The sequence below is a fragment of the Primulina eburnea genome, chromosome 16 (genome assembly GCF_022965805.1).
Source record: "Primulina eburnea isolate SZY01 chromosome 16, ASM2296580v1, whole genome shotgun sequence".
NCBI classification, from domain to species: Eukaryota; Viridiplantae; Streptophyta; class Magnoliopsida; order Lamiales; family Gesneriaceae; genus Primulina; species Primulina eburnea.
This window is the reverse complement of record NC_133116.1, coordinates 7,784,156-7,845,103: the sequence shown is the minus strand read 5'-3', so window position 1 is coordinate 7,845,103 and position 60,948 is coordinate 7,784,156. Positions and strand designations below refer to the sequence as shown.

At 33.8% G+C, this 60,948-nt stretch overlaps 3 protein-coding genes and 1 pseudogene across 10 annotated transcripts; 1 reads left to right on the top strand and 3 right to left on the bottom strand.

The window, feature by feature from the left end:
* Positions 1–409: 409 nt before the first annotated feature.
* LOC140817180 (uncharacterized) lies at positions 410–13,304 on the bottom strand. The gene is given in 35 exon segments (XM_073176814.1): positions 410–683; positions 787–867; positions 953–1,009; positions 1,093–1,233; positions 1,320–1,382; positions 1,692–1,756; positions 1,759–1,768; positions 1,850–1,962; positions 2,729–2,843; positions 3,218–3,407; positions 3,919–4,028; positions 4,149–4,169; positions 4,171–4,245; positions 4,362–4,424; positions 4,525–4,602; positions 4,995–5,107; positions 5,190–5,247; positions 5,321–5,444; positions 5,522–5,583; positions 5,680–5,744; positions 5,846–5,896; positions 6,016–6,085; positions 6,656–6,786; positions 7,660–7,735; positions 8,596–8,664; positions 8,741–8,788; positions 9,835–9,977; positions 10,089–10,152; positions 10,236–10,352; positions 10,436–10,522; positions 11,494–11,609; positions 11,688–11,859; positions 12,264–12,356; positions 12,485–12,546; positions 13,031–13,304. Coding segments are annotated over 35 exon segments (3,066 nt in total). The 5' UTR covers positions 13,143–13,304; the 3' UTR covers positions 410–632.
* Positions 13,305–13,385: 81 nt separating this feature from the next.
* Positions 13,386–15,115, top strand: LOC140817179 (F-box/kelch-repeat protein At3g23880-like). Its single transcript, XM_073176812.1, is given in 2 exon segments — positions 13,386–14,681; positions 14,847–15,115. A coding segment is annotated over 1 exon segment (1,182 nt). The 5' UTR covers positions 13,386–13,471; the 3' UTR covers positions 14,654–14,681; positions 14,847–15,115.
* Positions 15,116–30,547: 15,432 nt separating this feature from the next.
* On the bottom strand, positions 30,548–36,301 carry LOC140815978 (uncharacterized; annotated as a pseudogene).
* Positions 36,302–52,498: 16,197 nt separating this feature from the next.
* On the bottom strand, positions 52,499–58,796 carry LOC140816590 (inorganic pyrophosphatase TTM2). 8 transcript variants are annotated; one of them, XM_073175948.1, is made up of 13 exons: positions 58,440–58,796; positions 57,894–57,997; positions 56,981–57,337; positions 56,554–56,668; positions 56,016–56,211; positions 55,816–55,929; positions 55,519–55,692; positions 54,542–54,736; positions 54,101–54,223; positions 53,899–54,020; positions 53,456–53,561; positions 53,083–53,355; positions 52,499–53,003 (listed from the first exon to the last, which is right to left on the bottom strand). In XM_073175948.1, exons 2-13 carry the CDS (start codon positions 57,922–57,924, stop codon positions 52,779–52,781), a joined length of 2,031 nt encoding a protein of 676 aa, XP_073032049.1. In that variant the 5' UTR covers positions 57,925–57,997; positions 58,440–58,796; the 3' UTR covers positions 52,499–52,778. The 8 variants fall into 8 exon arrangements, with proteins under 8 accessions (XP_073032049.1, XP_073032048.1, XP_073032050.1 ...); XM_073175947.1 differs by having other exon boundaries at positions 57,894–57,984; XM_073175949.1 differs by having other exon boundaries at positions 57,894–57,976.
* Between the last annotated feature and the right edge of the window lie 2,152 nt (positions 58,797–60,948).

Sequence of the window (60,948 nt, the reverse complement as noted above, 5' to 3'; positions counted from 1 at the left end):
AACAATGTAATCATATCACGTTATTGTTACATTAAAAATATATACAATAAAAATAAATAAACAATAAATTAAATACTCATACTTTTTAATATTGTTACAATTTTCTTGTGATTTGAAGCTTGGAAAAATATGAAAAACAGAACCTTCGAGTATCGTACTGATAACATGTTAAAAGTAAAAATCTCAAAACTCTTAATATATCAAACTACTCACTTTATAAAATTTTCTCCGTACTCAATTGTGATTTATATCACAAATTGATAAATCTATTTATAAAATTTCTTTAGAAATAATCCAAAAATAAATACATCATTACATATATCAGCACACACTATTTTTCAATATTTAAACTCTTATTTTCAATATTCAACTTTTTTATTTTCAACATTCCACTTTCTTATTTTCAACAATATTAAAACTGAATCGTATTTTCATAATTTTGAGTTAACCATAAGCGTATTTGTGTAGTAGGTGAAATTACATGCACTTAAATACGAAGTGAAAACTGTCCTAAACAACGATCACCAAACAACTACAGTAAAAAAATATCTACAACTCACAAAAACACACAGCCACTGACGATTTTTTTTTTAAATGAAGTGTAATGAATGAGTAAATAATAAGCACAATTGTCAGGGTCTTAAAACCATTCGAACAGCATTTTGTTGGTCTTTGGTTAAACTCTGCATTAGAAATCACACAAATAGTTATGGTCAAACCATTAGATAAAGAATCAAACTCCCAAGAGCACACATGTTGAATTTCACCAAAGAAATATTATCAAACCTGGAAAAGTAGTTCGAAATATGATCTGTCGCGGTCGGAGAACTTCATAAAGAACTCGACGAGATTACTAAACAAATTTATCTGCAAGATGGGGGTGAAAAAAAAGAAGATTGATTTGGCACAGAGAATTAAGCTACAATTTTAAGACGTGAGTAAAAAGAGATGCCTCGTTCAGTGGATCTGAACTGCTGAGATATTCATCTTCATAGTCATCATCTTGGTCCTGAAACATTTATGACAACCGAACTCCTTCAGTAAAGGGAAAAAGCACAATTTGAAAATCATAATGTTTAGCAATAGTCGGACCACGTCGAAGGCCTTGGCCATGGCATCAAGATATTCATATGTAGGTCTGCCTTGTGACGCAGCGCCAACTGAATATTGGAAATTGTCAATGTTGTCTTCGTGTTCTTTGTCTCCATTCTGAACTTCTTCCCAATCACTGTCCTGCCATGATGGATTGGGCAAAAGCTTCTGATTATAAACAAAGTCTTGGACAAGGTAATAGAAATGCTAAAACGACATAAAAATACCTCATTATCACCATCCACTTGCTCGTGAATTTCAAGTAAAGAGTCTGCCAACAAAGCCAGAATCTATTCGCACAGGGAGAAATAAGTACGTCAAATAACATATATGTGCAATCAGTATGTGTTGAATATCTGTAATAACCTTTGTTTCTTATTATTGATTGATATACGACTATTTCGCCAAATTAAACTATCATCTATATGACATTCCATCTTCCCTCAATTTCCTTGGTTTGCCCATAGCTAAATAAAACAGTTAATTTCAAGTATCCACTTTCACTCGTTATCAGCAGACGAAAAGTCGAGGGAAGCTGTCAAAACTTTCAAGATTTCACCACAAGCCCAGCCTTGGAAGCCAAAAATAAAGTTAAGTACCTTCTCGGGAAGTGGTGATACTGTCCATTGATCTGGTACTAGCTTTGCTTTGGAACGGGTGGTTATCCTGCGGCAGACTGTCGGTAATACAATAATACATTATGCAGTGAATTCACTTTAAGGAGCAACAAATGCCAGCAACACAAGATAAAAAAAACCTTGGTAAGATGGCCTTGGACTTTGATATTTCCCAACTCAACATGCCCAGTCAACAACAATAACGCTAAAGCAGTGGTTGTCACTTTAATTTGGTAGGCTCCCTGAACTTCCCCTGAAGTTAATCAATAGAATCATTTGTAAACTACTGCAAGAATGTGTTCGGATTAGAGAATTTGAAAAAAAGAAAGAAAGAAAAAACTTCAAATTCGAGAGTCAAATTTATCACACTTGCTTGGATACTATTGAATTCCACAAATTCAAAATTTACCCACCTTCAATCTTAACTCGTTTACGACTTAAAGCAATGCATCTCAAATTCCAATAAAAGTGAAGTCATTTGAAAGTTATCAATCAAATCATGCTCTCAAATCCAAAAGCATGCTCCAGTGGTACAAGAAGGTTAACAAGGAAACTTCTCAGCTTATGAAAGCCAGATTCTTGTCTTTCATGATTTAACACTATATGGTCTACAAGAAATAGCAAGCTTTTTGAAAATTTGGACGCATGCTTAAATTTTTTTATTTAAATTAAATTACATATTTTTAGATGTATAATCCACATCCCCGTGATTCCTTTGTGGATGATATAGTTGAGTAAACTTCACATATTCTCCTGTGTATTTGCCCAATTTATTTGTATATATTTTTAATTAATAAAATTTAATTCAACGATTAAAAAAGCATTTATAGCAAAGATATTTCTGTAATGTAGGTTAAAAAATACAGTCAACCACCGAAGTAAACCTTTATTACATAATCTACATGGGACAAAGATAACTCTTCAATTCATACTTAAGCTGCATAGTTGTATCATGAAACAAATAACAAAATCTTGTACACCGAAAAAAAATTGGAAATAGAGATGACATATTTACTTGCCTTGCTGTCTAGTCCATTCAAACATTACATATCCAAAGGAGTTTTGATGACCTTCAGCTGGGATTGAGACCAGCAGATCAATAAATTGTTCGACATGAGGTACACTCATGTGAACCTGCATTACAGAAGAACATGTACCATTTAGGTCATGTCATGCCAAGCATATTAATATTTGAAAGCAGGCAATGCCACAATCATAAAATATTTAAGCTTTTATGAGGGAAAAAGGTAATTTTGTTGACACTAATATGGCAAATCAATTATCACTTAACATATCAGATAAGTGGCTCTCAAGCTTATACAATTTACTTCTCAAGCTCCAAGATAAGTATTCCTCAAGGTACTTAAAAAGATCATAGCATTCTGGATTAAAAGACACATGATGTTCTAAAACACATTCAAATAAATGTTGCAAGCATAAGCTCATGGTGTGAATCGTGTGATCATGCATTACAGACCAAACATATCAATATCATACTGTAAGTTTACCAGTCTAGCAAAAATTAGAAGCAATGAGCTTTTCAGTCCCGCAATTTGAGAAGATTGCATGCGTCTGATAAGAGCAATGACGAGGTCTCTAATATGATGTGCCATTTGTGAAGGCAGGTGTAAAATTAGTTGTAGAATGTAACTACCAACAAAAAGTGATCCAGAGCTTTCCAAATCAGGATCTAGAAGCCTGCACAAACGTGCAATGTAGAAGTTTACAGAATCACAACTCAATGTTAAGTTGCTGCTTATTCTAAGTCTCAGTACGTACTGATAAACAATTATCACAACCTAACACTGTAATAGAAGTATCTATTCTGTAGAACAATGAATCAGTGACAATCTCTTTGATTATCAAATACTGAAGCTCTGTAAACACATGTTGAGAGAGAGAGAGGCAAATATTTTATACATTGATCAATGCTATGCTGCTGTATGATATTCCAAGTATTGATAGAGTCCACCATTCTATGCTTTTATAGCAGCCATGTCGATTTTTTTCCACCAAGCTCTTTTCTTATACTTCAAATATTGAGTTTCAGCCACAAAAAATTATCTCAAAACCATGTTGAATTAACAAATGATATATTTAACTAACCCCTAGAAACCCTAAAATAAAGATTCTACAGAGAGTTTTCACAATACAATGACCTAAAAACAGTTCCAAAAGTATTGCAAACAGAAGGAAACAAGAGCATCACCTTGAAGCTACATCAAGTAAACTCCTCATTGTAAATCCAGGATCACCATTCCAAGCAAGCAAATCTTGTTTTCCACCAGACACAAAGGCAGCTAAGCACTGAGTTGCATTCTAATTGGAGTAAAAGTAAAACCATCAGGCTCATATCTCTACCAGAAGAACCATTCTAGAAAACATGCAGACAAGAAGCACAAATTGCAAGAGGTCGTTCCAAAGAAAAGTATAGATAACCTGCATCTCACTGTGGTCATCAGCTCTGGAGGATTATTCTAACAACAGGGTCAAAAGAAACTTGGTTCACTGCTTTTACCACATCAATAGGAGCATTCTGAAAACATAATGTCACATAGACATACATAAAAAAAACCCTCCAAAGTCTTGGCTATTAAATAGCTCATAAACCAAAAATATATATAAAGCAAAGTTCTCCAAGAGGTGATTAACCTTCACTAACATTGTTACAAGATCCAGCGATGCAGCAACTAATCCATCAGGTTGTTGATGTGGCTGAGAAATGCTAACAATACCGTGAGGAATAAAACTAACATGAACTGTTAAAAGTTCTCCAATTCTAGCGAAATACGAGAAATTTTTTTGCAGGGCATACATTGCTGAGAATTGGTCTGATATAAGGTAAAACTCGAGAAACCAGAGGATGAATGCAACCGGTTGCATTTTTTATCGCCTGAGAACATAAAAAGCACAGGTACAAACAATTTCATTTAGTGAAGTACGACTGGGATAAAGGATCTTACTCATAAAATAATTTTAATTGTTCATTGTGAGAGTCCGAGAACTCAGACAGTTGAATTCAAAATCTACCAAGACATAATTGCATCCAAATGAACTGTATACCTATAATCTATCCACACAAAAAAAGATGAATCATCCAGGACCTGCCTTTTTTTACACTAGGTCTCAGAAAAACTTATTGACAATTATGTATACGGTATACCACTCACCTAATTTTCATGACCCATCCTGCGAATTTTATTTAGTAGAGTTCACTAAAGCGAAACTCAAAACATTATCTAAATGATGAAAAAAATAAAATATTGAAAAAAATAAAATACTTACCTCCAGAACCTCCAGAGCATCAATACTTATGAAAGGGTTTGAGACATGTGAAGCCCACATATTAAGGATAATAGGAGAGATAACTGGTTCAATCGAAGCTAATATCCCATGACCTAAAAAGAAACCTCAAACCTTGAAAGCAATTCACATATTACATGAGGAACTGTACTGCTTATCAACACTATTTAGACTAACCAGCCTTCACAGCTGCCTGCAGGGTTTCAAGCACCAAGTGCATGGTCTCATCAGATGCCTATGAAGCAGTCAGGAACATAATGTCAGCAAGAGTATATTATATCAATTTAAAATATCAAATGCCAACTCACATTATTGAGAAGATCTATAAGTGACGAGAATAAATCCAGAGCATGAGGCTGAAGAATTGCTCCACAAGAATCTGGTAGGAGCTCAGAAAGCGCTCGACATGCTCCAACTTTCACAGGTGGGGGCCTGTAAAAAGCAGTGATGATTTCCATTCTCATATAACTTTACCGAGTGAAAAGGGTTCGAGAGTTCAGGTTTCTCACACATCCATGCCCACTGTCTCAATAGCAGCACACAAAAAATGCTCTGTCACTTGTTGGTTCATCTGCACAGTAAAAGGTACACAAATAAGATTGTACATGAAGATATTAAAGAGCAGGGTAAGGACAACAAGAGTGACCAGGGGTTTCCAGATAAATACCACAGAAGAAAACTTTGCAACGGATGTAAACAAGCGTGCATAAAGAAAAGGATAGACATGTACACCTGCAGATGAACAAGATATTAATTGCATATCAAGATAAATGTGCAACAAAACATAGTTAACAGCTGGGACAATATAATATCCAGTGAAGTATTCATCTCACTTGTTGCCACATCATCAATTACAATTTGCTCCAGCATATTTTGCATTGCGGTCCAGTAGCCTGAAAGAGAAGATACACATAAAACACATATATTATATTTTAAACCAAGTATTCATTTTGAATCGAATCCTGACAGTGCTCTCATTCAGATTATAAAAAATCTAAGGAGCGATGGCATACCTCTGTTTGAAGCAACTGCTCTGATACAGAACCCAAGGCAAAAAGAGTAGCCTCCCGCAACTGTCAGAATACATAGGGAATTAAATAAAGAGATAAAACAGATGAAAAGGAGTCTTAAATCACGGTAAGGTTGACTGTGTGGCAATAAAGTTTGCATGATCCCATTTTTTTCTCTCACATATTTTCCTTATAAAGGAACTTGATAGACAGCAGAAATCAAACTTAGCTCCCTAAAAGAATTAGAAACAAAGTAAATCCTCCATTTGACATCGAAACCAGCTTAAGCATCTTCCAAAAAACATAACCTGAATGCTTCTCAGCATACCTTCAGCTGATGAGTCATTATATGGTCTAAACAAAATGAAAAAAAACCTTGCACTCTTTTAAAACAATTCTCCTTCTGCCAGAAAGTACGAGGCTGACCAACCAATTCAAATAAATTTCCAAGGAAGAATAACTCTTTGACCTTACATATGAGCAAGTTAAGATTAACCAGATGGACGTTCCACTGCTAGCAATCAGGATTGAGGAGGGATCCCAAACACATTAATGTTAAACATAAATTTTAGTATGTGCTTCACTCTTTTTAGGTAACAGTAAATCAAATCATTAAGTGGTACTACAACTTACTTTCCACCATCCTGGAGTACCACTATCTTTCTGCTGTTTAGAATCACTTATTCGTCTTTTCAAAGAGTCAATTACAGCATTTAATCCCTCCATTCCACAAGAAGTAATAATCTCTTCCAGTAGAAGTGCACCTAGAAGATGTGACTTTCCAAATTTTAAACTCCACGACGCAACATGAAAGGAACAAAACAAAATGAAGGGCCAATTTAACTACCAGAGCAACACTAAAATAAGCTATGGGCAATATCAACAATAATGCAAAGCAAGGAGTCCTGATAGGATAGTATCAAACGTCATTACTAATGAGAGACACAAAATATCTTTGGAACATTGAAAGAAATTTCTGAGTTACGGTGACCAGCGGTTTGTTGTGCTAATATGTGAGAACATCCACTCGTATAACTATAAAGCTTTGACCACGACAAATTTTCTTCGGGCAATGTAGGTCTAATATATGCCACTTCTGATTACAGTATTACATTGAAAATTATTTTCTACTGTTGGTAGAGTTAGACAATATAACATGAAAACTACCATAAGCTTAACCATATACAAGCTTTCAAACTTATCTCATCTCATTAAGAAAATATATGCCAACTTTTAACAAATACTTTGCACAATTAAATTCTTTTTTATATGAAAAGAACTCATATTATCCAATAATATAGAACCAATATATTCAAGATTTTTTCATTCACATATAGAATGTCAGACCAATTTAAATCTTTGACTGTCCAAGAGCCATGATTTTAGCCAATGCCAGGCCATGCAACTAACATGCTGAGAAAGAATTACATATCCACATGCTGTGAAAATAGAATCATGTCCAGTATAATTTCCCAGCACACCACCAATATTCTTTATACCTCACATACTTATATGCAAACAAACAGAAAGAGACATGCACATTAACAAAAGATCAATATAGAGATGTATCCACAACAAACATTTTCAATAACCAATCAACAAAGTTTAGCATTTCCAGAACCACCTCACTGGCTTACCAGACACACGACAACTATATGTATTGTCATCCTCATCAGCAACATATTGATTAGCATCCAGAGACCAGGTATGAACCTAAATCCAAGTTACATGTGAAAAAGATGGTAATAATTAACTCAAAAGGAAAACAATATACTCATTAATCAACTATGAAGTAGGACCATCCCAAGGTAAACAAAATAAAAATTGTGTCTGATGATTAGAAAACCAAGTAGAGTCGCGTCATCTATTCGAATTTCTTTACCCACATTAGTAGAAAAGAAACACTAATAAAAGAAAAAGGAAACACACTGGATTTCATGTACTAATTCTCTTTGATTTATGATAGTTAATTAGTTACAGATGCAACTTTATCTGCAGGTGAAATTAATTCATGCAAAACGTGATGTCACTAAAGGTGGAACATGCATACAATTAGGATAAACTGAAAGAGATTCTACAACTAACAGCATGCTACATTTCTTTATCTCCTTCCCAATTCCAACCAAAGAAAAAACCAATAAAATTAACAAAATTAATAATTTAAAAAGACGCTCATCTACAAGTGTGACAAATTAAAATCAAAAGCTTCTATGCAATCAAGAGTCATGATGACATTGGGCCCTCAGTATGTATGACAATCTGGAAGAAAAAAACTAAACCAAATGTCAGTAACCGAACCAAAAAAATATAGAATCGAGGATTGAAGATGTAACATAAGCACCGAAACACATCAAATTCTTTCTTTATTTCTTCCTTGGATTTCCATCTTAAGGATGCATAACATTAGCAGTAACATTAAAGTAATTGTCATCCTAAACAAAACACCAAGCACCAGAGTTTCCATTCAAAAAACTTCAACTGATTGTTATAAGTCAAGATTTCAATTTTCAGAATTGATAAAAGAGAACATAAAGGATTACAGTTTCATTAACCAACTAGCATAAACAGAATACCTGTTGTTCTGTCATTTGTAGGAAACCAATGGTATAGTAAACCAACTCTTTCACATTGTTCATAACAACCTGAATTGGAGTAATATTAACATTTCTGGAAACTGACAGCCTCGTGTAACAAAAATGAGAAAATCTCAAAGCATACCCTTACAAATTTTGGGCTTCCAACAATGGTCAATAAAAACTCAAATAACTGCATCCAAAGATAAGCAGGCATGTCACGAGGCTAGCAAGTGAATACCAATAATTTACTCTCAACAACAAAAACAAGGAAAATATTACAAGAAAGCATACTCCTACGTCAAAAGGTAAATCACAGGCTTATGCCTGAACAGGTGCTCCAATTTTTACAATATGAAAGAGTTTCTCAAATCACTCGAAGGTTTTACAGAGGGTACAAACTGAAACTGTTATTTTCAATGTTGCAATTTGAATTTTACCACAACAATTTTTTGACTGAATATCCTTACATAAATCGACGAGGCACAAATTGAATGGTTAACTGTAATGATAAATGACCAGATATATGAAAGCCGGCTCATATGAACTTGCTTGGAGAAAGGTTTGGTGCTATATAAAATGTCAGAAAACATGCTGATTCTACACACTGATTGATAATTGATAGCCAAAAGGTCCAGTGAAGAAATTTGCGTCATAAACCCAAATAAGTACTCCTAGAAAAGATAAATAGATCTGGATTAAACTATTTTTTTTTACTTTTTTCTGCACCGTAGAAGACGGATGCATGATTGATAACAATGTTGTACACTGAATGTTCAACTCAAAACTTTTTTGGAGAAATAATAAAGCAGACATTACATGTAAAGTTAAAAGATAAAAGCCAATGCATAAAGTCCTAAAGCCAGTAGGAAAAACAAACAAATTCCATTATCCTTAGTCCATATGTTCAAGATAGTTTTCAAATAACGAGTCAAACATGATAAAATCGTGTATAAAAGGACAGAAAAGTTCAGTCTGCAAGTAAATAAGTAAAATCAAGCACTAAAGAGGAAATTAAAGCAAGACCACAAGTTTGCTAATAAAGATAATGGGGTACTGCACATTGTCAAACACAAAGCAAAAATAACCACATGAAACCAATAAGAATGTTATACAGTTTTGATATTTCAAAGGAAATTCAAATCTTCAGCATTGAACACCAGTGCCGTAGTCAATCATATTTTACAGTAGCAGTTATAAGTTGTCAAACATCATTACATAGTGATTATTATAATTAACCTGAATGACAAAGGACTCCAGACTTTTTTCTGCGCCATCAGAATCATATCTTCCATCATAGGAATCTTCAACACCTTCAATTGAAGATCGCTCATAGACTCCCAAGGATGTTATAAATGTATGCCACAATGGCCCTACAATAACTGAAACACCACGACAATGTCAAAAAAAAAAGAAAGAAAAAAGAACAAGAACAAGAACAAGTAAAAGGAAAGTAAATGTATCAGCACATTCAATAGATTACTGCAACATACCTGTAAAATGAGTATCGGCTATGGCTGGAAAGTATTGAACAAACTGATTCAGGCACTTTAAAACCTGATACCAATAATGGAAAAATTGTTCTAGAAGTCAGAAATTTTCACAGAGCATCATGAGAGACAAACCAAAAGAATAACAACCTCCATCCGAATGCTCCAATCATCAGGATCTTCAGATGGCACTGAGTGCTTTAGGATTGAAGAAAATTGCTCCATCCAAGGATGGAGCATTGGTAACAGCAAGGTGCTTGTTTCCATCTAAATACCAGTAACCAATCCACTAATCATTAGCAATAATAAAATACATTCATTCAATCAGCCAACTTTTAGAAGCAATATACCTTATATACACCACTCAAAACCCCGAGCACTGAAGTACAATTGTACACTATTGAAAGAGCTTTAGACCTGAGACATTTATCATAGATCTGTAGTGATAAATATCCAAAAAGAAAAAAATCAAAGATAAGTGGATTCATACGATGCCTTGTACATCAAATAAAACATTTCAGAATAATTTTGCAAACCAACAAATAAAGCATCAATTTTTCTCATATACTTCTTGAATAGAAATGAACATGGATATGTAATCAGAAGAAAGGTAAAAGGTAACTTGAGTTCCTCTATTGTTGCATCAAGTTTCTGATTTGTTGAGTTTAAAAAAACATCAGGTGAAGCTAAGAGAAATGAAGAGTTTCAACCAAGCCACATAATATACTACAATTCATACCCTCCTTAGTCATACACAAACACCTTTTTAAAAAATATGATCAGAGGACAAACACCACAAATAGCCTTCTTCAGTCAGTAAGTACTACACAAGCACCTTTTTAGAAAACAACCTCCTTTCTGACATGGAAAAATACTTAAGGATGAAGTTATTGTCTCTAAATTATATATTAAATACATCTTTGAATCTATAGAATAAATTGTTCTAATAGAAGTACAGAACATAAAAAATATAACTAATTCTAGAACAAATCAGCAAAGGCATAAGTTCCCAGAGCCAAATATTGGGGAAACAAAAGATTCTTCAGGCTCTTCTTTACGATTATGCGTCCCATACACAAGTGCAAACCTGTAGCCTATCCATTATTGTGTAAAATAACAAATAAAGGGGTATAAAGTGATTAATCAAGTTGTGCTGGTGATCTCTTTATTAACCAAAACCTGTACTGTACCTTTAATATGACTAGTTCTTCTCATGAGACGGATCATAAACCTAGTGCAACCGCAAGCCATACTTTCCAATACTTGCTGATAAAGTGATGGACTGATACAATTTATATTGCTTGTCTAAACATGATAGTTATTGCCTAAAAGTTTAAAACCGGTGTTTCATATCACTTATTTGTAATTTATTAGATAACTACGATATGGAGGTAATAACGACATTTACCTGAGGAGATGACACAATAGTGAGCAAGCACGGGAATAAAACTGGTATAAGTTTAGGAACGATCTTATCATCCATATCCGAAGAAATAAGTGCCAAGCATCTTATAGCCCCATGCACTGGGACAATCAGCAACAAAGATTAGATTCACTCACAAAAAATGAATCCACAACTTCAAAGGAAAACAAAGGACTCACCAGCGTTCAGTTTACTCTGGTCATTAATCAAACTAAGAAGGAAAGGAGCTAGATCTGGCCAATTTTCCGGCCAGTCATACTGTGCAATTGTTGATACAGCCACACTAACTGCAGTACAGATCTTCTTTTGTGGATCATCTAACAATGAAAGAAGTATTCCACGTATGGATGCCTGAAAAAATAACAGAATGAGGGCCATTTTATATGTAACAGAGTTAAAAGGTATCTAACTTCTTGTGCTTTCCAGTTTCCACTTTATGAAACCAACCCGGGGAAGCATAGCATGAAATGGAATCAGTTCGGAAAGAAGATTCAAAGGCCCAAGTTTCAGACAATTGTGGCCATTTCAGTTAGGCATGTGATAAATTTGAAACAATAACAAATAGCAGTTAAAGGACACAAAAAACTGCAACCTAAAAGAGGGTTCAGATAATTAAATTAAAGTAAAACTCCAGCTTTAGATAACTAAATGAAGTAAAATTCAAAGTCGAGATCTTTAGACCAAGGCATTCCCGTTTCTGCTGAAATGCGTAGATTTGATCCATGGTGAGACATGCATCAAGAAAAAGGAATAACCTTTTCATCGTTGGAAACAACAGGATGCTCAAAGCCTTCCTCATCTTCATCCCAGTGTTTCTTTATATATTGCTTTAGCAGGACTGCCGCTAAGTAATGATTGTTAAGCACAAAACCAAAATACAAAAGGAAAGAAGAACAAAATGCACTCACAGAATAGACATTTATTTTACTAAAACATGGAATAGATCGGCTATTAAAACAACCGGAGCACAGGATATCTGTCGCAATCCAAATGAGAGTTTCCGATTTGCAGCAACGCAAGCTAAGGCCACACCAAAGCCTATTGAAAGAAAAACAAAATCAATTCCCATACTTCAATGAGGAAGCATAAAAACAAATCATGAAAGGACTTTTCAGACACAGCAATACTCATGTCGTTTCTCAAATAATTACAAAATTGCATCAAAATAATCGAAATACCTGCTTCGATCCTCCAAAGTAACGCACTAATCAGGAAAAATAAAATTCAACTACACAATTTGCATGTATTTGAGTTTAAAGTTTCATCTCCGCGTTCCTGACATTGGGTTTTCCTTTGAAAGTTTCGGAAGTTTCATCTCCACTCACAACGGAAAACCCGACGTCAAAAACTGAAAAAGCACACTAAACCGAACCCAACCCATTTCACATCACCACGTGAAATGAATTCCAAATCCTCAATTAAAATCTTTTAACCATCCAAGTGACGAAGATCATCAGAATCAAAGACAGAAACATTATGTTTAGCAATCGACTCAATCAACAGAAAAACAGTGCGGATGGACCTGACTGCGAAGACGCTTGCTGAAGTGAGGTCTCCGCAAATGTTCGAACTTGATGGTCGGGATCGAGCGACGCGTTCAAGCAGTTGATCAGCCATTGCTGATCTTGATCCATGAACAAATACTTTTCAGATATATACAACGTATAGTGTGTGCGAGTGTATCTATATGTGCGCGTGAATTCACCACAAATGTGTGTTTCCGATGCGAGAAAAATGGTGTAAAAGGGAGGGAATTTTCTGTGTCGGGTTTTTGTAGTTGGGCCTCTTTTATAGGCGCTAGGGTTTTTGTATCGAACATGTCCACCGTAATAGCTGAAATTACCTTTCTGCCCCCAATAAAATAAAACCAAACAAACAACAGAAAAAATATTCTTTTTGATTTCAATGACCTTAGGGCAATTTTTCGATCGTCTAGATAAAAGCATCGATCGAGAACTCTGAGATGGAATCTGGGAGAGATTCACCATATTCTTTAGCCCATCAGCATTCCAAGAAAAACAAAGCGCCCCTTGAAGCTCAAACACCCGTCAATGGAGGAATTTCCTTTCTTCCTGAAGAAATTATAGTGGAAATACTTGGAAGATTACCAGTCAAATCACTCTTGAAGTTCAGGTGTGTTTTTAAATCGTGGTTCACATTAATTTATAGCCGTCAATTCATCAAAAGCCACCTCGATAGTTTTAGAGTGGGTGGGAATTTATCGAATTACAGAATCATGTTGACCATCTGCTGCCCCACTTTTGACCTCAAACATTGTCCATTGAGCTCCTTGATGCAAGAACCTTCAACTGATGCATGTAGCATTAATTACCCAAAAAAATATACGCAAAGAGCTGTTTGGTTTGTGGGTTCCTGTAATGGTTTGATTTGCGTGGCTTTAAATGAAAAAGAATTGTTCTTTTGGAATCCATCCACCAGAAAATCGAAAAAATTGCCGCCTGTGAGTGTCGAAATCAAATGAGGTTTCTACAATATATATGGCTTTGGTTATAATGCGTGTGATGACGATTACAAGGTTGTGGGAATTTACTGTGTGTTCGGAAATGTGGGTGCATATGAGTCGATGGTTAAGATTTATAGTTTGAAGACCAATTCTTGGAAGAGGATGGATGATTTCAAGGGCGGTGTTCCTCTAGATGATTCGGGAAAGTTTGCTAGCGGGAAGCTTCACTGGTCCGCCTCTGTTAAACTTGGTTTGGATTTCCGGTGGGATATTGTCTCTCTTGATATGGAAAATGAGGAGTATGGGATAGTGGAGCAACCAAATTATGGCGAGAGAGAATTTGACTCAACTCTAGGGGTGCTGGGAGAATGCATTTGTGTTCTTTGCAACTATCAATGTATCAATGCAGATTTGTGGGTTTTGAAAGAGTATGGTGTCAAGCAGTCTTGGACTAAAGTGGCTACCGTTCCTTACATGGATATTCCTGGGAAATTGTTGTACTCGAAGCCATTGTTCATGCTACAAAATGGTGAACTTTTGTTAGTCTTTGGGATGCATTTTGTAGTTTACAATCCGAGAGATAATTCTGTCAGGATTCCTGAAATAAGTAATGTCGAGAAGTTTCTGGAAGCGGATATCTATTTTGAGAGCCTTGTTTCACCTTTTCCTAATGGAAGATAAAGGATAATCTCAATTGATAGCAGAAAAGGTGCCAATACTTTTATTGGTATTGTATGCATTTAATATCATAAGCCAGTATTTCAAATTATGATGGCATTATAAATTTGATTCCATTAGAAAAAAATAGTATGATGCTAATTCTCTAAGAACGGATGACAACATATTCCTTCTTGTCGTTTGTAATGTTAATTAGGATCAAGCAGGCGTTGAACATATAATGACGGCTTCTGTTTCATAGTTTCAAAGAATGCACTGAATCGACTGGCATGAACCAGTTATTTCATGTGTACACAAAATATATTGTGTGATTTGCTTGGAAGGAAGCTGATGAATATCTTGAGTTGTAAATGGAGATTGTGTTTTGCTTCTCTCATCCTTGTCTAGTAACATTCATGCAAGTATTAGTTACCATTCATTTCTTGCTTTAATGTATTCCTGTGTTGTTCATTCCATAAATTGCAATCACATTAATCCCTTTTTTCGTCAAGTATTTTAATTTATGGTGTAAATTTTTTTTCGCCTTTTGGATCTATATATGGCTGTGGAATATAATGTTATCTCTCAAACCAATTCTTCCCTTAAAAGGTCTGGTTGATAACCATAGTTGGCTAAATTGCCATCACTAACTTTGCACCGACGGATATATTTCAATTTTGATTAGTTGATGAAATTTCATAGTTTGTGGATCTTCTCATCTCTACTTTCGTAATTAACAAGAATTAACTCCTTAATATGACATTTGATCAATATAGTGTCCTTTTATGTTGGGGCACATAGAATTAGATAATGCGGTCTATCATTTTCACGATGATAAAAAAAGTGAGGAACATGCCAATTGACCTTCAAGCATGCTTAATGTCTGGTCCAGCTTCTGGACCGATTTCCGACAAGACGAAGTTCCAGTTGGGAAAGTGGAATTCCTAGAATGCCGTTTTTTGTTGGAAAGTCAGTGATTTCTTGGTCATTGGCTCGTGCAAACTAGAACTGCTGTTATGGAACATTTCGGTTTTTTTGGGTATCCTATAATGATGCTTTTTAACGGATCACGGAGATTTATTGGCATCCCAGAATTGGTGTTGGCAATCACAAAATGTTTTTTTGTTGGTAATTAATTTGGTGGATGACTTTCTTTTCTCAAAATCAAGAATTTTTTTAAGCCTTTTATGTTTATAAATGCTTTTTCAAAAATATTCCAAATTTTGTGATTATTCTACGAAAATCCGCTGCCCTTTTGGTTTCTCGTAAAATCCGAGACAGAATTTTGATGAATGTTGGTGATTTCGGCCGTGATGAAGATTCTATGCAAATGGAACATAACATCTGATATTGTATATTTCTCAAGTCTCATCAGTCGTAAATGCTTCTTGGTTCTGAATAAGTGTTCACTTTCTTCATGTCCTTGCCCCATCCATTTCCATTATCCACCATATGGTTTCAACAAATCAAGGTCCATGCAGAAAATGTTATACCGAAGAGTTTTACCCTAATCAACCGACGATTTCTTTCGCAGTAAATATCGGAAGTCATATCGAAGCTTTTTCTAGGAATCTATTTGAAAAGGTGTTTTAAAAACTTGAATATTTGGAAACTCAGTTTCACTTTGGCCTTGGTGCCTTGTGGCATGTGTCATTTAGGAGTTCACACCAGTAATTTTTTTTGTGATGTTTCTTACATCCGTGCAAGTAAATTAAAACATAGAAAACCAATTCCCACATCATAATTTTTTTTTTCTTAAAAAAGAATTGCTTAGTACATATGAAAATGAAGTTTTTTTAAGAGGAAAAAAAATAATTATTGAATTTTTTAGTTCTAAATATTTATATATGATTTTCTCAATTTTTATATATAATATAATCATGTGAATTGATAATATAGATTTTGGATAAATGATGTTTTGTAAAATATTTGAAGAAGATTTAAAATTTATGAGTAAGTTATATAAATTTAAGACTAAAAATAATTTTATTGTTTTTCAAATCCAAATCTATTAAATACCAATCATATTTTAAAATCCCATTTTGTCAAACGTCTGAAACCAAATCTCATGCAAATGCATGAATGCTACCAAACACCACTGTTAATAAAATCCCATCAAATTCTTCCTCTGTTTGAGCTTGTTCTTATGCAGAACTCTGTTTCATGATCTTCAGCCATAAACATCAGTGATCTTCGCGCACCAAGCTCTCGAGAATTCTAAGATGGATTCGGTCTCCAATATTCCTGAAGATATTATAGTGGAAATACTCGCAAGGCTACCAGTCAAAATCATGATTCAGGTGTGTCTCCAAACCGTGGCTCATATTAATTTCAAGTATCAGAATGCACCTCGATACTTGTAGATAGGATATGAATTTAAATATCTCATTAGAGAATCATGTTAACCGTTTACGACCCATTTTTGACCTCATGCACTGGCTCCTTGATGCATGAAACTTCTGTTAGAAAAAATGAGTTTTGTACTCATTTATAACCGATAAAATAATTCGAAAGAGCTACGTAGCGAAAAGAATTATTTCTCGATTACTAATTATGGTGAATGAGAAATTAATTTAGTTCGAATTTTATCGAATGAAAAGATTGAATTAAAAAAATACGTGTGTATATATATAATATAGATTATTATGTTTATATATATATATATATATATATATATAATTAGAAATCACACGGCCAGTTAGCCGTGTGATTTCTCATTTTGTGGCGCCTCTTTAAATTTTTTTTTTAAAGGCCAGTGTTTTTGAATTAAAGGGTGCCACTTTTTTTGATGAAAAGATGCATCACTTCATTCAAGTCTTTTCCCCTTCTATACATAGAACCTCTCACATTGCATTCATTGAACACAAACAAATTCTCTTCTTCTCATTTCTCTCTAATTTAGTTCAATATACAAATTCTTAAGCATTAGTGCTTAAAGTTCAAATTTTCAACATATCAAAACTTGATTTTGAATTTTCTAAGCTTATACGCGTAAATTCGAACTTTGGAATTAAATTCGAGAGTTGTCTTCTAGTTTTGAGTTTTTTAAGCATTTGCGCTTAAATCCAAGTTTTGCAAGATTTAAACTCTTGGAATTGGATTTTTAAGTTTAACGTTTGGAATTCGAAATTAGTAGTCGTTGTATCTTGGGAAACGAATTACCAACAACCGTGAGCACCGGGGTGGGGCAATATCGTTTTAAGAAAAAAGAGTCAAACTCTTGCCTCGACTATTTTCTCGTAGCCTTTTGGTTCATCCATTTCTATTCCGAGATATCCCAAGACAAAACAAAATAGTACCATACCAACGATCTTAAAACGATATTTGAACCAAAATGGCCTCTACAAGTACAACGACTCCAACTGTCCATCATGGAGAAAAACCTGAAAAGTTCCATGGTCCTAATTTCAAGCGGTGGCAACAAAAAATGCTTTTTACTTGACCACCTTAGCTTTGGCGAAATTCCTCAAAGAAGATCCGCCTACTGTTGATGAAGGAGAACAAGATATTCAAAAGAGGACATCCGTTGATGCATGAAATCATAGCTTGAAGAAATTCATTGTCGAAAGATTCTTGGATTTCAAGATGATTGATTCCAAATTGATTATGGCTTAAGTGCAAGAGTTACAAGTGATTATACAAGAAATTCATACCGAAGGAATGACCCTTAGTGATTCATTCCAAGTAGCGACCATGATTGAAAAATTGCCTCCTATGTGGAAAGATTTAAAAATTATCTCAAGCATAAACACAAAGAGATGAATCTTGAAGACTTGATTGTATGACTAAGAATTGAGGAGGACAATAGGGCATCCGAAAGGAAGGCCGGAAAGAGCAATTTTGAGGCGAGAGCAAATTTGGTGGAACAAAACACTATCAAGAAGAGAAAGCACCAAGGAAATGGTCCAATGAAAGGAAAAACCAAAAAGTTTAAAGGAAATTGCTATAATTGTGGCAAGTCTAACTATTTGGCACGAGATTACATAGAAAAGAAAGGTAATCAAAAGAAGTCAAGGGACCAAGTGAACATCACCGAAGATGAGAAATTGTCAAATGACATGACGGATCTCATGGTTTCTACTGTTGTGTTTGAATCCAATCTAGTGGACAATCCAAAAGAATGGTTCATCGATACTGTTGAAATAATATATTTGAATATTGAAAAAGTAATAATTGAATATTTGAATGTTGAAAATAAGAGTTGTAAAGTTAGAAATTTGTGTGTGATGATGTAGGTAATGATGTATTTTATTTTTTGGATTATGTGTAATGAAACTCTATAAATAGATCTCTCATTTGTGAAGAAAATCACAATTGAGTAGAGAGAAAAATATTATAAAGTGTGTAGTTTGGTAAATTTTGAGAGTTTGAGATTTTTACTTTTTATCATAAATTTTTACTTTTTCACAACACGTTATCAGCACGAAGCTCTAAAAGTCCTACATACTTTTCCAAGCTCCAAACAGAAGAAAAAGGTAACAAAAGTAATAATATTTATTTTACTGTTATTTATTTATTGTGTATTTATTTAATATACAATATAATGTTATTATTAGAAATAATAAAAATAAATTTTTCATAAACTTGTTATAAATCCTGGGAGGATGTTAAGACGACATCCCACACTCCCGGTAAGGGATACGACAAGTATAAAAGCCTATAAGGTTTTTAAACAAAATAAATTATGAAACTCATTATAATATTATGATATGATATACATAATTATTTAAACATGTCTAATATCATATATACCATATTATTACCATAAAATTATACAAATACATACCTTTATTTTTTTTGTACACCAATGGTCATAAATGGTAAAAAACGGCTAGTTTTTGCCCTATAAATATGATCTCACAAACACATTCAATCACTCCAACTTTCTCTTCTTCTCTAAAAATTATTCATCATCAAATTTTTCGAAAAAAAAGAAGATGGCTTTCTCAAGGATATTTTTAATTATTTTGGTTATCATACTCACGAGTCTTGTATTTATCGGAGAATATCCTCCTCGTGCGTTTTCTTTATTTTTACAAATACTTGTACTTGTTGTTTATCCGTTACTTTGTATTGCAATATTTATTAACTAATAAAATGCAACGTAATTTTTTTTAGTACCACCATGTCAAATTTAACAAAGCTCGAATTTATTGCGCTCGACATCACGGGAAAGAATTATATGCCATGGACTCTAGATGTAGAAATGCATCTTGAGTCATTGGGTCTAAGCGAGACCATTAAAGAAAATGGCATATGCACGTCACAAGAAAAGGCAAGAGCCATGATATTTTTGCGTCGACATCTCGACGATGGATTGAAATGTGAATATCTGACTGAAAAAAATCCCATGGCTTTGTGGAAGGGATTAAAAGAAAGATTTGAACATATAAGGGAAGTTATACTTCCGACCGCCCGGGATGAATGGAATACACTGAGATTCCAAGATTTTAAAAAAGTCAGTGATTACAATTCGGCGATGTATAGAATAATCTCGCAATTAAAATTTTGTGGACATGAGGTCACAGAATCTGAGATGCTTGAAAAAACATTTTTCACATTTCATGCATCAAATATTACTCTACATCAACAATATAGAGTACGTGGATTTGCGAGATATTCTGAGCTCATCGCCTGTCTTCTTGTGGCGGAAAAGAACAATGAGCTATTAATGAGAAATCATCAGTCCCGACCCACTGGATCAACAGCATTTCCCGAAGTAAATGCTGTAAGTAAAAATGAATTTAAACCTCGGAACCAAAATCAAATTCATAGACAAGATTTTGGTCGAGGTCGAGGTCGTGGACGTGGACGTGGACGTGGAATTGGCCGTGGTCGAGGCCGTGGTTTTGAAAATAATAGAGATAGTTATTTTTATAACTCATCTCAAAAGAGCATCCCAAAACATCCACAGAAAAGTCATCATGAGAATACAAGTATTAATGAGAATCACTCAAAAAGATATGAAAGTTCTTGTTACAGATGTGGTACTCCAGGACATTGGTCCAAAGTTTGTCGAGCCCCTGAGCATCTTTGTAAACTTTATAAAGAATCATTAAAGGGGAAAGAAAAAGAGACCAACTTCACTGAACGCAGTGACCGTTTGAGTGATTCAACTCATTTTGATGCTGGTGATTTTATGAATGATTTCTCTGGAAATGATCAATATGTTGGTGGGATAGAAATGAACAATATTGATGGTGCAGATTTCCTCAACGATTTCTCTGAAAATGAACAATATAATGGTAGAATATAAATGTACAATAATTTATTTTTCATATATTCATGTAATAATGTTTTATTGTACAATTATGATATGTGTTATATTTACATATGTATTTTCAGTAATTTTATTTCATTGCATATTTTTTTGAAGTTCAAATATGGAAAATGCTATGAGCAAAGCTGAAGTTTGCATACCCGATAGTGGTACAACGCACACTATCCTCCGAGATAAAAGATATTTCTTGGAACTAAAACCAACAAAAACAACGGTGAATACAATATCAGGTCCTGTAGACTTGATTAAAGGATGTGGTAAAGCACAATTTTTGTTACCTAATGGTACAAATTTTTTGATCAATGATGCTTTATATTCACCACAATCGAAAAGAAATTTGTTGAGTTTTAATGATATATATTCCCATGGGTATGATACTCAAACAATGAATGAAGGGAATGAGAAATATATGTGCCTTATCACATATAAATCAGGAAAGAAATATGTGATTGAAAAACTACCAATGCTCCCTACTGGATTGCATTATACACATATAAGTCCCATTGAATCAAACATGGTAGTTGATAATTCTTCAATATTAACCAATTGGCATGATCGATTGGGACATCCTGGTTCAACAATGATGCGAAGAATTATAGAAAATACACATGGTCATCCACTGAAAGACCAGAAGATCTTTCAGAATAATAAGTTTCAATGTAAAGCATGTTCTCTTGGAAAACTTATTATAAGACCATCACCAGTCAAAATCCAAACTGAATCACCAATGTTTCTTGAACATATTCAGGGTGATATTTGTGGACCAATCCATCCACCATGTGGACCATTCAGATACTTTATGGTATTGATTGATGCCTCCAGCAGATGGTCACATGTATGTTTATTGTCAACTCGAAATGTTGCATTTGCAAGATTACTTGCTCAAATAATAAAATTGAGGAATCAATTTCCCGATTATACAATCAAGAAAATTAGACTGGATAATGCTGGTGAATTTACTTCCCAGACTTTCAATGATTATTGTATGTCTATGGGAATCATTGTTGAGCATCATGTTGCTCATGTACATACACAGAATGGATTGGCTGAATCATTGATTAAACGTCTGCAAATGATTGCTAGACCAATGATTATGAAAACAAAGCTCCCTATTTCTATATGGGGACATGCAATTTTACACGCTGCTTCATTAATTCGCATCAGACCAAGTGCATATCATAAATACTCCCCATTGCAGCTTGCATTTGGTAAAGAACCAGACATTTCTCATCTGAGATTTTTTTGATGTATGGTGTATGTGCCTATTGCACCACCACAACGAAAGAAAATGGGACCTTAAAGAAAGGTTGGAATTTATATCGGTTATGATAGTCCATCAATCATTCGATATCTTGAACCTCAGACAGGCGACGTGTTCACAGCACGTTTTGCTGATTGTCATTTTAATGAGGAAATCTTCTCAATGTTAGGGGGAGAACAGAAACATACCGAAAAGGAAATTACATGGTATGTATCATCATTGTTACATCTGGATCCAAGAACAAAACAATGTGAAAAAGATGTACAACAAATTGTACACTTGCAAAGAATAGCAAATCAAATACCAGATGCATTTGCAGACACAAAAAGTGTAACTAAATCATATATACATGCTGCAAATGCCCCTGCTCGAATTGAAATTCCAAAGAAACAAATGGAAGATACTCATGATGTCATTAAACGCCTGAAGCGTGGAAGGCCAGTCGGTTCCAAGGATAAAAATCCTCGAAAAAGAAAATCCATAGAGAAACACGATGATCACAAAATAAAGAATGATGTTTCTGAAGAAACACATGATGATCACAAAATAGAGAATGGTGATCCTGAAGAAACACATGATGATGAAAATGTTCTGTCAGAACCACAAACTGACGAGAATCATGAAATCTCTATCAATTACATTAATACTGGAAAAATATGGAACCGAAAAGATATAGATGAAATTGATGATATATTTTCTTATAATGTGGCAATCGACATCATAAATGATAACGAAGATCATGAACCAAAATCTTTTGGTGAATGTAAAAATCGGCAGGATTGGATAAAATGGAAAGATGCCATCCAGGTTGAATTAGATTCGCTAAATAAACGTAATGTTTTTGGACCTATAGTCCTTACACCTGAAGGTGTAAAACCTGAAGGTGTAAAACCTGTTGGATACAAATGGGTTTTTATTCGAAAGAGAAATGAGAAAAATGAAATAGTAAGATATAAAGCTCGACTTGTTGCACAAGGTTTTTCTCAAAGGCCTGGAATTGATTATGAAGAAACGTATTCTCCTGTGATGGATGCAATTACGTTTCGGTATTTGATTAGCTTGGCGGTATCTGAAAATTTTGAAATGCGTCTTATGGATGTTGTTACAGCTTAATTATATGGATCACTTGATAATAATATATATATGAAAATTCCTGAAGGATTTAAGATGCCTGAAGCACAAAGTTCAAAACCCAGGGAACGTTATTCTGTGAAATTACAAAGATCATTATATGGGTTAAAGCAATCAGGTCGAATGTGGTATAATCGACTAAGTGATCACTTGATGAAAAAAGGATATGTAAATAATTCAATATGCCCTTGTGTTTTCATTAAGAAAACAACATCCGGATGCGTAATTATTGCTGTATATGTTGATGATTTAAACATCATTGGAACGAATAAGGAAATTCAAGAAGTTGTGTCATACTTGAAGGAAGAATTTGAAATGAAGGATCTTGGAAAAACCAAGTATTGTCTGGGTTTACAAATTGAACAAAAAGAATATGGAATGTTTGTTCACCAGACAAATTATACAGAAAAGATCCTTAAACGTTTTAATATGGATAAAGCAAATCCTTTAAGTACTCCAATGGTTGTTAGATCATTAAACATAGAAAAGGATCCATTCCGTCCATGTGAAGATGATGAAGATATTATTGGTCCAGAAGTACCATATCTAAGTGCCATCGGTGCCCTTATGTACCTTACAAATTGTACAAGGCCTGATATATCTTTTGTCGTGAATCTGTTGGCAAGATTTAGCACATATCCAACAAAGAGACACTGGAACGGAATTAAACATATATTCCGTTATCTACGAGGAACGACAGACTTGGGACTTTTGTATTCAAAAGATGCTAATCCAAGTATAATTGGTTATGCTGATGCTGGATACTTATCTGATCCACACAAGGCACGTTCCCAAACTGGATATGTATTTACTCGTGGAGGCACTGCAATATCTTGGCGTTCACAGAAACAAACGCTCGTAACAACTTCATCAAATCATGCCGAGATTATTGCACTACATGAAGCAAGTCGTGAATGTGTTTGGTTAAAATCAATGACCCAACATATCCAAATTTCATGCGGATTATCATTCGATGAGAAGCCTGTGATACTATATGAAGATAATGCTGCATGTGTTGCTCAAATGAAAGAATGATACATAAAAAGCGACAGAACTAAACATATTCCTCCTAAGTTCTTCGCATTCACCAAGGAGCTCGAGAAGAATAAATGTATTGATGTTCGTCACATTCAATCAAGTGAAAACTCATCAGATCTCTTCACAAAGGCACTACCTACGTCAATATTCAGAAAGCACATATATAATATTGGGATGCACAATCTACGAAATTTGTGAAGAGTTGTTCATGTCAACATCAGGGGGAGTTTACGTGACTGCACTCTTTTTCCCTTACTATGGTTTTTATCCCAATGGGTTTTTCCAAGTAAGGTTTTTAACGAGGCAGTACAAAACACGTAATGAAGACATCATCGTATCATGATCATCATCACAAGGGGGAGTGTTGAAATAATATATTTGAATATTGAAAAAGTAATAGTTGAATATTTGAATGTTGAAAATAAGAGTTGTAAAGTTAGAAATTTGTGTGTGATGATGTAGGTAATGATGTATTTTATTTTTTGGATTATGTGTAATGAAACTCTATAAATAGATCTCTCATTTGTGAAGAAAATCACAATTGAGTAGAGAGAAAAATATTATAAAGTGTGTAGTTTGGTAAATTTTGAGAGTTTGAGATTTTTACTTTTTACCATAAATTTTTACTTTTTCACAACAAGGATACAGGAGCAACAAGGCGTGTTTGCACCGAAAAAGAAATGTTCTCTATCTATACCCCGATTAGTGGACGACAACTCTTCATGGATAACTCTACTACGTCAAGAATTGTAGGACTTGGAAAGGTGATGCCCAAGATGAAATCCAGCAAGGAATTAACTCTTATTGATGTGCTACATGTTCCGGACATTCGAAAGAATCTTGTGTCGGGATCAGCACTTGTCAAGACTGGATTTAGACTAGTGTTTCATTCTAGTAAATTTGTATTATCTAAGAATGATATGTTTGTAGGAAAAAGCTATATAGAAAAAAGAATTTTCAAACTGAATGCGATGAATGTATTTCGTAACATTGAAAGCAATAAAAGTACCAATTTTATTTACTTGGTTGACTCGTGTGATTTATGGCATGATCGTTTGGGTCAAGTAAGTTATAATTCATTACGTGAGCTAGTAAATTTAAATTTATTGCCTTCAATTGACATAAACAAAAAACACAAATGTGATATTTGTGTAGAGGAAAAATTTACAAAGGCCTCGTTTCCATCCGTGAAAAGAAATACAACTCCTATAGAGTTAATTCACATCGATTTATGTGATTTGAAGTTTGTGCAAACTAGAGGAGGAAAAATGTATTTCATTACTTTTATTGATGATTGCACAAGGTATTGTTATTTCAATTTGCTACGTAGCAAAGATGAGGCTCTCGAAGTGTTTAAACACTACAAGAATGAGGTTGAAAACCAATTGACTAAACGAATAAAAATTATTCGTAGTGATAGAGGTGGAGAATATGGAGCACCATTTGACGAATTTTGTTGCGAAAGTGGCATTATTCGTCAACTACTGCGCCATATTCACCACAAACAAATGGTATGGCTGAAAGGAAAAATCGCACTCTCAAAGAAATGATGAACGCAATGTTATTGAGTTCAGGATTACCCCAAAACTTGTGGGGGGAAGCAATCCTTTCAGCCAACTACATTCTTAATAAAATACCACACAAAGTTAAGGACGAAACTCCTTACGAATTATGGAAATGTCACAAGACTTCTTACAAATATTTAAAAATGTGGGGGTGTTTAGCAAAAGTTGAATTACCAAAACAAAAACAAGTAAAAATTGGGCCTAAGACAATAGATTGTATATTTATTGGATATGCAAATAATAGTAGTGCATATCGATTTTTGGTACATAAATCTGAAATAAGTTTTGTCCACGAAAGAACAATTATTGAATCAAGGAATGCCGTCTTCTTTGAAACAACATTTCCTTATATAGAAAGTAAAGAAATAAGTTCTCGAAAAAGGACTTATGAAACTACGAGCGGTAGAATTCAAGAAGAACAACAAGAACCACGACGTAGTAAGAGGGCTAAAACAACACAGACCTTTGGCCCTGATTTTCTAAATTATATGTTGGAAAATGAACCAAGGACAGTTAGTGAAGCACTATCAAGTCTTGAAGCCCCCTTTTGGAAGGCGGCAATGAACAATGAGATAGAATCTATCTTGCATAATCATACATGGGAATTGGTTGACCTCTCTCCGGGAAATAAACCATTAGGATGCAAGTGGATTCTTAAAAGGAAATACAAGACAGATGGATCTATTGAAAAATATAGGGCTAGATTAGTATCCAAAGGATATAGACAAATAGAAGGTCTTGATTATTTTGATGCCTACTCGTCAGTGACGAGAATAACATCTATTCGCGTATTAATAGCAATTGCGGCATTACATAATCTAGAAATTCATCAAATGGATGTGAAAACAGCATTCCTCGATGGGGAACTTAAGAAAGAAATATATATGGAACAACCCGAAGGGTATATGGTTCCTGGACAAGAGAAAAAAGTGTGTAGACTCGTTAAGTCATTATATGGGCTTAAACAAGCGCAAAAACAATGACATGAAAAATTCGACAAAACTATGTTGTCGAATGACTTCAAAATTAACGAGTGTGATAAATATATTTACATCAAAGGCACACCTGAAGCATGTGTGGTAGTATGTTTGTACGTTGATGATATATTAATTGTGGGAAGCAATATTAATATCATCAAGACTACTAAGAAGATGTTAACAAAACACTCCGATATGAAAGATATGGGAGAAGTAGATGTCATTTTGGGAATAAAAGTCAGCAAAAGATCGGAAGGACGTGTTTTGTCGCAATGTCACCATGTTGAGAAAATATTGGAAAAATATAATGCGAATGATATGTCCTTGATCAAAACACCTATAGATCCAAGTTTGCATATTTCCAAAAATAAAGGTGAACCCATATCTCAATTAGAGTATTCGAAGATCATAGGCAGTCAGATGTATCTCATGAATTGCACTCGTCCAGGTATTGCTTATGCTGTCAACAAACTCGACAGAGTTACAAGTAATCCTGGTAATGATTATTGGAAGGCATTAATAAGGGTACTTAAATATTTAAGATACATTTTAAATTATGGATTACAATATACGAGATATCCCGCGGTCCTAGAAGGTTATAGTGACGCAAATTGGATATCTGACACAAATGATTCAAAATCCACAAGTGGTTACGTATTTACCATTGATGGTGGGGCTATATCATGGAAGTCTTCTAAGCAAACTTGTATTGCTCGATCCACAATGTAATCGAAATTTATAGCTTTAGACAAAGTTGGAGAAGAAGTCGAGTGGCTTCGAAATATCTTAGAAGAAATCCCTTGTTGGAATAAGCCAGTGTCCTCAATAATAATTCATTGATATAGTCAATCAGCAATTGGAGGGCACAAAACACTATATATAATGGTAAGTCTCGACACATCCGTCGTAAACATAATACCATTCGACAAGTGATCTTTAATAGCATTATATCTCCATTGATTATGTAAAATCAAAGGAGAATCTTGCGGATTCACTTACAAAAGGTATACGAAGAGATCAAATGAATTGTCTATCAAGATAAATGGGATTAAAACCCCAAAATTAAATCTTGTAATGGATACCCAACCTAGTTGACTGGAGATCCCAAGATCTAGGTTCAAAATGGACAACTAAATTACGAGATTGGATGAAACACCTTGGAGAAATCTTCTACCTATTCCTGTGATACGAGGTGTTGCCCACAAAAGGGTATGAGGCTATGTTTTACCTTTAATGATTCCTAAGATATACTAATACATATGTTGGAGTATAGTGGGATACTCTCATAGGAGATCACCAATGTAAGTACGAAGTGTGGCCGCTTCAAATATGAAAAGCAATCACGAAACCAAGTGGTGTCCATGGCCGAAATGGACCCAATAGATAACTGTTAGAAATGTTATTGTGTGAATATAATTGTCTTGGTTTACACAAAACGACGAATCGTTCAAGGCATCACGTCCATTAATTGCCAAGTAAATCCGATTATATCTTACCAAAGAAGGTTCAAAGCCACAAGCTACCTATCCCAATGAAATAATATTTCGCTAGAACGTTATTTGTCGAGTCAGCATAGTCACATGCATTAATTTTCATTCATGTGGGAGATTGTTAGAAAAAATGAGCTTTGTACTCATTTGAAACCAATAAAATAATTCGAACGAGTTACGTAGCGAAAAAGAATTATTTCTCAATTACTAATTATGGTGAATGAGAAATTAATTTAGTTCGAATTTTATTGAGTGAAAAGATTGAATTATAAAAAATACATGTAATATATATATATATATATATATATATATAAAATTAGCCATGTGATTTCTCATTTTGTGGAGGCGCACAAGTAAATTTTTTTTTTAAAAGGCCAATTTTTTTGAATTAAAGGGTGCCTCTTTTTTTATGAAAGGATGCATCACTTCATTCAAGTCTTTTCACCTTCTATAAATAGGACCTCCCACATTGCATTCATTGCAAACACAAAAAATTATCTTCTTCTCATTTCTCTCTAATTTAGTTCTATATACGAATTTTTAAGCATTAACGCTTAAAGTTCAAATTTTCAAGATATAAAATCTTGAATTTAAATTTTCTAAGCTTATACGCTTAAATTAGAACTTTGGATTTAAATTCGAAAGTTGTCTTTTAGTTTTGAGTTTTTTTAAGCATTTGCGCTTAAATACAAGTTTTGCAAGATTTAAACTATTGGAATTAGATTTTTAATGAAACGTCTAATGTTTTAAAAGTGCAGAAATAATTTTTTTTATATATGAAGCTTGCATTTAAAAATAGCATTTAAAATAATCATTTTTAATTGGAAATAAAAGTAACGCAGTTTAAAATAACTACCATCATCCAAAATCAACGTAAACATAAACGTGTAAAAATCAAAATATCCTCAACGTATATAAAATGTTAACCCCTCTCAAATCTCATAAATAAATATGCGGAAAATCGTGCAGTCCTCGGGCCGTGTCACCGCACCAGTGCTGCCTGCTCAAAGTCCAGCACCTCCAGTCTCCTCAGAATCTAGCTCACCTGCATCACACACGCCTAGTGCGTCTAAAGACTCAACACACCTATACCAGGAATAACGAGTACATATACGTAGCACACAACAGTGAAAAATAGCATACTCAACATATCTTTCATGAACTTAAAAGCATAACATAAAAGTATCTTATAAAATCATGTCCTGTCAAATCATGTCATCTCATATCATCATATACGTATCAAAACAGCTCATCGTGTCATCATAAACTTAAAATTTTCTTTTAATTGAATTCAGTTAATTAGTTGTAACTTTCGTATCAGCTCTATCGTATCAGTTCTATCGATGGATCCATCTATAAAACCGTGGTACCCGGCGGCGGGGGACATCAGCGACAACATTACCCGCCCACTGAGCCCGGGCCTCAGCTCATCATATCTCATATCATTGTATACATATACATCGTCAGTCACAACCAAATCTCATCCTTCAAAACAACATCATAATTATCACTTGATAAAATTGTGCATTAACGTAACTTTTTTCTTAAAACCAGGCATGCAACGTTTTTATCATAATTACGTAAAAATCATAAAAGTGATGCATAAACATTTAAAATAACATGAATTTGTGCTCAGGGCGTTGTCAGGACCATAATCTCACCCCGGGTGCAAAATGACTATTTTGTCCCTCGAAACCCGAAAATTATCGTTTCACCCTGGACATCTAAAATTGATCCGAAGCTTACCAAACTCTTTAAAATATCCCATAACATTTTTATAAGCGTTCCTAAACGTAAACTCAAGCCTATTTTACAACTTAACCGATTCGTTTTAAAACTTGGACCGGGGTCCCGGTTTTAACCCGAATCGACTCGAAACTTAATCAAACTCTTCCTAATTTTTTTTCCATATTTTACAAATACTAAAAGGGTCCCTAATATTATATTGCCGTCCCAAAACCTTCGGTTGAAACACAAAAAAAATAAGACAAAACTCTCGGCCCCCTTTTTCTCCTTATCCACCTTCCAACACATGTCCTCCAACCAGGGCCGATCCTAACAATATTTGGGCCTGAGTCTAACTTTTGAAAAGAGGCTTCTGAATCATAATGTGTGTTCATATTTTTTTTATTTCCATAGCAATTTTTCAAATTAAATCAATACGTTAAAAATAATATAAAAAACTAAATGAATAAAAATATCAATCATGTCCAAAATGATCACTAAAAAACAACCCGCCTAACAGTTTTAGAGCTAAAAATACTAATCAAGTCTGTATAATCAAGTTGTTCAGTAATTTCTTTCTCAATCGATATGTTGGAACATTTCATGTTCGCAATCTTGATTTTGATGTTAACAAAACTTGTTATTGTGTTTCTAACATATTTACTCAAGTGTGAAGTTGCAAACACAAGAAGCAAGCTGAAACTGAATTCTGCACAAACTGAATTTCTGGCAAGTTTTGGTGTTTCGAAGATATCTCTCAATTGGTTGATCCAAATGACAATCCGCGAATTGGACTGATTAGAAAACTCAATTTGGAACAAATTGTATTTCACGTCAGTTGGGCAATATCGGATGTTATCAAGGGCTAACTGATCGCTGAAGTGACGAACTGATTGCACGAAAACAGCAATCAGTTGTGTTTGAGCAGCTGCCGTATTTTGGTCATATCTCTCAGCTCGGTTATCGAAACGAAGCGATTCAGTATGCGTTGGAAAGATAAGACAAAGATCTACAAATCATTATTATAAGTCAAAGTCTGAATCGAAGCTTACGATGCTGATAAATGACGATGAAGTTACTGGTTCTGCACAAACTGAAATCAGCTAGGCTGATTTCAGCACACCAGCTGAAACTGAACCAGCTGAAGACCAGTTGAACCAGTCCAACTGAACCAGTCCGACTGAATGACCAGTTGAGTTGACCAGAGTTGACCAGTCGGGAAAATGTCCAGCAAGACGAATTTGACCGTTGCAATTCCAGAAACATTACAGAAACTTTCCAACGGTCATATTTTTGTGTCTAACGTATATATCAGTGTTGGAGCCTATAAATACAACATATTGAAGATCAAACAAGAACTTTGGAAGTGGATTCAAAGCATGGGCAGTTAGCATGAATATATTAGCTAGTTGAGAGCACAAGCCCTTGTGTGAGGATACATTTGATATATACACTGTAAATGATAAATTCCTCACACACAATCACTCACATATACAAGAGAGTTGAACTTCAAAGATTAGTTGAGTGAGTCTTGCACAAAGACAATAAACTTGTGTATGTAGTCTTTGCATATGAGACATTAAACAATATGCTGATTGTGAGGTGCTGCCTACAATCGTGAGTTCTAGGAGTTCAGTTTAGGCAGTGGGTAAGTCCTAGCTGAATGGGTTTGTACAAGGTGTTGTATAAATCAAAGTCTTCTAGTGGATCCTTCCCAAGAGGAAGAAGGGGTGACATAGGAGTGTTTGAAATCTCCGAACATCCATAAACAAATTCGTGTCTATTTGTTTATTGCATTTACTTATCATTTACATAGTTTTTAAAGATGCATTGTTGAAGCATTTTATGTGTTCTTCAAATACCAAAATATTGCTTACCAAGTGTTTGATAAAATCCTTCAACTGAAATACTTTTACTCATTCAACTTGCATATATTTTAAATGCTTTACAAAATATTTAATCGGTTTCTACGAAGGATTATTTCGAGTATCTTCCGCTTGGTTTTTAACCAAACTCGATTTAATTCATCGGTGTTCAATATTTCAAGAATCGAGCTATTGTAGCTCATCGATTTACTCCCCCAAGCGATCCCAACAAGTGGTATCAGAGCGGGTAGTTCTTGAAAGAACATTGAAACTGATTTTGATGTTTAAAATTCAAAATTTCAGATTTTTTACACATATATATGCAAAACTGAATTTTCGTGCAGCTTGTAGCGACCATGGGAAAAATGGCATATCTCCTTGCTCGAGTGTCCAAATGACGAACCGCTTTCTGCGTTGCAAACTAGACTCGTAGAGGTTTACAGTGGTATAAAATTTGCAGCCTAGTTATGCTCCAGAAAATACAGTTTATTCGTTGAAGGCAGAGCATATGTGCTGCGGCAGAAAATGAGTCATTGAGAAAAATGGTTAGTTATCCCTCTTCCTTTATTTTTTTCAAAACTTCAAAAATATAGGTGGAGAACTCATTATAACTTTAATGAGTAGATTATTTTTAAATATTGAGGGGGAGAAAATTTTGCTTAAAATGTTTTGAAATATGACTTTTTGATTCACACAAAAAAGGAGAGAAATATGTTAGTTGAGTTGATTGTTTATCCAAGTTTTGTGATCATCAAAAAGGGGGAGATTGTTGGAACATTTCATGTTCGTAATCTTGATTTTGATGTTAACAAAACTTGTTATTGTGTTTCTAACATATTTACTCAAGTGTGAAGTTGCAAACACAAGAAGCAAGCTGAAACTGAATTCTGCACAAACTGAATTTCTGGCAAGCTTTGGTGTTTCGAAGATATCTCTCAATTGGTTGATCCAAATGACAATCCGCGAATTGGACTGATTAGAAAACTCAATTTGGAACAAATTGTATTGCACGTCAGTTGGGCAATATCGGATGTTATCAAGGGCTAACTGATCGCTGAAGTGACGAAGTGATTGCACGAAAACAGCAATCAATTGTGTTTGAGCAGCTGCCGTATTTTGGTCATATCTCTCAGCTCGGTTATCGAAACGAAGCGATTCAGTATGCGTTGGAAAGATAAGACAAAGATCTACAAATCGTTTTTATAAGTCAAAGTCTGAATCGAAGCTTACGATGCTGATAAATGACGATGAAGTTACTGGTTTTGCACAAACTGAAATCAGCTAGGCTGATTTCAGCACACCAGCTGAAACTGAACCAGCTGAAGACCAGTTGAACCAGTCCAACTGAACCAGTTGAACTGAACCAGACCACCTGAACCAGTCCGACTGAATGACCAGTTGAGTTGACCAGAGTTGACCAGTCGGGAAAATGTCCAGCAAGACGAATTTGACCGTTGCAATTCCAGAAACATTACAGAAACTTTCCAACGGTCATATTCTTGTGTCTAACGTATATATCAGTGTTGGAGCCTATAAATACAACATATTGAAGATCAAACAAGAGCTTTGGAAGTGGATTCAAAGCATGGGCAGTTAGCATGAATATATTAGCTAGTTGAGAGCACAAGCCCTTGTGTGAGGATACATTTGATATATACACTGTAAATGATAAATTCCTCACACACAATCACTCACATATACAAGAGAGTTGAACTTCAAAGATTAGTTGAGTGAGTCTTGCACAAAGACAATAAACTTGTGTATGTAGTCTTTGCATATGAGACATTAAACAATATGCTGATTGTGAGGTGCTGCCTACAATCGTGAGTTCTAGGAGTTCAGTTTAGGCAGTGGGTAAGTCCTAGCTGAATGGGTTTGTACAAGGTGTTGTATAAATCAAAGTCTTCTAGTGGATCCTTCCCAAGGGGAAGAAGGGGTGACGTAGGAGTGTTTGAAATCTCCGAACATCCATAAAGAAATTCGTGTCTATTTGTTTATTGCATTTACTTATCATTTACATAGTTTTTAAAGATGCATTGTTGAAGCATTTTATATGTTCTTCAAATACCAAAATATTGCTTACCAAGTGTTTGATAAAATCCTTCAACTGAAATACTTTTACTCATTCAACTTGCATATATTTTAAATGCTTTACAAAATATTTAATCGGTTTCTACGAAGGTTTATTTCGAGTATCTTCCGCTTGGTTTTTAACCAAACTCGATTTAATTCATCGGTGTTCAATATTTCAAGAACCGAGCTATTGTAGCTCATCGATTTACTCCCCCAAGCGATCCCAACACGATAACATAGCCAATCCATTCAATCTTTCTTGTGACATGGTTGATCGGAGAAAAGTTTTGATGAGCTTTAACTTTGAGAAACTTCGCTCTGCACTTGCTACTATGACCGGGACAGTCAACAAGATTTTATAAGCAATATGAGCATTTGGGAAACACCCATCCATCTTCCTCAAGTAATTCACTACATCAATGGCCGATTTTGCTTCTCTTGGTAATGAGTACCTCAAGAATGTCAACTCCGAAAATAGATCATCCCCATTAATATCAGAACAACCCTTATGAGTCAAAGATTTTTCAAGATTCTTGCAAGACCTCAACAAGGTTTCATCGTCTGCACGTTGTAACCTCTCTAGATTGAACAAAAAACCAAATGTTTCTTCATATTTTTGAAATTGTTCAAATCGAGCTTTCATAGAAGAACGAGCTTGATCGATTATAAAGAGAAATTAGTTAATTCGAAAAGATTCTGCAGCTGACTGTATCACTTCTTCACTGTTACTTTCACCAAATTGTTTCTTTCTTCGAATAACACGTTTCTCTCGAAATACAGCTTCAATGCCCATCTCACATGCCATTTCTTTAGCTTCAACCATGGCCTTATCGTAACCATCTTCTCTAAATTCTTCAAGAAATAAAACAATTCCTTGTAAAAGTTTGATAGCAACATCAATATCCATATTTTCAGATTGAAGAAATTTGCTCACAGTGTTGATAGCATACAACAACTTGTACCAAATTACCACACCAAGCAAGAATTCAAAATTCTCAAGTTCATATAACGCTAAGGACTCAGCTTCACTCTTCGTTTTGGGATCTTCACTATCATTTGCCAAGTCATACAAAGCATCTCTTATTTGTGCAATTTGCTCCTTTATAGGTTTAACACTTTCAACATGACTTTCCCACCGTGTTTGTGACAATGGCTTAACTGTCAAACCCTTCACGTGATCTTTGAAAATCTTCCACCGCTTGGTAGAAGAGGAGAACAATGTATAGATCTGTTGTATTACTCCAAAAAATAACATGGCCTTAGGACAACAATTTGCCATATCACATAAAGCTAAATTGAGACTATGACAACTACAAGGAGTATAAAAAGCTCTGGGATTCATTTCAAGTAACCTTTTTTGCACACCTTTATGCCTACCTTTCATATTAGATCCATTATCATATCCTTGACCTCTAATATCATCAATATCAAGCTCAAGATTGACTAAAACATTTTCAAGATGCATAAAAAGCCCAAGTCCCGAAGTATCATCAACATCTATAAATTGCACCCGATATTCTTCTACTTTTGTGGAACTTTTTGAATCATTTAAACATCGTATGACAATGGACATTTGCTCTTTGTGACTGATATCAGGAGTACAATCTAATATGATTGAAAAATATTTTGCTTGTCTTACTTTCGCGAGTATTGTTTTTCTTACCTCGCTTGCCAACATTTGTATCAACTCATTTTGAATTCTGCAACCAAGATATGTAGTATAAGTCTCATGGTCTTTAATCTGTCGGAGATGTTCTTTCATTACTGGATCAAACTCTGCAATCATTTCAATCATTTGTAGAAACAAACCATTGTTTTCAACATAAAGTTTTTCACAACTTCCTCGAAATGCCAAGTTATTTTTTGCCAATCGTTGAACAACTGCGATTATCCTCTGTAAAACTTGTTTCCAATGCTCTCTTTCTTTATTAATTTGTACTTGTACTCCTGCATCAATCACTTTATTTGTCTTCAATCTTCTTTCAATTCAAGCCAATTCGTCATACACTCCATATGCTCCTTACTCGCTTCATGATTTGCAAGACATCGACTCAAATTATGCCAATCATTGTATCCTTCATTAGCTAACTGACCATATCCAGTCTTGGTTACTTGCTTCTTGAATAACTTACAGCAAAAACAAAAAATCTTGTTACAATAAACTGAATATAATAGCCATCTTCTATCACTTTCCTCCCCGTTTGGCAAAATTCTCTTATAATGCGACACTTTGAAATGCCTGTTATCGCTATCTTTAGGAAACACATTTATGACATCTCTATTTGGACCTCTTTCTACTAAAAAGTTTCTAACCTTTTGATCAATGTTGTCCCACTTTGTCGGATCATCAGACCAAGTTTCCTGATTCAAGTTCTCATATTGAACAAACTCTTCATCTTTCTCATGATCATTGAATACATCCACATCGACAGACTCAAGGACTTTTTTAGTATCAATCTCATTCTCATCCAATTCATTATCTTGTTCTCCGTGTCTTCAACCTCTGCAACTATGTTTTTATTTGAAACAAAGTACTTGTCGATATCTCCTGCTTGACTTTGAATCATTTCTTCAATCTGTAGCTTTCTTTTTCTTTTTTGAGACCCAGACATGTACTTAGGAGGCATGATTAACCTAAGAATTCAAAAAAATAATTCAATGAACAATAGGAGCAGTTCTATGTTTAAAGACAGTAGTGAATATATTTTTTTTGATGAGTAAACTAATCAGCTGGTTATTAAATCATATCAGATCAAGATTTTATCTATTTAATTGACATTCAATTATTCAACATGTGAAATCCATAAGATATAAGATCATCATTTGTCATTTACCATAATACATCTAGATTTACATAAAGGTCATTTTCTTTTACATATTTCTTTTTATACAATTTTTATTAACCTTGGATGCTTCAAGCATCTTACAGTTTTTTTTTAACTTGTTCCTGGAGTAGACCAGCTTGTTGAGATAATCAAGGTTCATCCTCTCTCCTTATGCACCCACACAAAGACATGCACACAACTACACTCTCACACAGTCACACTGATACAGTACACATTACTTGTGAATTCATCTTTTTTTTTACTTCCTTTCTCGAGTGCATTAGTCGTTGGACAATTTTTTATAATTATTTTTCCTTCTGGATTGGTGGTTATGGAAATCCTATGGTGCTTGTATCCTCTTTCAAACCCTGCATAATTCATACATTGGTCAAATTACAAGGTCTTTTTTTTGTGTTCTCTGTGCAATATATAGATCTTGAAATAGAAGGGTTTTAATACTTTCATTTCTGTATATGTTCTATGAAGTGACTCAAACAACTGTGTCTAGCCTTTTAGAATCCTAAAAGGGTGATTATATTTGTTGGAGCGACAAGGTTGTGTCTCGTTGTTGCATTTTCCTCAGTGCACTGTGTGATTTTTCAGGTTTTAGGTACTCCAACCCGGGAAGAAATAAAATGCATGAGTCCTAATTACATAGTAACATAGAGTTCAAGTTTCCACAAATTAAACCTCATCCATGGCACAAGGTACCTGGAGTTCTGCCTATATGCTGATTTCTTTGTTTCCCGAATCAAACTAACTTGCAATATTTCCAAGATCCAGGGAATTGCTGGATGAGAAGATTATCAAACAAAACCCAGAAATCATGCGGAAAAAAACTCAACTTGTAAAGAAATTCCATTTAAATCATAAAACTACAAACCTAAATCCAATATATCAATAGAAATCAAATTATTCAAGTAACAAGATTAGGGGGAAAGTATTATAATACAAATTATTGCCGTACATAACATTAATACACTTACAAGAGACAAGGGTGAGCAACTGATGCTGGGCCTGGAGCGAAGATGAAGAAGATAGAAGAGTGGAGCCGTGAAAACCAATTTTACGGGTATTTAAAAAAATTCTTTTATATATAATAATTTTTTTTTAACATTTTTGGACCCGAAAAAAGATTGGGCCTGAGTCAATGGACTCTTTGGACTCTGAAGAGGCACGGCCCTGCCTCCAACATACCACCTTTCGGTCCTCTCCATTCCCACCACCTGTCTAGCCCTTAATTCTCCTTCCCAAACCGTAAAGGACCTCCTAAACTAAACCAAAGCAACGTGACATGCTGCTGCACAAATCACGCGAGAAACCCGAGCAACGATAGCACTTTCTCCCTATCAAGCTACATCACCGAGATTCGAACTTCTCCCTCGTCCAAGAGCCTATGGTCCACTCCTAACCTCATACCAGACATTACAAGGGTTGAGACACGGCAAGATTCGAACCCATGCACGGCCGCACCCCTGCCCGACAGTGTTAAAGCCAACCCAAGAAGCCCCAAACTCTCGATCTCTCCTCCTACAGCAACACCTAAACCATTTCCTTCCAAGATTCATCACGACACCACCATCCTACTCAGGAGAATCCTAAGCCGCAGCCCCTTACACTTTATACAGGAAAAAAAACGTGAGTGACATTTAAAAGAGTGCATGAAGTGGACAACATCCGTAAACCCTTCATGATAACGACCGGATCGAGAGTTCTATGCAACCAAACACACAAATCAGCAATTATTTAACACGTATGATGCAAAAATAAAAGATACATGCGTGTGCCTGATGAGTGGAAGAACAAGAACGGTGCAATGGAGACTCGAGAGAAAATTTTCTTTTATCAACCGAGATAGAACCGACGCCTACAATTGTTGAACTCTGAAACCGAAGGTGGAGAATCTGAATGGAGGAGAGGAGTGTATATCGGTTGAGGGGAGGGGGTTACGGGATGTTAAAAGTTATTTTATAATAATTAATTGGTTAACTACATGATTAATAGGCCTTAATATATTAATTAAGGGTTTAAAAAGTAGCTCAACAAGCTTAAAAGTAGGCCCATTAAATCCAAACGCACTCCCGAAAAATATTTCGTGTTGGGAAGATTTTGAAAATATAAGCCGCAACCTCAAAAACGTCTCCCGTTTCGATAAAATTTGCATACCGTTAAAAAAATAAAACTTTGCGGGAAAAAATACCCAAAAATTCCATTTTTGAACAATCGACTTCAAAACACCTTGCATTAATTTATAAAAAATAAATCGTGTGATAAAATCATTTCCTGAAAATTCTCTGGTCTCCGTTTCTCGTTCGAGTGTGAAATGCTGCATTAATTTATAAAAATAAATCGTGTGATAAAATCATGTCCTGAAAATTCTCCGGTCTCCGTTTTTCGTTCGAGTGTGAAATGCATCTAGAAGCCCTAATGCGTGAACTTTTTAAAATTTCATGAACTAAATCCTATCATGCAATAATAATCCATAAAATGTATAAAATATAATTAAACATAAATTAATGAAAGAAACATGCATTTAAGGCTTTAAAACAATTTAATAAAACACCAAATAAATTTAATAATTTGCATGCATGTGGTTCACGTGGACTTTTAAATTTTCGGGACGTTACATTTAAGTTCAACGCTTAGAATTCAAAATTAGAAAATTTGCATACCATATTGATAGCGTTCTAAACATTTCAAGTTCACGTGGTTTTGAAATTTGTAGTGCTACTATTTTAAAGCCGTAGTCGTTGTATCTTGGGAAACGAATTGCCAACAACTGTGAGCATTGGGACGGGACAATATCGTTTTAAGGAAAAAGAGTCAAACTCTTGCCTCGACTATTTTCTCGTAGCCTTTTGGTTCACCAATTTCTATCCCGAGATTTTCCAAGACAAAACAAAATAATACCATACCAACGACTTTAACTCATTGTGTATCCTATGCATGGAACATCCAGAGAGAGCTGTTCGGGTTGTGGGTTCCATTTATGGTTTAATTTTCTTGATTGTGAAGGAAAAAGAATTGTTCTCATCTATCAGAAAATTGAAAATTTTGCCTTCCGTGAAAGTCGATGTTAAAATAGGTTTCGATTATATCCATGGCTGACAAAGATTATAAGGTTGTGGGAATTTTCTCTACGTATCCGGATCTGGATGCACACGAGTGAATGGTTATGATTTATAGTTTGAAGGCTAATTCTTGGAGGATTTCAAGGGTGGCGTTCCTAGGACGATCCGGGCAGGTTTGCTAGTGGCATGATGTCTATAATGAATATTAATTACTGTTAATATTTTAATTTCCAAATTTAATATATTTTTTAATTACCTTAAAAGTGGGCATATTATTATTTTCTTAAATAGTACATATCTTCGAAAACCTTGTTGAGTTAAAAATTTTGACATCTAACAATCAAATTTGATAATAAGATTTAATACAAAATTAATGTATTAATTAACGAATCAACGAATTCCTAGAATTTTAGGTGGGATGGGATTGTAATTCTTTCTACTTCTCGAGTATAATTCATAGTAAACACGCATACTCGGGAAGAAGTGCGACAAAAAGTTAAAAGCAACTATACATATGATGATAAACATATTTACATACAAATTTCAAATAAATCAAATTTTGACAAACAAAATTTTATATTTATTGAATCAACTAAAATGTTAGTTAATGAATTTTCATTTTCTGAATTCGTCGATAGTATTATTATTTTAAATTTTTATAAGCAAATTTCTAGTTATTCGGAATCTTCTCACAAACCCCTATTAAAACTCAATTAAGAAAAGAAACATATCAACTCAGCGAGCTCATTTTCTGAATTATCACAACTTCCATTTCAATGACTTCTGAATTTGCAGATCTTTTCTTTCGCCTCTATCGAATCTCTTATGGTTGTCATCTTTAATAAATTGAATTATGTTAAAAGACTATCATTTCTATTTTGTTTCGGACAAATTGGTCTCCCTTGTTATTCAAACTCGCTCCATCTTTGTTGAACTACCATACAACATGACTTTATCTTGTTGATACGTTGCTGAATGGTCAAAGGACCTAATGAACTTTTAGGGAGAAATTTCATGCATTGAATCTACCAGCCTTTGATTTTCTTCATAATAATATCAACCATTGCATTGCCAAAGAAACTTTCTGTTAGTGCTCTAGGAGAAAAACTGGCCAAGAACTGATTCTCCACGGAGAGCAAAATACAAGTAAAGTTTCACATCAATAAAGAAAATATCCACTTTTGATTATGCAAATCAAGGTGTACAAATTCTCAAGAACAAGAATTCAAAGTCGATGGAAATGTCCATGTTAAAATATGGAGGGTACCATTAGAATAAACTTTTATAACTTTAAGAAAGAAAGAAGAAAATTATTATTATTATTATTATTATTATTATTATTATTATTAGCGGAACATGCACACGGATTATCTGTATAACATAATTTATGAATATTATGTTTACTATTTATAACATATATATTTGTTTTAAATTATGTATTACCAAGTGCAAAAATTAATAAATGCCTAAATAAATAATGTAGGTGTGTCATATAATTTTCTATATCATAATATAAAAAAATTATTACTTTTTTGGTCTCAAGGGTTTCAAAGTTCTATTATAAAGGTTCAAGTCTCGAGGATGTAAAAAAAACCAAACAATTACTATAATGGTCCGAGTCTTTATATAATAATAATAATAACAACAACAATAATATATTATTATTGTTGTTGTTGTTGTTATTATTATTATTATTATTAATGTCATTTTGATGACGCGGGAACATGTAGCGGCTATCTTTCGGTGTGAAATGGGTAAACCTATGGACTAACACAGTAACCCACAAACAATGCTAGTCAGGTAAATCGCACTGGACAAGCTATGTGCCACAGACTCATCCAAGAATATGTTGGTAGGGAAAATCGAACTTTTGATCACTTGTCAAGCTTTCACTTACTCCACGAACTTGAACACTCTCTTGGGGGCAAGTTATAAAAAAATTATTATTTGAATGGAAGAGAGATTGAATTTGTATGGGAAAAAGAAAAGAAATCTTGATATTTTATAACTTAAATTTTTCTTTTAACATACAAAAATGGGAGGCAACATCCATATTTATACTACAACCACCTCCTTAACCTATGGTCATGATTAAACCAACACATTTTTAATCTGATGGAAATTAAAGATATCTAGGAGTTTCTTAATTTTTCTATAATTATCCATCTCACGTATTTCTTAATGTTTATCTAGAACAAGCCAACTCATTTTGTTACAAGATGATTCTAAAAAGACACACTAATTATTGCTCTAATGAATTCTCTAGAAATTTGGGTCACAATTTTTTTTATCATATTCTGTGTGTAGCCCAATCATAATAATTCAAAATCAAATTTTCCAACACTACCTCTTAAACTTGATTTTTTAACTCCAAGCAATTTTCACATCTTGATAAAATCTATACGGGTCTAATAATGGTTGTAGACTACTAAAAATTAGGTCTCTCGTGATTCAGTTTCATGGATCTATTTGCGAGACGAGTCAATACAATCTATATTCTTAGTGAAAATAAATAATTTTGACATAAAAAATAGAATTTCTATATGTAGGATCGGATCAGAGATTCATCTCACAAAATTGATCCGTGAGACGGTATATCAAAAAAATTGTTATGATCACACATAAGTTTTTATAACTACTAAAATTCCCATTTTTTTGAAAGAAAATTCCAAATCTTAAAAGAAGTTAAACCTAATTTTTTTTAAAAAAATCATGAAGCTTACATGTTTAGTTTTCTACCAAACAAAGCAAAAAATCCAAATGGCATTACAAGAAATTCATTGGTATGATTTTCACCATTAAAATTTTATATATAACTAAAGAAATAAAATTTTTAAAAAATGACATTTTTTGTATTTGTTGAATTAGTTAGTTTGATTTCAAAATAACTAAATAAATATATTAAAATATCATACACAAAAACTCTAATAATTTGACAAGTGATAATCAGGGAGCATTATAATTATATTTATTATAAAGATTATGTCATATATTTTTTTTACAGTATAAAATAAATCACGTGTCTTTTTATTGCTAATTAATATCTCTTTTCATACATTACATATTTAGGATTTTGATTGGTGATTTATTTTGACCAGCAGATGCATGTAATTTGTAGGAATATTTCATGTTCGCAATCTTTGCTTGATTTTGATGTTAACAAAACTTGTTATTTTGTTACTAATCAATCTACCTAAGTGCGCAGAAAGCTGGAATTGAAATAGATACGCCAACTAGAATGGTGTAGCAACTTGAACATCCTAGAATAGTGCTATATTACTCTATAATGGTGTAGCAAATTGGAACACCTTATAATAATGTGGTTGTATAGGGAAGACAATAGAGTAGAGCACTCTATATTCTTTCCGTTGTTCACAATTTTAGAATACTCTAGAAAGTATTATGAGTAAAATAAATAGGTTGATATCTTTCATTTATAAATGGCCCCAAGTTTCTTGCCAAATTCTCAAGTTATAGTCACAATACATTTTCTCTCCAAACCTGTATTAAATTCTCTTGTGCTCTTGTTTGGTTAATGCTTAAGCATTTTTGGAGAAGTTTGAATAAGTGCCGCACGGTGCTACACCTAAAGAATCAACACATGATAAAATTCTGAATGGCCGAAGGGTCTTATAGACTATTCATCTATGATGTTCGTGAAGGGCCTTGAACATCCTAGAATCATGTATGAAGATCCGAAATAGTGCTACATTATTATAGAATGGCGTAGCAACTTGAAGGGCCTTGAAATTCCTCGAACATCCTAGAATAGTGCTAGATTATTCTATAAAGGTGTAACAACTTGGAACACCTTAGAATAATGTGGTTGAATAGGGAAGACAATTGAGTAGAGCACTCTATATTCTTTCCGTTGTACATAATTTTAGACTACTATAGAAAGTATTATGAGTAAAATAAATAAGTTTATATCTTTCATTGATAAATTACCCCAAGTTTCTCAAGTTATAGGCACAAAACATTTTCTATCCAAACCTCAATTAATTTCTCTTGTGCTCTTGTTTGGTTAATGCTTACTTAAGCATTTTTGGAGAAGTTGTCATTAGTGTCCCACAGTTCTACACCTAAAGAATCAACACATGATAAAATTCTGAATGGCCGAAGAGTCTTATGGACTACTCATCTAGGATGTTCGTGAAGGGCCTTGAACATCCTAGAATCTTGTATGATCCGGAATAGTGCTAAATTATTCTTAATGGTGTAGCAACTTGAAGGGCCTTGAACATCCTTGAACATCCTAGAATAGTGCTAGTTACTCTATAATTGTGTAGCAAATTGGAACACCTTATAATAATGTGGTTGTCTAGGGAAAACAATAGAGTAGAGCACTTTATATTCTTTCCGTTGTTCACAATTTTAGAATAATCTAGAAATTATTATGAGTAAAATAAATAGGTTGATATCTTTCATTTATAAATGGCCCCAAGTTTCTTGCCAAATTCTCAAGTTATAGCCACAATACATTTTCTCTCCAAACCTCTATGAAATTCTCTTGTGCTCTTGTTTGGTTAATCCTTACTTAAGAATTTTTGGAGAAATTTTAATAAGTGCCGCACTGTGCTACAACCTAAAGAATCAACACATGATAAAATTCTGAATGGCCGAAGGGTCTTATGAACTACTCATCTAGAATGTTCGTGAAGGGCTTTGAACATCCTAGAATCGTGTATGAGGATCCGGAATAGTGCTACATTATTCTAGAATGGTGTAGCAACTTGAAGGGCCTTGAACATTCTAGAATAGTGCTACATTACTCTATAATGGTGTAGCAAATTGGAACACCTTATAATAATGTGGTTGCCTAGGGAAGACAATAGAGTAGAGCACATGATAAAATTCTGAATGGCCGAAAGGTCTTATGGACTACTCATCTAGGATGTTTGTAAAGGGCCTTGAACATCCTAGAATCGTGTATGAAGATCCGAAATAGTGCTACATTATTCTAGAATGGTGTAGCAACTTGAAGGGCCTTGAAAATCTTTGAACATCCTAGAATAGTGCTACATTATTCTCTAATGGTGTAGCAACTTGGAACACCTTAGAATAATGTGGTTGTATAGGGAAGACAATAGAGTAGAGAACTATATATTCTTTCCGTTGTTCACAATTTTAGAATACTCTAGAAAGTATTATGAGTAAAATAAATAGGTTGATATCTTTCATTTATAAATGGCCCCCAGTTTCTCGCCAAGTTTCTTAAGTTATAGCCACTATACATTTCGTCTCCAAACCTCTATTAAATTCTCTTGTGCTCTTGTTAGGTTAATGCTTACTCAAGTTTCTCGCCAAGTTTCTTAAGTTTTCATAAGTGTCGCACAGTGCTACACCTAAAGAATCAGAACACGATAAAAATCTGAATGGTTGAAAGGTCTTATGAACTATTTATATAGGATGCTCGTGAAGGGCTTTGAACATCCTAGAATCGTGTATGACGATCCGAAATAGTGCTACATTATTCTAGAATGGTGAATGCGACAGACTCATCCAAGAATATGTTGGTAGGGAAAATCTAACTTTTTATCATTTGTCAAGCTTTCACCTACTCCACCAACTTGAACACTCTCTTGGGGGCAAGTTATGAAAAAAATTATTATTTGAATGGAAGAGAGATTGAATTTGTATGGGAAAAAGACAAAAAATCTTGATATTTTATAACTTAAATTTTCTTTTTAACATACAAAAATGGGAGGCAACATCCATATTTATACTACAACCACCTCCTTAACCTATGGTCATGATTAAACCAACACATTTTAATCTGATGGAAATTAAAGATATCTAAGAGTTTCTTAATTTTTTTATAATTATCCATCTCATGTATTTCTTAATGTTTATCTAGAACAAGCCAACTTATTTGTTACAAGATGATTCTAAAAAGACACACTAATTATTGCTCTAATGAATTCTCTAGAAATTTGGATCACAATTTTTTTTATCATATTATGTGTGTAGCCCAATCATAATAATTCAAAATCAATTTTTCCAACACTAGTTCTTAAACTTGATTTTCTAACTCCAAGCAATTTTCACATCTTGATAAAGTCTATACGGGTCTAATAATGGTTGTAGACTACTAAAAATTAGGTCTCTCGTGATACAGTTTCAAGGATCTATCTGCGAGACGAGCCAATCCAATCTATATTCTTAGTGAAAATAAATAATTTTGACATAAAAAATAAAATTTTTATATGTAGGACCGGATCAGAGATTCATCTCACAAAATTGATCTGTGAGACGATATATCAAAAAAATTGTTATGATCACACATAAGTTTTTATAACTACTAAAACTCCCATTTTTTTGATTACATTGAATCCATCACCCTGATATTTTCACCGGCTCCTCCCACAGACGACATGAACTATATCCGAAAGTGGAGACTAGACGCTAATGGCTTCGTTTTTCTTAAAGCACGAAAATTCAATGCCATTCAGGAAGAAGAAGTGAATATATACAGAAGGCTACAATTGACTGCTTTGCAATTTAGGATCAAATACATGAGGGATCTTAAGAAAAGATTCCCGTCGCTGCGCAAAATATCAAATCTTGATATAGGAAACCAGGGTACGTTCATACTAGAAGATCAAGCTCTCCAAGATCTGAAGAGAAGGCGACCTGTGTCTTCAAAAGTCACCCTGAAAGTATGGCTTAAAGCAAACATGGAGTACTTTGGAACAATTCTGAAAGATATACTACTGCATTGTGAAACTGAGGAGAATGTGTCGGAGGAAGACTTGATAAAAAAATGCCTTTTCAGAAGGAGAGGCAGAATTGGCGGCAATGATAATGCAGGAGGAGCCCACCACTAAATGTTGCACATATATGATCAAATACTATTGTGGCCCGAGATAGGTACAATTTACTATATTTTTTTGTACCTTCATCATTTTTTTAACAATTAAGATTTTTAGCCGAAGACTTTTTGGTCTTTTCATTCTTCTACTTTTGGATTAGGTACATCATTATGGACACATAAAGCTTTAGAAGTAGCTATGAGTTACCTTCAACTATTCATGGAACTAGTGGTTCTGACAATTTGATTCAAAAGAAAGCAATTATTCCATCCGCATCTATGAATATATATGTAGATTGAATTTCTTGTATTTGCTGTTAATATGGTTGCTTCATGCGTTCAGCCTCTTATAATATGACGTGAGATTAATAAACTTGATGCTCTTAAAAATGATACTTGTTAAATTTATTATTTACATCTACATTTAGCTTACCTGTTTATAATTGACTTCATTTTTCGTCCCCTCTTTGGCATTAAAAGAACTACAATTCTTTATTAATATATTTTCTTCACTGGCACATTTACTTTTCTTTTATCTACTCTCTGCCGTGTCTGAAAGAGTGATGTAAGTTCATCTTCTGTATAATGATTCTTTGACAAGTGCATGAAAGAGTTTAACCGAAATCTGATGGAAATTAAAGATATCTAAGAGTTTCTTAATTTTTCTATAATTATCCATCTCATGTATTTCTTAATGTTTATCTAGAACAAGCCAACTTATTTGTTACAAGATGATTCTAAAAAGACACACTAATTATTGCTCTAATGAATTCTCTAGAAATTTGGATCACAATTTTTTTATCATATTATGTGTGTAGCCCAATTATAATAATTCAAAATCAATTTTTCCAACACTACCTCTTAAACTTAGTTTTCTAACTCCAAGCAATTTTCACATTTTGATAAAGTCTATACGGGTCTAATAATGGTTGTAGACTACTAAAAATTAGGTCTATTGTGATACAGTTTCAAGGATCTATCTGCGAGACGAGTCAATCCAATCTATATTCTTAGTGAAAATAAATAATTTTGACATAAAAAATAAAATTTTTATATGTAGGACCGAATCAGAGATTCATCTCACAAAATTGATCCGTGAGACGGTATATCAAAAAAGTTGTTATGATCACACATAAGTTTTTATAACTACTAAAACTCCCATTTTTTTGAAAGAAAATTCCAAATCTTAAAAGAAGTTAAACCCTAATTTTTTTAAAAAAAAATCCTAAAGCTTACATGTTTAGTTTTCTACCAAACAAAGCAAAAAATCCAAATGGCATTACAAGAAATTCATTGGTATGATTTTCACCATTAAAATTTTATATATAACTAAAGAAATTAACTTTTTAAAAAATGACATTTTTTGTATTTGTTGAATTAGTTAGTTTGATTTTAAAATAACTAAATAAATATATTAAAATATCATACACAAAAACTCTAATAATTTGACAAGTGCTAATCAGAGAGCATTATAATTATATTTATTATAAAGATTATGTCATATTTTTTTTACAATATAAATAAATCACGTGTCTTTTTATTGCTAATTAATATCTCTTTTCATACATTACATATTTAGGATTTTGATTGGTGATTTATTTTGACCAGCAGATGCATGTAATTTGTTGGAATATTTCATGTTCGCAATCTTTGCTTGATTTTGATGTTAACAAAACTTGTTATTTTGTTACTAATCAATCTACCTAAGTGCGCAGAAAGCTGGAATTGAAATAGATACGCCAACTAGAATGATGTAGCAACTTGAACATCCTAGAATAGTGCTAGATTACTCTATAATGATGTAGCAAATTGGAACATCTTATAATAATGTGGTTGTATAGGGAAGACAATAGAGTAGAGCACTCTATATTCTTTCCGTTGTTCACAATTTTAGAATACTCTAGAAAGTATTATGAGTAAAATAAATAGGTTGATATCTTTCATTTATAAATGGCCCCCAGTTTCTCGCCAAGTTTCTTAAGTTATAACCACAATACATTTCTCTCCAAACCTCTATTAAATTCTCTTGTGCTCTTGTTTGGTTAATGCTTACTTAAGCATTTTTGGAGAAGTTTTAATAAGTGTCGCACGGTGCTACACCTAAAGAATCAACACATGATAAAATTCTGAATGGCCGAAGGGTCTTATGGACTACTCATCTAGGATGTTCGTGAAGGGCCTTGAACATCCTAGAATCTTGTATGATCCGGAATAGTGCTACATTATTCTAGAATGGTGTAGCAACTTGAAGGGCATTGAAAATCTTTGAACATCCTAGAATAGTGCTAGATTATTCTATAATGGTGTAGCATTTTGGAACACCTTATATTAATGTGGTTGTCTAGGGAAGAAAATAGAGTAGAGCACTCTATATTCTTCCCGTTGTACATACTTTTAGAGTACTCTAGAAAGCATTATGAGTAAAATAAATATATGGATATCTTTAATTTATAAATGGCCTCAAGTTTCTCGCCAAGTTTCTCAAGTTATAAGCACAAAACATTTTCTCTCCAAACCTCTATTAAATTCTCTTGTGCTCTTGTTTGGTTAATACTTCCTTAAGCATTTTTGGAGAAGTTTCATAAGTGTCGCACGGTGCTCCACCTAAAGAATCAGAACATGATAAAAGTCTGAATGGCCGAAAGGTCTTATGGACTATTAATCTAGGATGTTCGTGAAGGGCTTCGAACATCCTAGAATCATGTATGAGGATCCGGAATAGTGCTACATTATTCTAGAATGGTGTAGCATTTTGAAGGGCCTTGAAAATCCTTGTACATCCTTTAATAGTGCTAGGTTATTCTATAATGGTGTAGCAAATTGGAAGACCTTATAATAATGTGGTTGTGTAGAGAAGACAATAGAGTAGAGCACTCTATAATCTTTTCGTTGTACATAATTTTAGAATATTCTAGAAAGTATTATTAGTAAAATAAATAGGTTGATATCTTTCATTTATAAATGGCTCCAAGTTTCTCGCCAAGTTTCTCAAGTTATAGCCACAATATATTTTCTCTCCAAACATCTATTAAATTCTCTTTTGCTCTTGTTTGGTTAATGTTTACTTAAGCATTTGTGGAGAAGTTTTCAAAAGTGTCGCACGATGCTCCACCTAAAGAATCAACACATGATAAAAGTCTGAATGACCGAACGATCTTATGGGCTATTCATCTAGCATGTTCGTGAAGGGCCTTGAACATCCTAGAATCTCATAAGAGGATCCGGAATAGTGCTAGATTATTCTAGAATGTTGTAGCAACTTGAAGGGCTTTGAACATCCTAGAATAGTGCTAGATTATTATAGAATGGTGTATCAACTCAGAAAATTTAAATTGCATACGTTTAAAAAATATCAAGAAATAGATGGTAGGTGGCAAGCATTAGTTAGAAAAATTCATTATTCAATATTAGAGAACTTCGTGTCTCATATCAGTATTAGAGAACTTAGTGTCCATGAGAAAGAAGACTGTAAAGGAGAAAACAGTGACAACACCATACATGTCAACTGACGTTAGTATTGTCCTTAGAAGTTTCATAGCATTGCACAAGACCATACACTGTCCAACACCAAAAAGCAACTGAATGACTTACAATTTCGATCATTCATAAATAAATCCACCAAAATAAATGAAAAAAATTGATTATCAAAAGCATATCTTTCGCAATACTTTTGATATTTCATCCAAATTATATTATACTAAATAAAATGACATTAGTATTGCACTGAGAATCGAAAGATGATCAACATCAGAACAATGTGCCAAAAAAATTACAAGAATGCACTAATAAAACTCATACGCAAATTAACAAATCACCAGAAATCAATTCTAAACGAAAATAAGAAAAGAAAGTTACAATTTGAAGTATAAAAGGGGTTCTTGATACGCTTCCGAATCTAGATACCAAAACAAACCGAACCAATGCAGCATACTCGCAAATAAGAGATCAAAATCAGTGTCACATTTAAAAAAGAGAGAATCAACCCTTGAAACATAGGAGAGCATCAGACATCAGACATATCTGATTAACAATATCAATATTTAAGAACACTAATCGCCTATGGCGATACTCTGATTCAATCATATAAGTGGGGTCCAACAAGAAAGGAAAAGGTTGTTAGCATATGAGCATGAACTCCTTTATACAAGGTGATTTTTAGCATAAGTGTCGGATTCTGCTTTTTTCCCGGATTTTCTCTATTTTCCTTCGTTTTGTGTGCTGTACTTTTATTTACAAATCACAAAAAATTGCTTGGTGAGATGGGAATTGTGATTTCGTCGGGAGTTTTTGAGGAATTGGGAAACATTGAGAATTTGCTATGAAAATTTCTGCACAACTGCACAAGACTAACAGAAGATCGTAGAAACTAACAAGGGATGGGTCTGTATTGTTTGATTTATAAAATCCACTTTTCAAAATGGTAATCACCAAGAGCCGTGGTATGAACTTTGTGAATGGATTCATGGAAGAAAATGCACTAGTTCCAAATTGTGGTTATTTCCTTCCAATATGCATATAAAAGTGTATAGGTCGTCATGGCATGCATGGACTTTGTGAATAGATTCTTAGCTTCCTATCGATTAGTTCCTGTTGTAAGCAAAATGTCATTCTCAAATTAATTAATATACGGAATCATAAGAGACTGAAATATAATCAGAAGAAAAAAAAGTTGAATCTACCAAGAACAATGACACCAGATAGGTTGAATCTACCAAAAACTTGAAACAAAATAAGATTAACTTGTTGGGAAATAATAAAAAAAAAAGTTGCATAGAATGAAATCTAGTTAGCCATCAGATAGGTGGAATAGTACGAAATCGAGAACACATGTTGTCTCCCACCCGTCTGGAGGCGGAACGCCGCGCGACACGAAGGAAGTTTCCTTACAGGGATATTCCTTCATCATGGTAGCAGCAAGTTCACGATATTCGTCCTCTTCAAAGCAATTCATCTCATGGCCAGGTCCAATTTCTTGGATGAAATAAGAAATGCATAGACATTTGGCATCACTGATTTTTTCGAAAATATAGACGATTACATCTGTTGGAAGGCGATCGAAATCCGCAGAGGCCATCGTTTTCTTCCGTAGAAGCGACTGATAATATTTTATCTTTTGCCCAAGAGATAAATTATAATATGATAACATCTCTTGATCGTCCAACCCAAATCAAATATTTAATTAGATGCTAACACGGAAGTTACCTAAATTAATTAGATATTCTTAATATGAGAAGATTTTTTATTTTTTGAAAAATATTTATTCATTCTTTAAAATTTTGATAAATAAATCTTTTTATGATAGGATTCATTCTATTTCAACTAACATATTAATTAAATTAAACACAATAATAGTAAAGAAGTCAATTTTATGACAAAAATTTGCATGTTATTGTAGTTAATTCAAATAAAATAAATAATTTTTATGTCATAATTTGTTATTATAATAATTAAATTTTAAATGTATTCATTATATTATATCAATAGATATTCAAACACTTTACTTATTAATTCAAATAATTAATTACATTTTGTTCTTTCAGATTTTAAACCTAGAGATCAATTAAACTAATTCGATTATCCAAGATTTGATGCGAGCTAGGTTCACATTGGTCAACTCTTTAAACTACGTTTTCAAGTTATAATCTAGCTATCTCCCTCTATTTTGCAATTCTTTATTTGATTATTATCAATATTTGAAGTCTCAATTGTTCATCAAATCGGAACATGACATCCTACATATTGTCCGAGTGCATCTAATGATCAAAAATTCTACTTTCATAGTAAAAAAATCACTGTGCAAGTCAATAAAGTGAATACAAAAAAGATCCGCAAAAAAAACCCCCACAAAATTTGCTGAGACACACCCTCCTCTTCCTCTAACAAAACTCAAATCACTTCCAAAACCTCCAAGTATAGGATATGAGGCAAAATCTACGTTCCCGATAAGAAGTGTGGCATTGCAAAACATTCGGAGCTATTCAGTGCAATGATAAATAAAATCTATATGTTGAATAATGGTATCTCAGGTCAGATGGGATCACTTTCCGGTTAAAAATCCCTTGAACAAAAAAATTCCCAGCCCGCCAACAGCCAATGATGCTAAGACCATGGAGATCTTGACGGGTTCGATATCCAGAATCTCACCTCTGCCATGCCTTGTATCACGATGTGATCTTGTGGAGCTCACGTTTTCTCGTACAAGGTTGCTAAGATTGTCGAGCTGATGCATGACTTGACGTTGTCCACGCGTTATGTTCGATATCTGCCACAAAAGTTCGACCAAAATCTAGGTAACTAATGTAACCAAAAGAAATTCACACAGAAAGACAATGAAGTAATACCTCTTCTATTAAAGAAGACTCTTTTGCTAGTTGGGAGGAAGATAAGGAATTCGTCATTACTGGTCCGGTTAAAGAACCATTGCCTAAACCAGATATGAAATAAGAAGTTGGGGCCGACCCATTGCAGGATTCCGCCTGTAATGCTATGTTTTGTGAACTGGGAGAACCTCTTTTGCTATTTAACTTAGAATTTAGCTCTTCAATGCGAGATGTGAAATCGTCCATACGATCATTTAGAGTAGAAATTTGTTCTGAAAGATGCGTTATTGCTCCCTGCAGTATATAGGTTGGATACGATAAATAACTTCAGTGAGATGGATATTCTCATGTATCAGAAGCTTTACATAGTACATCTAAATTTGAATTATTTTACCTGACTTGCCGACGTTGCTGGTGAGTCTATGATTCTATCATCGAATCTTATGTTCATCTTCGACATGTTCTTATCTGTGCGTCCCGTGTACGAGTGTGACATACCACTGTTAAATCAAGTAACAAAAAAGTTCAAGGATACGATGCCCTATCACTTGATTAAAATGGTAACTGCTAATCATAGAAACTCTTAAACAATATTAATGGTCAGATGCCCATTGAATCGAGACAAGTTAAAACTTTTACGTTTGAACTTGCAAGAAATGAAGTTCGTTTATATGCAAGGAACTCTATTATGGCAAAAAACCAATTGATATCAATATAATTATGCATTATTAAATACAGCTTAATAGCACAACACTTGATTAAAATTCATACACCATTATACATTATCAAGAAGTAAAAACATCTGGAGACATAAAAAGAATAGAATAACAAACACACCTTTTGAGATTCTTGATTCTTGTCGCGGCCCTTTCGGCTGAGACTCTGGAAAGTGCTTCCTTAGGACTTGAGACAAGATCCTCATCTATGCTAAGTTTGGTTCTCAAATCATCGGGCAATGCCTGTCAATCCCAGATTAGAAACGCCTTAGGAAAAAAAATGATAAGAAGCATAAAGAGAGAGACCCGGCTATTTCTCATACCATGACATCATCGATCATTTTCTCAAGCTGTATTTGTTCAATATAAGTATGTGGAACATATGAACCTTCCAATCCCAGCTGTTCAGCTACACATTTTACGACGAGACGGTCTCTACCTTGTACCTGTCTCAAATAAAGCAGGTTCAACATCTTAAACAACCAAATGAAACGAAAATATGCGAGAGTCCAGCACTTCATTGGTTTTCATAGAAAACTATCTCATGAAAAAGTAGAAAATTCGAGCTATATACACGTTAATTATCAGGAGGAAGATCGTGATAGTATGAGTAATGACATAAAGAAAATTTTAACTCGCATACATTTAAAAAAATATCATGAAGTTGATAGTAGATGGGAAGCTTTAATAAGAAAAAAATATAATTCAATATTAGAGACTTAGAGTGGAACGGGAGATGGAAAATGGTGGCAAAAGTGTACTACCTGAATGTAATGACGCTTTAACTGTTCCAGCCAATCAATTTTCACGCAGACCCTTTCATCCAAAAAGACATGGCAGCTTCTTTTGAGTATGGAGGCTATTGTGTAGCCCAAGGCCATCAATCCACCAAGAAGACGAACACTAACTTCAAATGTTATTCTTGGAGATATGACAAAGGGAGGATCAGTGACCCATTCCTACAGTTTATAAGCATGCCCAAGTAAGAAAGTTTTAAAAACATTCACTATGTTTTTTTCATTATATTAAGCCAATTTACCATTTCTAGCATGATTCGACAAACCCCGCAAACAGAACCAAACATTGCGATTGTTTTTGATTTTGTGGTGGTTTACAAATTCTAACAGTCCAACGGAAGTAAGGCCAGGGAAAACATTTTAATTAACAAAGCCATACACATTTTGCAAGTAAATACAACTTTCTGGAGATCAGTTGATTCAAAGAACAAATAGAGAAAAAATATTGCAGAAAGGCGGAAATGCAAATGAAGAGGTTAAAAAAACCTTCACTCCTAAAGAATCATTTATTTTCTTTCTGTTTCCTAAAACCTAATATAACAGGAAAAAATGTCTTTTTCGATAACCTCATAGAACTAATTTATATACATCCATTAAGGAACGTAATAACACAATAAGAACAAGAAGTATTTCGACTTCGGGCACAAAATTAAATAAGTATTTGCATGGTTAAGTACCGTTTCACATGTCAGCCATATACTTCAAGAAGGTAATGAATATCAGACTTTTGCACGTTGGAAGGAAGGATTTCCAAAAAGAAAAGAGAGATTAAATATAATCACTCAAGCAGGCTTATACTCAAGCAGGCTTATGAGTTGATCCATGTTAGTTGTATGAGGTTACGACTATATAACAGCATTCTTGGTCCATATACGCAGCTAGAAAAAAAATAGCTAGACACTCAAGTCTCCGAATACGTCATTAATTGAATAATAAGAGCAGACCTCAAACATAAGATTGTATTTTCCATCTTTATTACGCATCCTCAGGTAAGATTGGCAAGTCTCTGGATCTTCACCAGGCGGCAGAAGATAAATATCATATGTTTGTTCTGTACTTTCTGAATGCTCTTCAGACATGGCAGACTTAATTTGTTCTGGAGACAAATTCTTCTGGGACTGAATAGCATGCATTCAACACAATTATAACAAGAGTCTGTACAAGCTATCACAGAACAATCTTCATGACTAAAACATCATAAGTGCAATAGATTTAGGTGAAATGAATCGATCAAAATTTACCTTCAATATATAGGTAGGACTTTGAAATCCAGTAAACGGGTTAAATTTGTTGGTAATTTTTATATGAGCTGTGCGGAGATCAGGTTCAATAAACGCCTTATACATAGGATATACCTGCAAGGAGAAGTGTGGCTGAGAAGTTGTGGCAGGGGTACGAGGTATTTCATGCTTTACTTAAATTAGGTACGAGGAATACCCACGGTTTCAGATATTTGGTGAATTATTTCTTCTGGTTCCTGCCCAGCACGCTGTATGTCCCGTATAACCCGTTTTACGAGATCAAAGTGAACACCACCTGTCACAGATACCCGGAGATCCAGCAGAGGACGCAATTTTTCACTTAAAGCATAGATGCCTTCTATAATCACAATACGAGAGCTTGGGACTTCAAGAGTCCTGCAGTAGCATGTGATTTCATGAGATCACAAATGTTAGACTCCACTGGCAGTAAAGAAGAGTGATGAGATAATAAAAGAAGTTTGCAGCATCTAACAAACCAATCAACTTTTATGACTTGAATATTAAGATTTGTATGGTAAAAGAACCTCAACTTAAATAGCTAAAATAAAGGTGAGAAAAAAGGAGAAAACTTCACCACCATCACCCCCAAAAATAAAAGAAAAGAAAACAAGAAGACAACTCTATATCAAGAAATAATACTGCTCACTTATTAACAAAAATAGCCTCTGAGAAAAAATTACAAGGGCTTTGATGAGTCAAAAGTGACTGGACAAAGACCTGTATCCTGTGCGTGAACTGGATTTGAAATCATATATGGGGATTTCAGCCTGCTTCCCTGTCTTCAGATCGTGAAGGTTCTTCAGCAAAGTCTCATAGTCAGTCAATCGTGGGTCTGTGACATAATATCAAAATCATATAAATACCATACAAGATGTGAAGGAAGGAGAATTTTCCAAAAGCATGGAAGCATAAATTAGTAAAGTAAGTTGCAATTATAAAGAGACAGAGAAGTCTCAAATATTCAGTTGAAAAAGAAGCAAAAATAATAATTCAAAGGAAAAGTATAACGGAGATTTCATTTTCATAAAGAAAGAAGTTGCTATCACAAAATATCAGCCTACAACAATAATCTCAGCCTGAAAATAATCATCAGTGATGCAGCAAGAAGTCTGTGAAGAAAAGAAATATTAGTGGCACATTTTACCATCAAAGTTTCCATCGATAATTCGACTAGCATCATTGTAGTTGTCCATTGAAATTACAGCGATGCTTGGCATAAAATTAACAATCTTCTCAGTAAATACGGTCTTCCCAGCACCAGAGGGACCAGCTAATCCTATTAATACAAGTCCATCATTCTTCTGTGCCAACAACTGGCATGCCCGAACGACTACAAAAAATCCCTTCTCAAATGACAAGTTATCAGGAATTGGAGCAATCTCATAGCGATCTGAGTCCTTCCTTTTGAACAATCTAACTTGATCTTTTAAGAGACCGGGTCTACGCTGAGTTGATTCAGCATTAGAAGTATCTTGGGCCATTGATATTGTACTAGACTGTTCTGAAATTGAATGAGTATAAGAATGCCAACCAAACGAAAATTATATGAAGCTACTTAAGAGATAGTAGACACGGTCATGCATTTTACAACATCAAGAAAAAACACTGATTCATCATATTACAAGTGAAAGATAAAGCTGAGAAGTAAAATCACCAGAAAATATTAGAGCTTTTCATAAATATAAAGAATGATATTTTCACCCCAAAAAATCAGCGGCCTGCAGCCATAAACTTATTTCACATAAAAAAATTTAAGGCTAAGCAAGACTCTATCAGGGGAAGTAGTAACTTGAATAAATTAGCAATTTACAAATTTAAAAACCCAAATGCAAACTAAACCGAAAGTAGATAATTTAGGGAACAAAGGAGCTACAGAAGCATTTAAACCATGCAAAATGAGCTACCTTATGCTATATTACTTCAGCAGAACAGAGCTTGACCCACACGTGCGACGAGCACCACAGTTTCTGCCCAAACTATAGCTCTCCAAACTTCTTTTTTTTTTAAATAAAAAAAAAAAGAGTTTTGATGTAGCAGAACATACCAAGACACAGTACCTAAATCCTGAGTGTCAGAAGCAGAGTTCATCTAGCCACTGGCATCCCCTTGTATGGTTCATACCATCGCACATAACCACACACTGGCCAACTCCAAAAAGCAACTAAAAGACTTAAATTTTGATAATAAAAAATCAATCCATCAAAATAAATTAAAAGAATTGAGCATCAAGAATATATCTTTCACAATATTATTAATATTTCATCAAAATTGTAATCAATAAAATGACATTAGTATTGCACAGAGAATCAAAAGATGATCAACATTACAGCAATGCACAAAAATTACAAGAATGAACTAAACGAAATCAAACTCATGCCCAGATTAACAAATCACAAAAAAAAAAAGTTCTGAACAAAAATAAGAAGAGAAAAGTAACAATTTTTTAAAGCGCAAAAAAAAGAGTTCTTGATACGCTTTCGGATCTAGATACCAAAACAAACCGAACCAATGCAGCGTACCCGTAATAAGAGATCAAAATCAGTGTCCCATTTAAAAAAGAGAGAATCAAGGGCCCGAAAAACATAAGAGAGAAACAGATATACCTGAATTTACGACATCAATCTTCAAGTACATTAATCCCCTGTGCCGATACTCTGATTCAATTATATAAGTGGGGTTCAACAAGAAAGGAAAAGGTTGGTTGCTTTTTCAGCATTAGCTATTTTATAGGAAGTGATTGTTAGCATACGTGTTGGATTCCCATTTTTCCCGGATTTTCTCTATTTTACCTCGTTTTGTGTGCTTAATTTTTATTTGCAAATTACAGAAGATTGCTTGGTGAAATGGGAATTGTGATTTCGTCGGGAGTTTGGGGAACTGGGAAATTTTGAGGTCTGCTGCGAAAATTTCTGCACAAGACTCACAGAAGATCGTGGAAACTAACGAGGGCCGAGTCTTCGTTGTTTGATTTCTCTTTTTAAAAAAACCACTTTTTTATACATGGAAATTTACTGATTTTTGAGGGGAAAAAACTATAAAATCATATCTTTTCCTAAAAATATTTTCATCAATAAAAATTAATTATATACAAGCTTGCACTTAACTTTTTTTTAAAAAATAATTATCTGTCTTTTACTGATATTATCTTACTATCTATATATATATATATAACTTTTTTTAAAAAAATAATTATCTGTCTTTTACTGATATTATCATTACTATATACTTGTTATATTTATATATATAATAGTAAGTAAGTCTCGTGAGAGATAGATCGACCAGATTCATATCTACGGTAAAATGTAATATTTTTTTATACAAAAAGTAATAAATTCTCATCGGTCAAGTCGGATGAGATATTCTTATCATAAAATCGACATGTAATTGTCTAATAGGAGTTTTTGTGTATATTAATTAATGTGATGAATCCTTATTTAAAATTATAATTTTATCTTCATTATATAACTTTACAATGATTTTTTTTATTTTCCTAAAATAGTTTTTACTTTTAAATCTTTCAATCTTATTTTTATCTATAATTTTAAATTCAGTCCACTTATCTATATTTTTAAATCTTTTGATAGTTATATCACTTTTAATAATAAAAAAATTATTAATTTGAAAATAACAAAAATTATGGTATTTAGATAATTATTTTAATTGTACAAGTACACAACACGTGTAAAAAATTACTAGTAACAACAACAATAATAATAATAAGCCTAGATTAAAATGCTAAGTGGTTACTCATGTACAAATTTAAAGTATAGTGTGTGGAGAAATTATTTTATTTTTAAAAATAAATAATTTTTAGATTATATATGTAATTCGTGTAAAATTATAAATCTCATAATAGAAAAGATACATGCATCATCCAGCTCCATTAATTTATTATATTGCCGTGTGGTCCATTTGTTCATAAAATTATATTATTTAATTTTATTGACATGGTATAGTTTGAACGTTGAAAATAATACGTACCACATATATGCAACCTAATTAAATGCCCCCAATAAGATTTGATTTTAATTCCAAATTATAGATTCATTTTATATTATTCTCGACACGTGATGCTTGAACTGTTTTATAGTTTAAAATATTATAATTACGTCATTAAAAAAGCATATGTGCGTAGACACTGGTATTATATTTGCATTGACGCTTTAGTTGATTTATTGGTCAATAATAATAATAACATAATAATTATACAGACAAAAAGGTCATTCTCATGCCAAAATCATTTTTGAAAAGAAAGTAAAATTTAATAATAAAATAAAAGAGTTTGCAGTGAGGGTGACATTTGTCGATAAAGCTAGGAAATATCGACCAAGTTTCCTTCACTAAGGAAAACCGATTCGGTGCTTCTAGATAACGCGAGCAAAAGAGATTTATTACATTTTTTCGTAGGAAATAAATCGAATAGAAAACGACTTTTTTTTTTTTTTTTTTCATTTGGTCGTAGAATTAAATGTTTGTCGTTATATCAAAAATCATAAGTGACGATATAACTGCAATTTACCAGGAAAATAATTGCTTCATAAGAAATATGGTCGTTTTCTTTTTGACGCTATGCCCTAAAGGTAGGATTTTATGATTTCACGTGATGTCGGGGGAAATCAAATTCTAAAAGATACATGAAGCGCAACAGTCAGTATATCCCATTGAATTGGTTTGGGGGTCATATTTGCTACTTGACAATTACCCTGGTCGGTCTGGGTCAACGGGATTGGTCCAAATTCGTGGCCGTGATCGTGACCGGTCTTAGGCGTCCGGCTACGGTTTTAGGATTAATTTTTTTTTGACTCATCGACTTTATTATTATTATTATTATTTAAAAAAATGTGAGTGATTAAACCTTGAAAGAATGAAAAAAACAGGAGAGTCCTGAAGTAAGGTGTGGGCATGTCCTGACCGCAAAGAGTAACGGAAATTATGACGATAGAGCTCGAGGTTTATAATGATAATATCATATTTTAAGAGTCCTAATTGTTGTATTTAATTAATCAAAGACTTTTGGAGTTTAAAGTTTTTTTATTGAGATAAATGAATATTTGAAAGAATTTTATAAGTGCAACCATTTCTTTTACATTTTTTATTTTTTAAATGTTTATT

Coding starts and splice junctions, on each gene's coding strand:
- LOC140816590 (XM_073175948.1), bottom strand. CDS start 57,924: ATGAACTCTGCTTCTGACACTCAGGATTTAG. Junction 56,212..56,553: donor AGTTCACGCACAGGATACAG/GTCTTTGTCCAG, acceptor ATGCTACTGCAG/GACTCTTGAAGTCCCAAGCT. Junction 53,562..53,898: donor AGAATCAAGAATCTCAAAAG/GTGTGTTTGTTA, acceptor TTGATTTAACAG/TGGTATGTCACACTCGTACA.